Source organism: Lethenteron reissneri, chromosome 3, assembly GCF_015708825.2.
Source record: "Lethenteron reissneri isolate LAM-NWPU_2019-01 chromosome 3, ASM1570882v1, whole genome shotgun sequence".
Classification (NCBI taxonomy): domain Eukaryota; kingdom Metazoa; phylum Chordata; class Hyperoartia; order Petromyzontiformes; family Petromyzontidae; genus Lethenteron; species Lethenteron reissneri.
The window spans coordinates 3,722,027-3,794,115 of record NC_083781.1 but is presented as its reverse complement, the minus strand read 5'-3'; the positions used below and the strand labels follow the sequence as shown (position 1 = coordinate 3,794,115).

Below are 72,089 nucleotides of genomic sequence, written 5' to 3'. Positions count from 1 at the left end.
AACTGCAGCAGCAGCAGCAACTGCTGCAGCAGCAGTAACTACAGCTCCCTTTGATGCTGTTAATCCTGCATAATGCACATGCATATGCAGTACTAATTACATTCCTGCATTTCCCATAAATATGCTAAATTCCTGTTGATATGCAAATTCCTTTGTCAATGCGCCCAGCTTATATATATGCTCTAAGCCCGTGTGCTGTTTCATTCAGACTCTGTCGCCTCGACGGACCTGGTTTTCACCTGAGGACGGCTGCTTGCGTTGTGGCCGAAACGTCGTGAGAATTGTTTTATTATGTTTTATTTTTATTATTTTATTACTTCCCTTCTACGTGACTTTACCGAAAGAACCAAGAAGATGAATCCCTGCAGTCACGAAAGCTTTAAATCGAAAAGTAAAAGACACTGCTCAGCTCCTCATTTTTATCCGAGGCATTGACGACAGTTTTGCGATAACAGAGGAGTTTTTGACCATGGAGTCCCTGAAAGGAACAACGCGGGGAGAGGACTTGTATAACCAGGTATCTGCTGTCATCGATAGAATGACGCTACCTTTGAGCAAACTTGTCAATGTCACAATGGATGGATCTCCCAAATTTAACTGGAAAAAATGTTGGGCTGCTGAAAAGAATCCAGGATAAAGTGAAAGAGGAAAACCCTGTCCAGGATCGTATTTTCCTTCACTACATCATACATCAGGAATCCCTGTGTAAGTCTGTATTGCAGCTTAATCATGTCGTGAATCCAGTCGTAAAATTGGTGAACTTTATTCGAGCAAGGGGACTTCAGCACCGTCAGTTTATTGCGTTCCTGGAGGAAACTGATGCGGATCATCAGGACTTGCTGTACCACTCTCGTGTCCGCTGGTTAAGTTTGGGGAAAGTGTTACAACGAGTGTGGGAGCTGAAAGAAGATATCATCGCATTTTTGGAGTTGATGGGGAAATCTGACGAATTCCCTGAGCTAAGGGACAAGAACTGGCTTAGTGACTTTGCGTTTGCTGTGGACATATTTTCATACATGAATGAGCTGAATGTGAAACTGCAGGGGAAAGATCAGTTTGTTCACGACATGTACAAACATGTGAAAGCCTTCAAATCCAAGCTCACTTTGTTCTCCGGACAAATTGCGAACAAATCTTTCGCTCATTTCCCCACACTTGCCATGCAGGAAGAGGCACCGCGAAACGCAAAAAAATACAGCAAATCGCTTGAGGACCTGCACCGAGAATTCTGCCATAGGTTCTCTGATTTCGAAAACATTGAACAGTCACTTCAGCTGGTGTCCTGCCCCCTGTCACAAGACCCTGAAACAGCACCACAGGAGCTACAGTTGGAACTGATAGATCTTCAGTCTGAGTCCGTCCTAAAAGAGAACTTCAACTCTAGTAGTAGGTTTTTACCCTTTTAAACTGGTACAAAACTGACACCTTTATTCAAGGCATCATGTTTGCAATGACCACAACACAAGTCTCTTGTGTTGTGGTCATTGCTTTACCGAAAGAACCAAGAAGATGAATTTGAGTGTCGTTGTTGGAAAGCATGTTCTGCAACTTCCAACAGTTATGTTTAATAATTATTTGGTGTTCTTTTAGTCTTACGCTAATGTTATGTCCCTTCTGTCCAATATAACATCTGCCACATAAGCAATTAATCCGATACACACCATCTGATGATAACTTAGGCAATTCATCTTTAGTACCAAATAAAAAAAAAAACTTGTGTACCATTCCAAATCTTACTTAGATTTTTTGCTTTTCCAAAACTAGAACTAATTTGTCAGTAACTGCCGCGATATGTGGTATTTTAATAGTTTTAATAATCTGATCGCTTTCAGCAGTATTGCTTTTCGATCTAGGTTTGGTATTCACTGCTCTGTTAATTTGAGCATTATTGTAGCCATTCAATCGTAGCGCTTCTTTGACATGTTTAATCTCTCTCCTCAGACTTTCACCATCTGACATTGTTTTAGCCTGATGTATGAGCGTCTTGATGAGAGATGATTTCTGTGCGGGGTTCCCTTTCGGTAAACGCAGTGTGTTATTTTACCATTTAGGCCTCGTCCGAGCAAAATATCCAGCAAAGGGAGTGTGTTATTCACCTCCATTTCCATGGTCAACTGTATGGCCGGGTTTTGTTAATTGAGATGATTTAGACCAGAGCCGGCCCAGCCACTAAGCGACCCTTGCAATTTCAAAGGGTCCCGTGGCCAGCAGAGGGCCCCCTAGAGTCACTGTTAGCTAGTGGGTGAAAAAAATCATACATCAAAGGGGCCTCCAACCAAATTTTGCTTAGGGCCCCCAAAGGTCTAGGGCCGGTTCTGATTTAGACATTCATTCATTAAGTGTATCATTACCATGTGGGCAGACAACAACTAAACCAAAAAGATGGTTTTAATGTACTTGAAGCAAGTGCTCTTGCTTAAAAGTTTCCCATGTACAGATTCGCTAAAGCAGGAGATAAAGGAGAGCCCATTGCTGCTCCTTCCTTTTGTTTAAAGAAATCACCTCTCCATAGGAAATAAGTCTGTTAGAGGCCACGGGGGGGGGGGGGGGGAGTTTATCGTTGTGTTTGTCGCTGCGAGCAGACGGCGCGCAATGGAGAGCTTGCTCAGAGCGGAGCTGGGCACGGACTCGGCGAGGCCGCTGGGCGCTGCGGCCAGTGGAGGCTGCATCAGCACCGGGCAGAGCTACGAGACGGGGCGTGGACACGTGTTCACCAAGATCAACGCCAAGAGCGGGGCACCCTCCTCTACACCTCCTCACCATGCCACCTCTCCTCCTCACTACGCCACGTCACCACTTCACCTCCTGTCATTAATTCATCTTTCCACGCGCACCAGTATCACTCGTTTTTTCGCTGCGACTACTACCACCACCGTGGTGAATGTTGCAGTGAACTTCACCTCGTTGATTCCCCCTTCCACCCACGTTAAGGGACTCGGTCTACCAGACACTTTGACCGCTTCGTCTCATCCACTCCGCGTTCAACCACCGCGCCTCACTCCACTTCACAACAACGCACTCAACAAAACAACTCGGTCACCCACGCATCCAGTCACTAACTCAATGACCCTATCACCCACTCATCCAGTCACCCACTCATCCAGTCACCCACTCATCCAGTCACCCACTCATCCAGTCACCCACGCATCCGGTCACTTACTCATCCACTCACCCACTCACGCACTCATCCACTCACCTACTCATCCAGTCACCCACTCACCTACTCATCCAGTCACCCACTCATCCAGTCACTAACTCAATGACCCTATCACACTAATCCAGTCACTCACTCATCCAGTAACCCACGCATCCACTCACCCACTCATCCACTCACCCACTCATCCACTCACCCACTCATCTAGTCACCCACTCATCCAGTCACCCACTCATCCAGTAATGCAATCATCCAGTCACCCACGCATCCAGTCACTCACTCAATCACCCTATCACACACTAATCTAGTCACTCACTCATCCAGTCACCCACGCATTCACTCACCCACTCATCCACTCACCCACTCATCCAGTCACCCACTCATCCAGTAACCCGCTCATCCAGTAACCCGCTCATCCAGTCACCCACGCATCCGGTCACTGACTCAATCACCCTATCACACACTCCTCCACTCGTTTACTCAAACACTCACCCATTTACTCACCCACCCGCCCACCACCATGCAGATCACCTCACTCTTTTCAGCTTTATCATTTTGCACTGCTCCACTCTGGAATCCCCACCCGGTCTTCCTATTACCCCAAACTCTTGCAACAATAAACTTGATAAATTTAAGGAACGTGTTTCTATGATCTTAATTATCTAATTACTCATTGAACAGTTGTGTATTATTATTTTTGTTACTGGCCGCTTGGCGTTTTGTATTGTGTGGGGTTTGCATAGCTGGCAACCCCTTATCATTGCCTACCTTATTACAGACCAATTCAGACCTTGTTGGTCACCCCGTGCCCCTTATAAAATCTCAACGTTCATCCTACAAAGTCCCATCACAAGGGAGAAGCATACACAATAGACTTAACACAAATGTTGCCCGTTTTGAAACGGGCAACATTTGTGGAAGCGCCGGGTGGCTAAAGCACAGCAAGTTGGCACAGGTGGTGCATCAGCCACTCATCTCGGTCATCTTAGTCAGTTGACCCGTGGCACCTGCTGGGTCTGGCCGTGAGGTTCGACACTGAACACGTGGCCTCAACATGCACCTAGCCTGGCACAAGCGTCGTGGTGACATCACCGCCACTTAGTGACGAATGGCGGTTGTTGTTGTGTGTGTGTGGATAAAACTCAGCAAGTTGGCACAGTAGGGGACACAGGTGGTGCATCTGCAAGTCATCTCAGTCAGTCGACCCGTGGCACCTGCTGGGTCTGCCCCGTGACCTCGTGCCAGCGGGCCTTCGACACTCAACACGTGGCAGCCTCAACGTGCACCTCGCCTCGCACAAGCGTCGTGGTGACGTCACCTCCACTTTGTAGCCAATGGCGGTTGTTGTTGACGACGTCGCCTAGGCAACGCCGCCCCGCCCCCCTGTGCCCGCCTCGCTCTGTGCACGCGAGGAGGCGCCAATCCGTGACGCGGCACTGAACGCGGCGCGTCACCGCTCAGCGCGGGTTGGGCCCTCGGCCGCGTGCACGGCAGGCGCACGCTCGCTAATGTTTACTCTTTTACTCGCGTTTGTGTTCCTCGTCGTCGTCTTTGTCTTTGTTGTTGTTAAAGGTGAGGTGAATGATGACGATGATGCGCGACGTGTGTATTGATGTATACGCGCAGTTTATATGTTTAAACGTGATAGTAGGTTAGGCCCCAGAGCCCTTTTTTCCTATTAAGCTTTTTATGCACCAACCTCAATTATTGCGCTTTTGTTAATCATTAATATTTAACAGGAATAATTTACTTTAGATAGATGATCAAGCTACGATATTTTGCACAACAGACGATGGCAAAACTGGATATTGTGCGATATGTGCCACTGAAACCGCAAGAACTCAATAATGACGACTCGTGTTGAGTGTTTAATCTGCAAGCAATGAGCCCACCACAGGTTCGGAAATGTTGGAATGGAAACAGTGAAATTAGTGAAAATCTTTTCGCTCTGCCATTTGATTTAAAGATACGACTCTTCAAAGGGCTTTGGTTGTAGTTAGCAATGTTTTAATTTCTATTTGGTTCTTTCGGTAAAGTCACTGAGAAATAAAATAAATAAATAATAGAATACGACGTTTCGATTGCGACACAAGCAATCATCATCAGGTTGTCTCTGCTTGTGTGTCTGTGTGTGTCTATGTTGTGTGTCTTTGTTGTGTGTCTCTGTGTTGTCTCTCTCTGCTTGTGTGTCTATGTTGTGTGTCTCTGTGTTGTCTCTCTATGTGTGTCTCTGTGTGTGTCTCTGTGTGTGTCTATGTGTGTGTCTCTGTGTTGTCTCTCTCTGCTTGTGTGTTTATGTTGTGTGTCTCTGTGTTGTCTCTATATGCTTGTGTGTCTATGTTGTGTGTCTATGTTGTGTATCTCTGTGTTGTCTCTCTCTGCTTGTGTGTCTGTCTGTATGTATGTGTCTATGTTGTTTGTCTATGTTGTGTGTCTATGTTGTGTGTCTCTGTGTTGTCTCTCTCTGCTTGTGTGTCTATCTGTGTGTCCCCGTGTCTGTGTTTTGTCTCTCAAATTTAGACATCTTTGGAAGAATGTAATCAACCAGGTGAGGTGCTGACTGTTGTGTTAGCCGACTCTCTGTGTTGGATTTCTAAGTTCACTAGGTTTGTTTTCTACCTGATGACGATTGCTTGTGTTGCAATCGAAACGTCGAATTCTGTTATTTAATTTATTTTCTTTATACGTGACTTTACCGAAAGAACCAAAGAGTAATTCCTGCAGTCACGAAATCTTCAAATCAAATATTTGAATTTGTTTAAAGGAACTGTATTCTCTTACATGTTTGTGTATTCGTAGGCATTAAATGTGTACTAAAGATTCAGACTAATTGTAAATCTAATGGGACCACTTTAATCGATGTTCGTTAATATTTGTAGGCGTGGTAAGGTTTCGAGACACACTTGGCGATGTGAATGAGATGGGGCTGCGTGAAATGCAGTCCGTGTTCTTCCTCGTCCATTTGCCTTCATTCAAACGTCAACATTTGATCTGCCTGTCTCTGTCATTAAGGCCACAGTATCTCTTAGTTCTTGCAAGGTAAGCTGGATTCATTCTCTTTTCGACATATGTCCCACCAAATTCTGTAATAATAATGTTCCATATTCTTGGTTCTTTCGTTAAAGTCACGTAGAAGGGAAATAATAAATTTCTAAAAATATAAAACAATAAAAATTCTCACGTTTCGACTGCAACACACACCTGATGATGATTGCTTGTGTTGCAGTCGAAACGTGAGAATTTTTATTGTTTTATATTTTTTATTTTATTATTTCCCTTCTACGTGACTTTGCCGAAAGAACCAAGAATATGAATCCCTGCAGTCACGAAAGCTTTAAATCAAAATAATGTTCCAGTTTCTCTTTCTGTTTTTAAATATAGATTTAAATAAATATACATTTAAAAAATCCACAAATCTGGCTGCCTCCTGATGATACTGGTTGCAATTACTGGCGAAACGTCGTACTCAGATTGTAAATGTTGTGGCTATGCTCTAACACACAACCGGTGTGCTGTACTGGTAACGAATTGGCATGTTCTGTTTAAGTGACAAACCTTACTAATTGGCTGTGTCGGGTGGTGGTGGGTTTACCGACATTTATATATTTACGTGATCTTACCCAAAAAAACCTGTATTATGTAAAAATAGATTTATTTTTCCCCTTTCTTTTTGGTTTCAAATCTCTAACGCCTTTCAAATTGTTCTGATGTACAGTGCTACATTTAAAATTACTATCATGTATGCAACGGGTTGTATTGCTTCTTCCAGAAATCTACTTTCCCGAGTGGTTGTGCATTTGTCGCTTGTTTCAGAGGTTCGCGATTCAAGCACAGGGGTAGCCCTAGTTAATTCTGTGGGTGTATTAACCAAAACTGCATTTCCATATATTTCACAAATAATGTAAAAACAAAAAAATCCCGTGATATGATTCATAAATGAGGAGTACATTTGTGCCGGCGTCACCATCGAAATTTGCCAATCTCAGAAATTCCTGGATTGGGTAAAACCACATTTATGTATGTTGAACTTCTTTAGCAGTGTACGTAACCAACCGTGCTAATCAGAGGTGTGGAGAAGGACAACACACTGAACACAAAAAGCAGTTCTAAAGAAATTAGTTTTCAATCTATATTTAAAAGTGCATAGCTTCAGTGGCTTCCTAATATCAGAAGGAAGGGCATTCCAGTTGGCCGCAGAAGCGCGTCTGAAAGCGAGTGATGCGGTGACTGTCTTTGTTAGATGGCTCGCCAAAAGCCGCTGCTGCTAGGATGATCCACCAACCCCATCTCTCGATTGCAATCGTGCATTGCCAGCACACCGTGCATTCGCCGTTGAACCACTCGTCCATCACGTGCTCCATCATCACAACTACAGCATTGCGCTGCACCTGTGGCCACCACGGTTGCTCACTTTGCTTTGCTTGTTTAGGTGATCGGCAAGGCCAGGAAGGCGAGCGGTAGGCGATGGACCGTGGGATGGCTCGCATCGAGTGCGACATCAAGCAAGAGGTGGAGGGCCCGCTACACAAGATCAAGAAACACTTGTTGGAGTCGTTCCCCTTGCCAGGGACGAACGCCGATCTTCGCCGACAGTTCATGACACAGCCAGCGGCCGAGATGGTGCTGCAGGTCTTCCAGAACGCCGAGGACATCTTTGTGAATAAGCTGAAAAAGGTGGGGGCTATGGCGTCTGGACTTAATGCAACAAAATTACCGTGCGAGAAAATGAATGCATCTGCTTATATTTTCCACAATACATTTGTCCTCGGAATTATTGAATGAGTGATAATCACCATACGTTTCAAGTCTGTGGATACTTCCACCAGTATCAAAAGACTTGCTCTACCACTGAATTAACACTCCTCTATAAGATTTAGGGTCATCGCTTTTACAAAATTCATTCACACGTTGAGACAAAAGTAAGAGTGGGCATTGAAATCGGTCGGACATCTATGCATGTTTCACCCTCTATTTGTCCCAAGAGTGCGAAATGGCTGCACGTGGTTTGGATCCTTTGTTGTCTCCACCGACAGTGTGTGCAGGACTTCCTTGGGCAGGTGAAAGGGGACACGCTGGCCCGGAAGCTGTTTCAATTGGCCCTGTGCTGTGGCTCGCTCGAGACTCCTCGCGACCTCGTGGTCAAGGAGAAACCGGCCGCATTTCTCGGCAACATCAGCAATCCCTACAACAGACCGCCGTGTCCTCCGGAGAATAAGGTGACAAATTTGCATTTACAGTAGACTCTCAATTATCCGCGAGAATGACGGGGAGGATGGCTGCGGATGATTAAAAATCTCGGATGATCCAAGAATATCTATTTTCTGCGGATCTCTATGGCAAAAACTAACGTTCAACCGATTGATGCACATGCTTGGTGATCAAACTTTTCTCCTAATTTCACCAAGTCCAATATCGGCTCAACTTTCATGCGACGGACATTACTCTCATGTTCAGAGTGGGATGGAATGTGCTTTCCTTTACTGTGTGGACCAGAGGTCACTAGAAGCGATGTCAGAGGTAGCTTTGTGGTGTTCTCTTATGTGGGCCATTCTCCAGTACGACGGGTTCCGCTGCTCTCTGAGAGATCCGAGTGGATACTCCGTCTCATGACACGATATCGAAAGCACAATCTGAATAAAATGTAGTTTCTTGTATTGTACGTAAGGGGTCAGACCACGGAGGACCTTCAGAATGCTGAGTGTGAACTTGAAATTTATTCTGGACTGGTTCGGGGGATAGTTGAACAATTGGAATATTAGGGCAATATCGTTTTGCATACGGGTGTGAGTGAGAAGTCTGCCAGCGTTTTTTTTAGTCCATAATCAAGATTTTTGGGTTAGATCATGTGAATATGCACTCAATAATACGCGTAAATATGCACTATTTATTCGGCCTAATCCAAAAATCTCTATTGCGGCTAATATTGGTCTTGAAGGCCTTCGTGTTAAACTTGTTTTTTTTAGTCTTCTGGAATCTGGCGATGAAACATATCGGGGAGTCGTAGATGAGACGTGGGGGTGGGGGGGCGGAGAGAGAGTTGCAATTGTCGAGCCTATTGGAGCGAGTTACAACATCGTTGTCCTCTCTACAATGGCATTGCTCCTCTCCTTCGCAGAGGCGGTAGCCGAGCAGCTGGTCCGTCTGCTGAGCCACGCAAGTTACGATGGCAGAGCTCCTGGGCCTGCCCGCGCTGTCACGCGTGGAGAAGCAGCTTGCCGAGCACTTTGACTCGCGCGACCTCCCCAGCCTGGGCCTCGGCTCCTTCTTGGACATCCTCCAGGTGCGTACGTGACATGCGTGAGCCCACTCGCCTCCAGCTGGTAAGAGACAGTACAGCAAGTAGGTGTGCGACACTGCCCGTGCAAGGTTTGAGTGTACTTCCCGCCTCTGAGTGGCGCGCAAACTTAAGTTCACTTCCGAAATTGTGCGCAATAATATTAGTTTATTATTATGAACTTAAAACTCAGTTGTCGATAACTCAAATACGTTTTCAGTGTTATTTGTGCTTATGTAATCACTGCCAATGCAGAGCACAACAAATTATCACGTAAGATTCGTGGGTTTTCGCTTGTCAATCTTAAAACATGTACCTGAATTTGGTAAACATCCCAAAAGTAGAGAAAAAAACACCTTTAAAAGTGAGTGTACAAAAGTGACATTAAGGAAAAAATGTTCATAACACTATATATGCAAAGTGGCCGGGTGGCTCAGAGATCAAAGCGATGCGTTGTCAATAATGAGGTTCTGGGATTTAATCTGGATTTTGACCGCTTGGGATTAAACCGAGTTTTCAGGTCTAGCAAGTTGATCGTCCCAGCCCCGTCAGCAGTGACTGCACAAAACATCAATCTTATTAAACTTGTGTTTTGCACTTCATTTTCCTATTTCCAGCTCTGAGAATAACAATTTCAGCTTGACTCTCGTGCGCCGCACAATCTCATAGCACAGCTCATGTGAAAGCGTTGGCTCCTATTGTGTAAAAGATAAAAGGCCACCCACAGCATTTTAATGACACACGGGCTGCACGGCTATGCCAGATTTACGAATGGATTATTCGTCTCTTGACATGACGCCGATAGCGCATTTGGAAAAAAAAATTGAGAATGAATTTTGTTTTAATATGCAAACTTAAATCTCTAATATTTTATTAGTTTTCGTGCACTGCATTGTGAGAAGCAGCTCCATGCATATCGTTCAGCATTAAGCCGGTGTTTGCCTTGCGATCGCCTCGGTGTCAACCAACCGATGTTGACGGATTTGTTGTGTCTGTGGCAGCTGTTGGAGGAGACTGGGGTTGTGATCTCTGCCCTGGGCGGATCTGGAGCCACGGCGGGAAGCTTCTGCCCCAAGCGCGACGAGCTGCTGAAGTTCATCCGCCAGTGCGGCAGCCTCGACACCGCAGCGGTGAGACGCGGGCCACTGCAGGGCCCACCGGGGCGGCTCGGAGATGGGGATCAGGATTTGTAGATATAGGGCGCTCGCTGAAATAAACTCGGCAACTCAAAGCGCCTTGCAGCAACGTCTCATCTCAACAGTTCCATTGCCCTGCGGCAGTCTAGCCTCCCCAATGGCAGCTGTTCCTGTTTGGCATGTGGTGCGTGCACTAGTGGCCTGTGAATGGACATGTCTGCCAGCAGGGAGCGATGTTCGATTTTCCTACCTGTTTTTTCCCCGATAAAGTAATTTGCAAGTATTTTATCTGATTTGGCAAATCTGGAACATGATGTAGTTACACGTGGCCAATACATTTTTTAAATACATTGTCATGGGATTATTATCCTACATTGTGAAACAGACCACTTTGTTTATGGTGAATAAACTGTCAAAATTAACCAATGTGTATGTTGAGCTTCTTTCGCACCGTACGTAGCCAACCGTGCTAATTGAAGGTGTGTAAACGATGTCTTATTTCATGATTTATTTCTGTGCAGCTCCTCGAAGCGATTTTTATTGGTAAAAGTGCCAGATTTAAAAAAAAAGAACGTTTCATTGATTGTCCTCGTCACAAGGGAGGAGGCGACGTGGATCGAGATTGTACCACTGGTGGCTGTGTCATTTACACAATATTGTATTCAACACATTACATTGTAATCCGTCATACTCGTATCTGCCATCAGAAATGTTCAGGCTACACAGTGTGAATAATCTGCCCAGGTCATACATTCTGCAATCACATCCTGCTATATATGGTCTTCAAAACAGTGTACACGTATTTTAAGTTGTATGACCACATGCATTGACAGCAGCATTGGGTTATGTCACAGTCAATGCTTCAGTGGGAGCTCATTAAAGGATAATGCACGTTTCAGTTTCAAGATAGCTCACTGTGATATACAGCATGCGCAGAACCGTGAAGAACATTTAAATAATAATAATAGGATACTGGTGCATAATAGTAAATTAGTTGAGCTGTGAACACCGAAAACCTATTCTTATTCTGCATCATAGTTGACACTGGAAAAAAGGTCCCATCGATATAACTGCTGGACCCGAGCTAGAAGTGTTCTGATACTTCCATTGCCTTGGAACTGTTCACCCTTTGGCATTCTCAGGTCTCACACTGGTGGTGAGACCAGGCCATAACCCATGAAGAAGGCTGTCTCTGGTGTAGGCCAATTAGTTTTAAGGACAATGCAATTATGATCAGAGCATGTTTATTTGCATGTTTTGCCACAAATATCTGTGGTTAATGCAGACTTGATGCCTTGCAAAACGTATCTATTTTGGTGTTTGAACATCTTAACACCTCCTGTTTTATTGCCAGGAAAGATAAAATCTCTTCTTATTTTTCATCGTTTTGATACGGAAAAAAAGGTCCCATAAATACCGACAGCCTCACTGATCCCCCCCACGTTCGCGATGCGTGAGGTCATCGCCGTCCTTGTACCACCGCGATGTCTACGGTGCCTCCCACTTAAGAGCGCGAAGCCACTTGCTGAAGAATGCGAAGCCAACTCATTCCCACCGCTCTGCCCACACCGCGTGCCTCAACATGAGCGTACATCCCGAGTCATCCTCATGGTGGTGGTGATAATTCCTTTAATATCCTCCTTTTGTGTTGCAATCACTCGCCATATCTCAAACACCTCTAGTCAAATAACAGCAATTTACTATTGAGCGGCTAAGTTAGCATCTAGCTCCTTAATAAAGGTATTTTTTTGGGTTAGATTGCATAAACATAAGTGTGTCGTTAAACCCACCACTACCCTACACAGCCAATGAAAAAGGTTTGTCCTTGATTCCCATATTAATATAGATACTCATGCATAAAATACCATTTTCTTTAAACTCACGAATTATTTATCTTCTCTTCTAAAGGAGTTTCCAAGCTCTTTATCTGTATGAGTGTGCTTGGTTGCCCAGGAAAGCCTCCCCCATCTCATGACTCTTTGCAGGAGGCTCCTGCCAGGGTTTCTCGGGGGCGATGCTCGTTTTGATAAATACCAATTGAGTCATTTGCGGGTATTTTTTTTTATTTGGCAAAATTTGGACCATGACTCTGGCACACACAATGGTCTACTATTGCAAAATATGTCACGGGAACTTTAACGTCCACTGTGAAAACAGATGGCGCTTCAGTAGTAACCAGGGCAGCCGCTGGAGTCGAACCGTGAAGCTCTGCAACAAAATCTTGGCCTGCTAAAAATCAATGTGCCTCTTGAACCCTATCTCATAGCCCCTCTCCATTGTGGACATTGCAGCCTGAAGATAGATGAGGACGGCTGGATGATGGTTAAGAGGTGAAGAAAAATAAATGAAAAAATGTGTAGAGAATAAGTGGAGAAAAGGGGGAGGCTAGCATTAGCTGGGATTGAGTGAACAATGGTAAGTGAATGCGACCAAGTAAGTGGATGTAAAGTATATATATAATAAAAATAGACGTGATTTATTATTATTATTTTATTTTACATTTTTTGTTTTCACATGCCTGCATACAGGACTGTAACTGAAAGATACTCGCATTGCAAGCTCAGTTCCGACACAGTGATGCTCTTGGTGATGGTGGTGACAGCGGTGGAAGTGATGCATTACTGTTAATCATCACTTGATGAGGCCCTGGGCGAGGCTGGCTTCATCCAGAGTGTAGCTTACATTGCTCTTGTCAGTCAAGAGTGTGTCCCTCATTTTCTGGTCAGTACATGTGGGTCAACTGATGGTGTCTCCCGCATTGTTATAATCAGTAAATGTGGGTCCATTAAAGGTGTGTCTCGCATTGCTCTCGTCAATGAACGTGGGTCCATCCATGCTGTCTCCCACATTGTTCTCTTCAGCGAATTTGGATTGACCCATGGTGTCTTTCGAATTGGTCTCATCAGTGAACGTGGGTCCATCGATGGATTCTACCACATTGTTCTCGTCAGTGAATGTGGGTCCGTCCATGGTGTCTCCTGCAGTGTTCTCGTAAGTGAATGTGGGTCCATTGATGGTGTCTCCTGCATTGGTCTCATCAGTAAATGTGGGTCCGTCCATGGTGTCTCCCGCATTGGTCTCATCAGTTAATGTGGGTCCATCCATGGTGTATCCCGCATTGTTTTCGTCAGTGAATGTGGGTTCAATGACAGTGTCTCCCGTATTGTTCTTGTCAGTGAACGTGGGTTCATTGATGGTGTCTCCTGCATTGTACTCGTCAGTAAACGTGGGACCATTAATGGTGTCTCCCGCATTGTTCTTGTTAGTGAATGTGGATCCATTGACAGTGTTTCCCGTATTCTTGTCAGTGAATGTGGGTCCATTCATGGTATCTTCCGCATTGTTCTCATAAGTCAATCTGGGTTCATGCATCCTGTCTTCTAAATTGTTCTCGTCAGCAAATGTGGGTTCGTGAATGGTTTCTCCTGCATTTTTCTTTTCAGTAAACGTGGATCTATTTATGATGTCTCCAGCATTGTTTTCGTCATCAAATGTGGGTTCATCCATGGTGTCTCCCGGATTGTCATCAGCGAATGCGGGTCCATTCACGGTGTCTCTTGCATTGTTCTCATAAGTGAACGTGGGTCCTTCCATGTTGTTGCCCGCATTGTTTTCTTCAGCAAATGTGGATAGATCCATGGTGTCTTCCGCATTGTTCTCATCCGTGAACGTGGGTCGATTGATGGTGTCTCCTGCATTGTTCTCTTCAGCAAATGTGGATCGATCCATGGTGTCTCCCGCATTGTTCTGATCCGTGAACGTGGGTCCATCCATCCTGTCTCCTGCATTGTTCTCGTCATCAAATGTGGCTTCATCCATGGTGTCTCCCGCATTGTTCTCGTCATCAAATGTGGTTTCATCCATGGTGTCTCCCGCATTGTTTTCGTCAGTGAATGTGGGTTCAATGACAGTGTCTCCCGTATTGTACTCGTCAGTAAACGTGGGACCATCCATGGTGTCTCCCGCATTGTTCTGAGTAGTTAATGTGGATCCATTGATGGTGTCTCCCGTATTGTTCTTGTCAGTGAACGTGGATCCATCCATGCTGTCTCCCGCATAGGTCTCTTCAGCGAATTTAGGTCCATTGACAGTGTTTCCCGTATTCTTGTCAGTGAATGTGGGTCCATTCATGGTATCTCCAGCATTGTCCTCATAAGTCAATCTGGGTCCATCCATGCTGTCTTCTAAATTGTTCCCGTCAGCAAATGTGGGTTCATCCATGGTGTGTCCCGCATTCTTGTCAGTGAATGTGGGCGTGCCATCACCAAAACTGTATTGTCCGAGTGGGTGTGTATTGTCACCTCTGGGAGGGTGTGGTCTGTATAGTTGTGAGTCGTCAATTCTAAAAGGGCGCTGGCCCAGAAAGTGCATCATGTTGCCTGTGAGAATGTGTTGTCGCTCTGGATCTGTATTGTTACTCTTGACACGGTGTTGTCTGTGTGAGTATGTACTGTCAAGGAGTTGTTTGTGTTTGCGTGTACTGTCGGGTCCATTGATGATGTCTTCCGCATTGTTCTCGTTAGTGAATGTGGGTCCATCCATGCTGTCGCCCGCATTGTTCTCTTCAGCGAATGTGGATCCATTGATGGTATCTCCCGAATTGTTCTCATCAACGAATGTGGGCCTATGCATGATGTCTCTCACATTGTTCTCATAAGTTAATGTGGGTTCATCCATGCTGTCTCCCGCATTGTTCTCTTCGGCGAATTTAGGTCCATTGACAGTGTCTCCCGTATTCTTGTCAGTGAATGTGGGTCTATGCATGGTATATTCCGCATTGTTCTCATAAGTAAATCTGGGTCCATCCATGCTTTCTTCTAAATTGTTCTCGTCAGCAAATGTGAGTTCATCCATGGTGTCTCCCGCCTTCTTGTCAGTGAACGTGGGTCCATTGATGGTGCCATCACCATAACTATATTGTCTGAGTGGGTGTGTATTGTCACCTCTGGGAGGGTGTCGTCTGTAGAGTTGTGAATCGTCAATTCTAAAGGGTGCTGGCCCAGAAAGTGCATCATGTTGCCTGTGAGAATGTGTTGTCGCTCTGGTTCTATATTGTCACTCTTGACACGGTGCTGTCTGTGTGAGTATGTACTCTCAAGGAGTTGTTTGTGTTTGAGTGTACTGTCGGGTCCATTGATGATGTCTTCCGCATCATTCTCGTCAGCAAATGTGGGTCTATTGATGGTGTCTCTCGCATCATTCTCGTCAGTGAACGTGGGTCCATTGGTGGTGTCTCTTGCATTGTACTCTTCAGTGAACATGGGTCCTTTGATGGTGCCATCACCTAAACTGTAATGTCCGTGTGGGTGTCTATTGGGACCTCTGGGATGATGTCGTCCGTATGGTTGTGAATTGTCAATTCTAAAAGGATGTTGGCCCAGAAAGCGCATTGTTTTGCCTGTGAGAATGTGCTGTCTCTCTGGGTGTGTATAGTCACTCTTGACACGGTGTTGTCTGTGTGAGTATGTACTGTCAAGGAGTTGTCTGTGTTTGTGTGTACTGTCGGGTCCATTGATGTCTTCCGCATTGTTCTCGTCAGCGAATGTGGGTCGATTAAAGGTGTCTCTTGCATTGTACTCGTCAGTGAACGTTGGTTCATTGATGATATCTCCCACATTCTTCTTGTCAGCAAATGTGGGTCCATTGATGATGCTATCAGCAAAACTGTATTGTCCACGTGGTTTTGTAGCTGCACCTCTGGGAGGGTGTTGTCCGTATCGCTCTGAATCGTCAATTCTAAAAGGGCGTTGGTTAAGAAAGCGCATTATGCTTTCTTTGAGAATGTGCTGTCTCTCTGGCTGTGTATTGTCACCCTCGACACTGTGTCTACGTGGGTGTGTAGTGCCACCTCTGGGAGGGTGTCGTCCGTATGGTTGTGAATCGTCAATTCTAAAAGGACGTTGGCCCAGAAAGCGCATTATGTTGCCTGTGGGAATGTGCTGTATCTCTGGGTCTGTATAGTCACTCTTGACACGGTGTTGTCTGTGTGGGTATGTACTGTCAAAGAGTTGTATGCGTTTATGTGCAATGCCATGAATGGGTCGGTGTTGTTTGTATAGGTTCGAATCAGCGTATCTACGGTGTTGCTTCAGAAAGTGCAATACGCTGTTTCTGAGACTGTGCTGTCTCTCTTGGGGTGTATTGTCACTCTGTCGTGTCTGTGGGTGTGCTCGGTCACAGGTGAGGCTATGTTGTCGGTGTGCATGTGTGCTGCCAAGAGCGAGATTGGGCCATGGATGATGTCTGAGTGGGTGTACTTTGTCAACCCTCAGAATGTGCTGCAGGTATTGTCTCGGTGTAAGATCACTATCAACCCTGAGAATGGGGTCCAGGTGTTGTATGTGTGAGTGTGCATCACCGCTTCTGAGATGGGATGGTTGCCAAACATGGTTTTGTGCTGAGTGTACATTTCCTGTCACCATTTCTCTGGAGGTCTCTTCGCTTCCAGTAATCAGATTGAGTAAATGTTCAGTGAACCTGTCTGTCGATTTGTCAGAAGATCTGTTCGAAGATCTGGCTATAGAACTGGTCGAATAGCTGGTTGTAAGCCAGGAAAAAGATCGGCTGGTAGGTCTGGCTGTAGTACTGGTGGTAGGTGTTGTTGTGAGTCTAGTAATAGAACTGGTTGTAGGTCTGGCTGTAGAACTGGGAATTTGTTTTGTGAGTCCAGTAACAGGTCTGGTGGTAGGTATGGCTGTAGATTGGTTGGTCGGTGCTGGCTCCAGCGAGCACACTGGCCGGTCGATATTGGCCCTGCAGACCTCATCCTAGAGGCCGGCGGGAGTATCGACAAGGGAGAGTGTCAGGGTTGGCAAACATTAGGTATGTTATAATTCATTAAGATAGAAGCTTACACTCATTTTTCATGCATTCATTTGTGTCTAAGGGCTATAAAATACGATTAATCATCATCAATCATTGTATAGCCACTGCAGGATGAAGGTCTCTGCATGTCATCTCCATCCGTTATAGTCCTACCATACCAGAATTAATCCAGCTCCCTCAACTTGAATTGTAAAAAGGTCTCGCGACGTCACTAAAGTGCCACAATGATACACCGCTTACTATAACTTGAAAATAAATGATGAAGTGAACCTCAAACTTGTGTGGGACATCTCGTGATGTACATGCGACATGTGCAGATCCTATGATAAGCACTGTTTTGAATTGGTCAGAATACTGTAAATTCTGCTTGTACAATTTAACAGAGCAGTTCAGTTAAATGGTCCTCCTGCACACATTGATTCACTGCAGTTGCTGTCTTACTTCTTTATCACTCTTTAATGGGCACGACCAATCATTGTGCCCAGGAAATTCACACATTGATGCCCTTCCTATCAAGATGACAATTTCCTGGTATCCCTACTGTGTCCAACAACTACACTGCAGGAGATTTAACATTCTCCTGTTCTCACCTGTTCGACTGAGGAGTTATTTTCTATCATCTCTTTCACCGAGTTTCTACAAAGTTGTTCAATAAAGTCTATACATCTCATCTTATCTGCTGTGCCCTTAGTTTCTGATTTTGGAACTCCCATTGTTTATTTTCCCAAGTTCTTATAGACTTGCTCTATTCCAAAAAGTCGGTCGGTGATTTCTTGCTCGAATGAGCATTGGGGCGATACTATGTGTTGTATTTATCATTCATGTTTTGTTGCTGGCTGCTTTGCATTATGGGGCTTTAGGCCTGTGTTGAATATAGACAATAAAATATTTTTGATTAAATTGTGCCTGTTCATGTAAACACCCGATGTGGAGCTAGAATTCGTTTTAAGTATTTTTTTAAAGATCACGTGCCAATCCAAAAACCCCATTTAATTTGCAATCCATACTCAGTGTGTGAATAAAAAAAATACTATTAAACTATAAACATAACAATGTTTATTTTCCCAGGCATGGCCCACTGAGCTATATAGCTCTTTTTTAGAAGCGACTTGGCCACAAATTACAGCTCAATTAAGTGACTTATGTGGAAATTTATATCAGCCAAATATGTAAATCAGGAAGGAAAAACCGGAGGACCTGAATAAAAATCCACACAACCAAGGAGAGAACATGCAAACTCCAAATATACAGGCGTCAGGGTCGGGATCAAACCCACGACCTCCTGAATACCAGGCGAGGTAGTTAATATCTCGCCACCGTGGCACCCCACGAGGTAGTTAATATCTCGAAGCAACCTGCACTCACCTGGGGGAGCCCGACCAAATGAGGCCGCACAGGTGCATCGTTGGCGCACGTGTACAACGCCCGCTCGCACTCGTACAGCACCCGCTCACATGTCGTGTTGGCCTCCCGCTCCACTCTTTGCTTTTCCTTCACAGTCATCTCCTTCAACTCCTCTGTCACGGCCTCCAGCACCTCTACCACGGCATCTCGGGTCACCGTGGCCTCCGAACGCTCGTCGGTCTTGCGTGATGCCGCAGGCCGATGTGTCTTGCAGGAGGGCTGCTCCTTGAGTTTGGCCTCGAGCGTTTGCAGGCCACTCTCCGACTGGCAGTAGTCGAGGATTGCGGCACGGGCACAGCAGTGGGCCATCTTTAGCCACGGGGATGGACGAATGGACCAAGGAACATGTGGGCAGACAGGCAGATGTTTTAGTATGAAATTGGTGAGAACCTGGTATAACTAAATGAACTGAAACAAGGAAACTTCGTTTCTTTCTCACAGCTCTTTGTCAATCCACTTATGGATGAAATAAATAAGAAGATAATATGCCTCCTTGACATATCGCTCCCTCCACATGAATATAAAAATGTTTTAACACATCCCATTATCTACACGGCATTCTGTGAGTGCGTAATTTAACCAGCATAGGGTTGAACACAAGCAAACTCTGGACCGGTCTAAACGTACAATGTATCACCACAAGTCACGCTGGCTTAAACCAATGCTGGTGATCTACCAGATGTTTATCGGGTAAGGATTTTTTAGATATGGGTCCTAATTCTATGAAAAATCATATAATACATAAATCTATATCATGAGTGTTTTTGTGAGAGACAATCGCAAATGCGGTTTGGGGAGGCCTTTATCCATCGCCCCAACGCAGCATCGGTGCCTCTCTCACTCACTCTACGAATTACCCCCAGCCAAGCCTCACCATGCAGCACAAGTCCAATTCGTCCTGGGGCTCTGCGTGGCGGAATCTCGTGTGGCAGAAGCACCCGTATCCGGAGGAGAGGTTCTTGGCGACGTCCACCTGCTTGCACCGCAACATCGAGAGGACGGACGCGCGGCCTGCGCTCTCGCGCTGTGCCACGGCCACATTCAGCAGCAGCAGCAGCGGTGGCAGCAACAGCAGCAGCAGCCTCAGCGACAGCTTCTGCGAAAAGATGGCGCCATAGCTGGAGGTCGCTTTGCCTCGGGTACAACTTGAGCGTGAGGACGTTTCCATCTGGAGAGAGAGAGAGAAGCGGCCACAGAGCGGTTAGGTCTAAGTCATTGGAGTGCTTTATTTTATTCCCAATTATATCCCAGTTGGCTCAAATGGCTGCCGCACACCGTGGTATGCGCAGATAATTTTGAAGTTGTTGCCACACCATTTTCGATTTTACAAGGAACGACACGTCCAATAGTTGCTCGTCCTTAGTGAGCAACTGGGATAGAAATTTACAATCAGAGATCATGTGACCACCCAACACTGTGTACTCTTAGACCAATCCCAGGTAGTCAACACCTTTTTACCAATCTCCATTTGCCTCAGCTACACAGAACCCTGCTGCTCTACGCTATTGCATAGAGTTACCATAGTTGCTCATGTTTAATGCGTTGCTGGCAACAATTGGCCATCTCACTGGCATGGTCGCAGAAAAGTGGCCACGTGCACAGGGGCTCACATAGTTTTATCTCAAGTTTAGAGCAGAATGACAGGACAATTAACACACGTCTTTCACGACACCAACAGCAGTATGATAAGGATGAAAACATTTACATAGTACCATTATGATAAAAAAAAAATTCAATCGTATGGACAGGCTGCCTCTTATAACACCATTTCCTTATGAGGCTCTCTGTCCTGGAGGAAAATTCCTGAACGGTTCAAAATTCCTGTGCGAAAACACGCCGCGCGCTCAATCAGTGAAAGAGAAGCGCACGCTCAGTGGTGCTGAGCCAACCAGCGCTCCCGCCTCTGCCCGCCAGCCTTGAACACTTCCCGTGGAACGTGTGTTTGGTTATTTGACCATTGGTAACTGTTTATTGCTTCATCCTGATTGCACTTTTGACCCAATGTATGGGGGAAAAGGCCTGCAAGTAATAGTTCTGGTAATGTGGCTAAACAAAGGAAAGGCATCAGTATGGATGTAAAAAATAAGGTTATACGATGTGTGGAGGCAGGAGAGCATCCGGTTAGTTACACTAGTGAGTACATAACTTATTTATATTTTTTATGTCATTGTCATTCAAAGTAATTTTTATTTATAAAATGTTTTAATACATGCATCATGTGTACAGTATCATTAAGGCTATTATTTCATGTCATCAAACCCATGTATGATTTCAAATCTCGCAGTTTTATTTAGAAAATGTAGGGCAATTGTTTATGATGAAAAAAACATTTTACATTTATTGTATGGTGCACTCATTGGTCATCAGTCTGAGACCCCCCATCGTCACACATCGTCACAAATGTCTGCCTCCCCCCGAGGTGCCCGTGGTCGAGACTGGCGAGGGAGTCGCTGCCAAAGGAGGTGCAGAGCCCCTGAGACGTCTACTGAGGAGATGGAGCAATGAAATTAGCTCGCGTACACCTGCTAGGTCGATTGTAACATCGCGGGGACAGGAGAGCTCTCGTGACTGCAGGAATCCATACTCTTTGGTTCCTTCGGTAAAGTCACGAAATAAAATAAAGTCACAAATCATATAAAACAAATCACGACGTTTCGATCGCTTGTGTTGCGATCGAAACGTCGTGATTTATTTTATTTCTAACTACGTGACTTTACCGAAAGAAACCAAAGAGTATGAATTTAACACGAATTTATGTAATGAATATATCACGTCGCGGTCTGCTTTTCGCTTGCAAGTTTCAAATTTACTGAAATACACCCGTCCTTGGACGGGCAAGAGGCTAGTTACATAGTTACACGGCCGTGATTGGATCCTAAAACCGTATTCTATAACAACTCCACGCAAAAATCTAACCGCTATGAATAATGGGCAATGCCAGAAACGTCTCCCAATATATTCTGTTGTGTGTTGAGTTTTTTGTACAATGTGATTTTTTTGCAATGACTAATAAAAAAAAACGTTAAAGCAAGAGTGCAAGTCTGTGTCGTTACGAATGTAACTGAGACTTGACGCCCGAAATTAAGTAAAAAGTCGCGTGAATGGACAGGGGAGTTTGCATTTGAACGCGCGACCTATCTACTGCCGCCGCCTTGTGGCTACGGTAGAGTATTGCACTCCGTGCTTAATGTGAGCCCTCTGGTGGCTTATCACAGTGCAGAATTACTGATATTTTATTTTTAATTAATTAACTTACATGTCATATGTGGAGACATGCATGACATAGCATGTGATACTGTACTGTAACGTATTTGTGTGTCTACTGCACAATAAAGTGTTGGCAGCGCGAGTGACGCTAAAACTAACGTTGCTCCCAGTAATCATTGATCCGTTGAAGTATTAAAATGATTTTTTTATATACAATTACACATCTGTATAAATAGTTATAGAATTTTGTATTGTACGTAACGATGCCCAGAAATACTGCTACAAATGACAAAGTAAAGAAAATAATAGTTTATGAAGTTATTTTTTAAAAATATATTATAACGGCGGTTGGATTTGAACCCGTGACCTTTTAAATCCTGACGCCTTGCGGCGAGGTTTGTAAGTACAATATATATAAAAAAACAATAATTTAATTTCGATTGAAAGCTTTCGTGACTGCAGGGATTCATATTCTTGGTTCTTTCGGTAAAGTCACGTAGCAGGGAAATAAAAAAAAATTAAATAGTACAATTCTTACTATTTCTCACTATTTAATTGTTTATTTTTTATTATTTCCTTTCTACGTGACTTTACCAAAAGAACCAAGAATACTAATTAAATAAAAAAGGGGCCTAAGGCCATCGCGGTACTGAATGAAGCTACAGGCGGCGCGACACCTTCTCACCTCATGCTAGTGGATTGATTTTGAATGGAAACCCTCCTACGAATTTGGTGGTTCCCGGAACCGACGTTAGACCCCCTTAATAAAAAGTCGAGGGGCTAAGCCCAGTGCGCCACTGCGCCAGTTGATAACCAACGGCACCTCTTCGCCATATAATTGCTACATGTTCTCCGGCCGTACATCTTCGATGTATTAATCGCTAATTAAACAATAACACATCTGGTGTATATACTTTCAGAATATTTTGTTTAATGTCATAATCCCGATGAACACCGCAACAAATTACTAAGTAAATATGATTGTTTATAAGTCATAAATAAAAAAGTATTATTCAGGTTGGATTTGAACGCGTGACCTGCGAATGCCGCCGCCTTGTGGCTACGGTAGAGTATTGCAGTCCGTGCTCATGGCGAGCCCTTTGGTGGCTTATCACAGTGCAGCATTACTGTGATATTTTATTTTAAATTCATTAACTTACATTTCATATGTGGAGACATACCGCTCCCCACATACATACACATACATTATAGTGATATCAAATTTGCTTGCGTTCACAATTATATTCCACATTTGCTGGACTTTTCCAGTGCGAACACAGATTATACTGCTCCAAAGTTCCTTTGCCCTGCAGTTCAGGCAATCTAAGCCTCGTCACGAGTCTCCATCAGCATCATAATTCGTAGCACTTACACCAGACATGCTGTCAGTTACACTAACACCATTAGTTATACTATTTTAATTATGCTACACCATTGCGTTCATGACATTGTTTTTATTATTTAACGGTTATTGTTTATGCGAATCTTTCATACATGTGTTGTTATTATGTACCTATGTTGAGCTTCTTTCGCACCGTACGTAGCCAACCGTGCTAATCGGATATGCGGGGTGAAAGGACAACAAACTTAACACAAAAAGCAGTTCTAAAATTTTTACATTTTTATTCCAAATTTCAAAGTGCATAGCTGTTTTTTTTGCATTACGACTGCATGTATTGTGGTCTATGCAAACATGACTCCTTGTAAAAAAAAGGTGTCAGTTTTGTTGCCAGATAAAAGGGTAAAAAAACAATTATCACATTTTTACACTGGCAAATGAGGTTCCAATGGTGCATAGCTGCAATAGCTTCCTAATATCGGAAATAAGATAGGAAAAAAATTTAGAAAATCAAATACCACTACTTTCATTAGTTTAACCAAAAACAATAATCTTATATATTAGCGTTTTTTTATATTACTTTCATTTAGCCACGAGGGGCCTGGGTGGGTGAGATGGATTACAACATGGTGATTGAGGACAACCATTAGTGCTACACAGCCCCGCGTCACGTTTGGACAATGCCCTCTTCAATGTCAAGGTCACGGTGTGGGGAAGTGGCACGCCACCCGTCTGGAACTGGGGAGGGGGAAACATGTTTGGTCGCTTAGGAGCAACACAATCAGCCCGCATTGTCACCGGCAAAAAACCCCAAACAGTGATTCGATGCGTGCAGTCATCTCTCTACAAGTCCCGCATTAACAATTGCATCGGCACTCAAGTGAACATAACTTGTTGTTCAAATCCCGAGTGTAATTGCAACATCACGCGGGCGGTTTATACTTTGAATGGGAAGCGAAGCTGCGTAACGCACCGCGCGCACACATCCCGAAGCGATGTCGTACTGTCTCACGCTGCTATTGCTGCTCCTGCAGTCCCCACCTAATCCTAATCCGCAATGATGAGGACACATAACCATTATCCCCGTTTATCCTTACAGCCATTTGGGTCACATTCCTTACGAGCCAAACGAGGCTGACTTCATGCCCGAACGCGGCGCACTGACTGAAGCAACACAGTTTTTGTACATTTATTGACAGCATCAGAATTTTTATTTTGTAATCTACTCTAAACGCGCGTTGAATCACACGGATATGTGTGTGTGTGCGATTCCTTAACGTGTTAATAAATAGAAGTTGAGACATCGCTGGCCTCAAACTCACGTGGCTGTTGTGACAGAGCAGACACCGGAGCAGCGAGTGTCTCCTTTGCTGTCAGCCACTGGCTTCTGGAGTTCCAATTAAAATAGCAACAACTCTTACTACTCCACTGATCACATGCTCGAGTCAATAACCTGACTGCCGTGTTATCAATAAGGTGTGTGTGAATTGTACTCTCAAAGGGAGCGGTGGTGCTGAGGTTAGCGCGTTGCGCTACGAAACTGGCGACCCGGCTTCGATTCCCGCTCACGGCCAGCACCGGTGACGATGATCTGAACCGGTCCTGGGCACCCCCTAGGTCGACTCAGCCTCAAATGAGTAACCTGGTGCGGTGTGCAGTAAACATCGCCACTCGGGAGACAAAGGTGGCCGGGCGTGGTGCTGGCCACCCACACGCCCTTCGTGTGCCGTGTCGCCTTCATAGGTGCTGCTCGCTAACAGCACTTGCTCCTTATTCTCTTGATGACCTGCAGTGTTGAGGCGATTGTGGTTCTTAGATTGTTGTTGTCATACCCATTGTGACTACAAATGTAGAGTATGTAAAAAATTACCTTCAAATAAATAGCATCAGATAGTAACTAGCAGTTAAAAATACAAAAATTAAGTTTACGGGGTATCATCCTGCGATGAATACCACAACTTTCAAAACAGGTACAACAACATCTGACAGCACATACGATAACATTAACCTTAATACATTAATACAGAACAGACACGGAGTGTAAGTGCGCAAGACGAGTTAAAAGGTATTGTCAAAATAAGATTGTTAATTTTCTTCATGTTCGATTGACAGATTATTGAAACAAATATATATTGCTCAATCTTGCATGAAAAAGCACAGCAGAGCAGTGTGGCTCCCTTGCAAGATCCTCCCAACAGCTGTATCAGTCGTGGGGAATTGTTTGACCATACTTCACCGCGGGGGTCCGTGTGGGATACTTCAAATGAAGGGATCGGGTCAGACATGGCTCGCCACTGGTGTAAGCCGTGGGTGCTGGGAATCGAATTCAGGTGTCACAGTCCACACATAGCCACTGCTGCATTATACCTGGTACAGCCTCAATGTCATTTAGTCGCAGTTGGGCGTAGAAGGGGGGCATTCGCAGCTATGGCAACAAACCTACGGCGTGAAACTACGAAGTGCAATCTTCATACTTCTGTAGTTGGTACAAACGCAGTGCAAAGGCGCCGGAGAATCACTACCAAAAATAACCGCGTCCAGCAAGGGCTTGGATGATGTTAGTTTTATAGCCATCCTTACACACTCCCTCCACTTACAACTTTTTTCACCAAAAGCATCTTACATCGGCTGTAATGGCAACAACAAGCGAGCCTACACACACGGCCGTCACGGTTGCTTCAGTGATACGACTTTGTGAAGTTTCATGTTCTCGGTGAAAACTGTATCGCACACACACACACTGCTTTGCTACTTTTCAAAGGTTATTTGCATCATGCACGGTACATCAATGGAATGCGGTGCGTTGCCACTAGAATAATTGTGAAAATCATGGGCTTATGGTCGGGGTGTAATCCGAACTGGTTGTTGTTGTTGAAGTGGCTACTGTGCCCAAATGGCAGTCACTCGTCGCCCTTGAGGGCAGACCCCAGTGACTTGGCGTGCCGACTGTTTGGCTCGACTCCAGGTTTCGGTGATCTGTCTCCTATGGCGCTGTCTTCACAACATTCAGCGACATGCAACGATACCTATACATCTCGCCACGGTGGCGAGATGTTAACTACCTCGCCTGGTATGCAGGCGGTCGTGGGTTCAATCCCGACCCTGACGCCTGCTGTATAGTTGGAGTTTGCGTGTCTCTCTCCTCGTGGTCCGGTTTTTCCTTCCACATTTATAATTATGAACACGCGTTTCGAGTATTTGGCTGCGATAAATGTCTACGTGATAAGCCACTTTGTTGAGCTATCATTATGACCAGGTCACTTCTGAAATAGAGCTATATAGCTCAGTGGGCCTTACCTAGTAAAATATTTTTTTGTTATAGTATAGTTAATTGTATACATTTTAAGTGCAGCATGTTAAGTAGCAAAGACTGAAATGTGAAATGTAATTACTCTGCAGAAAAATTGTATCTGTTAACTGTGGTTAACCTTCAGGGTATTATGTACGGCGTGTGTGTGTGTGCCTCATATAACACAGTGTACCTTTAAGTGGTGTATATGTAGTTCTCAGAGTCTCCACTTTGGCAGCTTCAGAACCCAAACCGGGTAACTCGCATGAAATGGATCATGCAGTTTCCAATCACGAGCCAATCCGATGGTTAACATCCCCAGTAGAATACCACGCCATGTTCAAGCACTTTTCAAAACACGAGCCATTGAAGCCCAGGGGTAGAGAATACTAAAAATGTTAACCACATTCTTTATTCATGCTAAGAGCGGTGGTCTTAAATATATTTGCTGAAGACTTCTGCAAATACAATCACAAGCCTGTTTTATTATTGAATTGCACCCCAGCTTGACAGAAGGAGGCAATTCATGCTCTTGATTTTCTAAATCCCTTGTTTCATGCATCACACGTGGGGCTGGGTGGGGGGGGTCACAGGGTGCAGGTCTACCGAGTGTGCCACTCGAACGGAGAGGCAGGATGCGTGGTGTGGCAGAGGGTTCCAACAGCCCCCAACGCTGGGGAATGATTCGCCTCGGATCTGTGAATGCGCAGAGGGTCCTGCAGTTTTAAAACATTACTTTTAAAATATATTTTTTAAACATTTATATGCGTATGCATGTTGACAGCTTTTGCATCTTCAGGATTTACCATCTCTCTTTTACAATTCGTTTTTAAAGCGGTTTTGCACACGACCAATGACTGAATGTTGAGGGTAGAATGTGGGGGGGGGGGGGGGGGTGAGAGACCTCTTTCAATCGTGGTGCGAACCGAAGTAGCGTCTTGAGCCACGATGAGGTGGAGGTGTGGACTGGCGCCCTCCTGCACAGGCCCTGCTGCTGCTGCTGCTCGTGTCTGCTGCTCAACAGACGGACCACACGCGAGCAGCAGGACAAAGAGGCCTTGTACCCACATTAGCCCTTTACTCCACCCGACGATATTTGATCATGTGTGTTTGTCATCTCATTGCACAGTGGTTTTCAGATGTTGCCATTCCTGTTTTTTTAGTTGTATAGGATTGTACACTTATTAACCATATTATATGCATTTCTAACGAGCAGTATTTAATGTACGTTCAATATTTATTTGATGGTTGTCTCGTACGTGTGTATGTTGAGCTTCTTTCGCACCGTACGTAGCCAACCGTGCTAATCGAAGGTGTGTAAACGATGTCTTATTTCATGATTTATTTCTGTGCAGCTCCTCGAAGCGATTTTTATTGGTAAAAGTGCCAGATTTAAAAAAAAAGAACGTTTCATTGATTGTCCTCGTCACAAGGGAGGAGGCGACGTGGATCGAGATTGTACCACTGGTGGCTGTGTCATTTACACAATATTGTATTCAACACATTACATTGTAATCCGTCATACTCGTATCTGCCATCAGAAATGTTCAGGCTACACAGTGTGAATAATCTGCCCAGGTCATACATTCTGCAATCACATCCTGCTATATATGGTCTTCAAAACAGTGTACACGTATTTTAAGTTGTATGACCACATGCATTGACAGCAGCATTGGGTTATGTCACAGTCAATGCTTCAGTGGGAGCTCATTAAAGGATAATGCACGTTTCAGTTTCAAGATAGCTCACTGTGATATACAGCATGCGCAGAACCGTGAAGAACATTTAAATAATAATAGGATACTGGTGCATAATAGTAAATTAGTTGAGCTGTGAACACCGAAAACCTATTCTTATTCTGCATCATAGTTGACACTGGAAAAAAGGTCCCATCGATATAACTGCTGGACCCGAGCTAGAAGTGTTCTGATACTTCCATTGCCTTGGAACTGTTCACCCTTTGGCATTCTCAGGTCTCACACTGGTGGTGAGACCAGGCCATACCCCATGAAGAAGGCTGTCTCTGGTGTAGGCCAATTAGTTTTAAGGACAATGCAATTATTATCAGAGCATGTTTATTTGCATGTTTTGCCACAAATATCTGTGGTTAATGCAGACTTGATGCCTTGCAAAACGTATCTATTTTGGTGTTTGAACATCTTAACACCTCCTGTTTTATTGCCAGGAAAGATAAAATCTCTTCTTATTTTTCATCGTTTTGATACGGAAAAAAATGTCCCATAAATACCGACAGCCTCACTGATCCCCCCCACGTTCGCGATGCGTGAGGTCATCGCCGTCCTTGTACCACCGCGATGTCTACGGTGCCTCCCACTTAAGAGCGCGAAGCCACTTGCTGAAGAATGCGAAGCCAACTCATTCCCACCGCTCTGCCCACACCGCGTGCCTCAACATGAGCGTACATCCCGAGTCATCCTCATGGTGGTGGTGATAATTCCTTTAATATCCTCCTTTTGTGTTGCAATCACTCGCCATATCTCAAACACCTCTAGTCAAATAACAGCAACTTACTATTGAACGGCTAAGTTAGCATCTAGCTCCTTAATAAAGGTATTTTTTGGGTTAGATTGCATAAACATAAGTGTGTCGTTAAACCCACCACTACCCTACACAGCCAATGAAAAAGGTTTGTCCTTGATTCCCATATTAATATAGATACTCATGCATAAAATACCATTTTCTTTAAACTCACGAATTATTTATCTTCTCTTCTAAAGGAGTTTCCAAGCTCTGTATCTGTATGAGTGTGCTTGGTTGCCCAGGAAAGCCTCCCCCATCTCATGACTCTTTGCAGGAGGCTCCTGCCAGGGTTTCTCGGGGGCGATGCTCGTTTTGATAAATACCAATTGAGTCATTTGCGGGTATTTTTTTTTATTTGGCAAAATTTGGACCATGACTCTGGCACACACAATGGTCTACTATTGCAAAATATGTCACGGGAACTTTAACGTCCACTGTGAAAACAGATGGCGCTTCAGTAGTAACCAGGGCAGCCGCTGGAGTCGAACCGTGAAGCTCTGCAACAAAATCTTGGCCTGCTAAAAATCAATGTGCCTCTTGAACCCTATCTCATAGCCCCTCTCCATTGTGGACATTGCAGCCTGAAGATAGATGAGGACGGCTGGATGATGGTTAAGAGGTGAAGAAAAATAAATGAAAAAATGTGTAGAGAATAAGTGGAGAAAAGGGGGAGGCTAGCATTAGCTGGGATTGAGTGAACAATGGTAAGTGAATGCGACCAAGTAAGTGGATGTAAAGTATATATATAATAAAAATAGACGTGATTTATTATTATTATTTTATTTTACATTTTTTGTTTTCACATGACTGCATACAGGACTGTAACTGAAAGATACTCGCATTGCAAGCTCAGTTCCGACACAGTGATGCTCTTGGTGATGGTGGTGACAGCGGTGGAAGTGATGCATTACTGTTAATCATCACTTGATGAGGCCCTGGGCGAGGCTGGCTTCATCCAGAGTGTAGCTTACATTGCTCTTGTCAGTCAAGAGTGTGTCCCTCATTTTCTGGTCAGTACACGTGGGTCAACTGATGGTGTCTCCCGCATTGTTATAATCAGTAAATGTGGGTCCATTAAAGGTGTGTCTCGCATTGCTCTCGTCAATGAACGTGGGTCCATCCATGCTGTCTCCCACATTGTTCTCTTCAGCGAATTTGGATTGACCCATGGTGTCTTTCGAATTGGTCTCATCAGTGAACGTGGGTCCATCGATGGATTCTACCACATTGTTCTCGTCAGTGAATGTGGGTCCGTCCATGGTGTCTCCTGCAGTGTTCTCGTAAGTGAATGTGGGTCCATTGATGGTGTCTCCTGCATTGGTCTCATCAGTAAATGTGGGTCCGTCCATGGTGTCTCCCGCATTGGTCTCATCAGTTAATGTGGGTCCATCCATGGTGTATCCCGCATTGTTTTCGCCAGTGAATGTGGGTTCAATGACAGTGTCTCCCGTATTGTTCTTGTCAGTGAACGTGGGTTCATTGATGGTGTCTCCTGCATTGTACTCGTCAGTAAACGTGGGACCATTAATGGTGTCTCCCGCATTGTTCTTGTTAGTGAATGTGGATCCATTGACAGTGTTTCCCGTATTCTTGTCAGTGAATGTGGGTCCATTCATGGTATCTTCCGCATTGTTCTCATAAGTCAATCTGGGTTCATGCATCCTGTCTTCTAAATTGTTCTCGTCAGCAAATGTGGGTTCGTGAATGGTTTCTCCTGCATTTTTCTTTTCAGTAAACGTGGATCTATTTATGATGTCTCCAGCATTGTTTTCGTCATCAAATGTGGGTTCATCCATGGTGTCTCCCGGATTGTCATCAGCGAATGCGGGTCCATTCACGGTGTGTCTTGCATTGTTCTCATAAGTGAACGTGGGTCCTTCCATGTTGTTGCCCGCATTGTTTTCTTCAGCAAATGTGGATAGATCCATGGTGTCTTCCGCATTGTTCTCATCCGTGAACGTGGGTCGATTGATGGTGTCTCCTGCATTGTTCTCTTCAGCAAATGTGGATCGATCCATGGTGTCTCCCGCATTGTTCTGATCCGTGAACGTGGGTCCATCCATCCTGTCTCCTGCATTGTTCTCGTCATCAAATGTGGCTTCATCCATGGTGTCTCCCGCATTGTTCTCGTCATCAAATGTGGTTTCATCCATGGTGTCTCCCGCATTGTTTTCGTCAGTGAATGTGGGTTCAATGACAGTGTCTCCCGTATTGTACTCGTCAGTAAACGTGGGACCATCCATGGTGTCTCCCGCATTGTTCTGAGTAGTTAATGTGGATCCATTGATGGTGTCTCCCGTATTGTTCTTGTCAGTGAACGTGGATCCATCCATGCTGTCTCCCGCATAGGTCTCTTCAGCGAATTTAGGTCCATTGACAGTGTTTCCCGTATTCTTGTCAGTGAATGTGGGTCCATTCATGGTATCTCCAGCATTGTCCTCATAAGTCAATCTGGGTCCATCCATGCTGTCTTCTAAATTGTTCCGTCAGCAAATGTGGGTTCATCCATGGTGTGTCCCGCATTCTTGTCAGTGAATGTGGGCGTGCCATCACCAAAACTGTATTGTCCGAGTGGGTGTGTATTGTCACCTCTGGGAGGGTGTGGTCTGTATAGTTGTGAGTCGTCAATTCTAAAAGGGCGCTGGCCCAGAAAGTGCATCATGTTGCCTGTGAGAATGTGTTGTCGCTCTGGATCTGTATTGTTACTCTTGACACGGTGTTGTCTGTGTGAGTATGTACTGTCAAGGAGTTGTTTGTGTTTGCGTGTACTGTCGGGTCCATTGATGATGTCTTCCGCATTGTTCTCGTTAGTGAATGTGGGTCCATCCATGCTGTCGCCCGCATTGTTCTCTTCAGCGAATGTGGATCCATTGATGGTATCTCCCGAATTGTTCTCATCAACGAATGTGGGCCTATGCATGATGTCTCTCACATTGTTCTCATAAGTTAATGTGGGTTCATCCATGCTGTCTCCCGCATTGTTCTCTTCGGCGAATTTAGGTCCATTGACAGTGTCTCCCGTATTCTTGTCAGTGAATGTGGGTCTATGCATGGTATATTCCGCATTGTTCTCATAAGTAAATCTGGGTCCATCCATGCTTTCTTCTAAATTGTTCTCGTCAGCAAATGTGAGTTCATCCATGGTGTCTCCCGCCTTCTTGTCAGTGAACGTGGGTCCATTGATGGTGCCATCACCATAACTATATTGTCTGAGTGGGTGTGTATTGTCACCTCTGGGAGGATGTCGTCTGTAGAGTTGTGAATCGTCAATTCTAAAAGGGTGCTGGCCCAGAAAGTGCATCATGTTGCCTGTGAGAATGTGTTGTCGCTCTGGTTCTATATTGTCACTCTTGACACGGTGCTGTCTGTGTGAGTATGTACTCTCAAGGAGTTGTTTGTGTTTGAGTGTACTGTCGGGTCCATTGATGATGTCTTCCGCATCATTCTCGTCAGCAAATGTGGGTCTATTGATGGTGTCTCCCGCATCATTCTCGTCATTGAACGTGGGTCCATTGGTGGTGTCTCTTGCATTGTACTCTTCAGTGAACATGGGTCCTTTGATGGTGCCATCACCTAAACTGTAATGTCCGTGTGGGTGTCTATTGGGACCTCTGGGATGATGTCGTCCGTATGGTTGTGAATTGTCAATTCTAAAAGGATGTTGGCCCAGAAAGCGCATTGTTTTGCCTGTGAGAATGTGCTGTCTCTCTGGGTGTGTATAGTCACTCTTGACACGGTGTTGTCTGTGTGAGTATGTACTGTCAAGGAGTTGTCTGTGTTTGTGTGTACTGTCGGGTCCATTGATGTCTTCCGCATTGTTCTCGTCAGCGAATGTGGGTCGATTAAAGGTGTCTCTTGCATTGTACTCGTCAGTGAACGTTGGTTCATTGATGATATCTCCCACATTCTTCTCGTCAGCAAATGTGGGTCCATTGATGATGCTATCAGCAAAACTGTATTGTCCACGTGGTTTTGTAGCTGCACCTCTGGGAGGGTGTTGTCCGTATCGCTCTGAATCGTCAATTCTAAAGGGGCGTTGGTTAAGAAAGCGCATTATGCTTTCTTTGAGAATGTGCTGTCTCTCTGGCTGTGTATTGTCACCCTCGACACTGTGTCTACGTGGGTGTGTAGTGCCACCTCTGGGAGGGTGTCGTCCGTATGGTTGTGAATCGTCAATTCTAAAAGGACGTTGGCCCAGAAAGCGCATTATGTTGCCTGTGGGAATGTGCTGTATCTCTGGGTCTGTATAGTCACTCTTGACACGGTGTTGTCTGTGTGGGTATGTACTGTCAAAGAGTTGTATGCGTTTATGTGCAATGCCATGAATGGGTCGGTGTTGTTTGTATAGGTTCGAATCAGCGTATCTACGGTGTTGCTTCAGAAAGTGCAATACGCTGTTTCTGAGACTGTGCTGTCTCTCTTGGGGTGTATTGTCACTCTGTCGTGTCTGTGGGTGTGCTCGGTCACAGGTGAGGCTATGTTGTCGGTGTGCATGTGTGCTGCCAAGAGCGAGATTGGGCCATGGATGATGTCTGAGTGGGTGTACTTTGTCAACCCTCAGAATGTGCTGCAGGTATTGTCTCGGTGTAAGATCACTATCAACCCTGAGAATGGGGTCCAGGTGTTGTATGTGTGAGTGTGCATCACCGCTTCTGAGATGGGATGGTTGCCAAACATGGTTTTGTGCTGAGTGTACATTTCCTGTCACCATTTCTCTGGAGGTCTCTTCGCTTCCAGTAATCAGATTGAGTAAATGTTCAGTGAACCTGTCTGTCGATTTGTCAGAAGATCTGTTCGAAGATCTGGCTATAGAACTGGTCGAATAGCTGGTTGTAAGCCAGGAAAAAGATCGGCTGGTAGGTCTGGCTGTAGTACTGGTGGTAGGTGTTGTTGTGAGTCTAGTAATAGAACTGGTTGTAGGTCTGGCTGTAGAACTGGGAATTTGTTTTGTGAGTCCAGTAACAGGTCTGGTGGTAGGTATGGCTGTAGATTGGTTGGTCGGTGCTGGCTCCAGCGAGCACACTGGCCGGTCGATATTGGCCCTGCAGACCTCATCCTAGAGGCCGGCGGGAGTATCGACAAGGGAGAGTGTCAGGGTTGGCAAACATTAGGTATGTTATAATTCATTAAGATAGAAGCTTACACTCATTTTTCATGCATTCATTTGTGTCTAAGGGCTATAAAATACGATTAATCATCATCAATCATTGTATAGCCACTGCAGGATGAAGGTCTCTGCATGTCATCTCCATCCGTTATAGTCCTACCATACCAGAATTAATCCAGCTCCCTCAACTTGAATTGTAAAAAGGTCTCGCGACGTCACTAAAGTGCCACAATGATACACCGCTTACTATAACTTGAAAATAAATGATGAAGTGAACCTCAAACTTGTGTGGGACATCTCGTGATGTACATGCGACATGTGCAGATCCTATGATAAGCACTGTTTTGAATTGGTCAGAATACTGTAAATTCTGCTTGTACAATTTAACAGAGCAGTTCAGTTAAATGGTCCTCCTGCACACATTGATTCACTGCAGTTGCTGTCTTACTTCTTTATCACTCTTTAATGGGCACGACCAATCATTGTGCCCAGGAAATTCACACATTGATGCCCTTCCTATCAAGATGACAATTTCCTGGTATCCCTACTGTGTCCAACAACTACACTGCAGGAGATTTAACATTCTCCTGTTCTCACCTGTTCGACTGAGGAGTTATTTTCTATCATCTCTTTCACCGAGTTTCTACAAAGTTGTTCAATAAAGTCTATACATCTCATCTTATCTGCTGTGCCCTTAGTTTCTGATTTTGGAACTCCCATTGTTTATTTTCCCAAGTTCTTATAGACTTGCTCTATTCCAAAAAGTCGGTCGGTGATTTCTTGCTCGAATGAGCATTGGGGCGATACTATGTGTTGTATTTATCATTCATGTTTTGTTGCTGGCTGCTTTGCATTATGGGGCTTTAGGCCTGTGTTGAATATAGACAATAAAATATTTTTGATTAAATTGTGCCTGTTCATGTAAACACCCGATGTGGAGCTAGAATTCGTTTTAAGTATTTTTTTAAAGATCACGTGCCAATCCAAAAACCCCATTTAATTTGCAATCCATACTCAGTGTGTGAATAAAAAAAAATACTATTAAACTATAAACATAACAATGTTTATTTTCCCAGGTAAGGCCCACTGAGCTATATAGCTCATTTTTAGAAGCGACTTGGCCACAAATGACAGCTCAATGAAGTGGCTTATGTGGAAATTTATAGCAGCCAAATATGTAAATCAGGAGGGAAAAACCGGAGGACCCGAAGAAAAATCCACACAACCAAGGATAGAACATGAAAACTCCAAATATACAGGCGTCAGGGTCGGGATCAAACCCACGAACTCCTGAATTCCAGGCGAGGTAGTTAATATCTCGCCACCGTGGCACCCCACGAGGTAGTTAATATCTCGAAGCAACCTGCACTCACCTGGGGGAGCCCGACCAAATCAGGCCGCACAGGTGCATCGCTGGCGCACATGTACAACGCCCGCTCACACTCGTACAGCACCCGCTCACACGTCGTGTTGGCCTCCCGCTCCACTCTTTGCTTTTCCTTCACAGTCATCTCCTTCAACTCCTCTGTCACGGCCTCCAGCACCTCTACCACGGCATCTCGGGTCAGCGTGGCCTCCGAACGCTCGTCGGCCTTGCGTGATGCCGCAGGCCGATGTGTCTTGCAGGAGGGCTGCTCCTTGAGTTTGGCCTCGAGCGTTTGCAGGCCACTCTCCGACTGGCAGTAGTCGAGGATTGCGGCGCGGGCACAGCAGTGGGCCATCTTTAGCCACGGGGATGAACGAATGGACCAAGGAACATGTGGGCAGACAGGCAGATGTTTTAGTATGAAATTGGTGAGAACCTGGTATAACTAAATGAACTGAAACAAGGAAACTTCGTTTCTTTCTCACAGCTCTTTGTCAATCCACTTATGGATGAAATAAATAAGAAGATAATATGCCTCCTTGACATATCGCTCCCTCCACATGAATATAAAAATGTTTCAACACATCCCATTATCTACACGGCATTCTGTGAGTGCGTAATTTAACCAGCATAGGGTTGAACACAAGCAAACTCTGGACCGGTCTAAACGTACAATGTATCACCACAAGTCACGCTGGCTTAAACCAATGCTGGTGATCTACCAGATGTTTATCGGGTAAGGATTTTTTAGATATGGGTCCTAATTCTATGAAAAATCATATAATACATAAATCTATATCATGAGTGTTTTTGTGAGAGACAATCGCAAATGCGGTTTGGGGAGGCCTTTATCCATCGCCCCAACGCAGCATCGGTGCCTCTCTCACTCACTCTACGAATTACCCCCAGCCAAGCCTCACCATGCAGCACAAGTCCAATTCGTCCTGGGGCTCTGCGTGGCGGAATCTCGTGTGGCAGAAGCACCCGTATCCGGAGGAGAGGTTCTTGGCGACGTCCACCTGCTTGCACCGCAACATCGAGAGGACGGACGCGCGGCCTGCGCTCTCGCGCTGTGCCACGGCCACATTCAGCAGCAGCGGTGGCAGCAACAGCAGCAGCAGCCTCAGCGACAGCTTCTGCGAAAAGATAGCGCCATAGCTGGAGGTCGCTTTGCCTCGGGTACAACTTGAGCGTGAGGACGTTTCCATCTGGAGAGAGAGAGAGAAGCGGCCACAGAGCGGTTAGGTCTAAGTCATTGGAGTGCTTTATTTTATTCCCAATTATATCCCAGTTGGCTCAAATGGCTGCCGCACACCCTGGTATACGCAGATAATTTTGAAGTTGTTGCCACACCATTTTCGATTTTACAAGGAACGACACGTCCAATAGTTGCTCGTCCTTAGTGAGCAACTGGGATAGAAATTTACAATCAGAGATCATGTGACCACCCAACACTGTGTACTCTTAGACCAATCCCAGGTAGTCAACACCTTTTTACCAATCTCCATTTGCCTCGGCTACACAGAACCCTGCTGCTCTACGCTATTGCATAGAGTTACCATAGTTGCTCATGTTTGATGCGTTGCTGGCAACAGTTGGCCATCTCACTGGCATGGTCACAGAAAAGTGGCACGTGCACAGGGGCTCACATAGTTTTATCTCAAGTTTAGAGTAAAATGACAGGAAAATTAACACACGTATTTCACGACACCAACAGCAGTATGATTAGGATGAAAACATTTACATAGTACCATTATGATAAAAAAAACATTTTTTATCGTATGGACAGGCTGCCTCTTATAACACCATTTCCTTACGAGGCTCTGTCCTGGAGGAAAATTCCTGAACGATTCAAAATTCCTGCGCGAGAACACGCGGCATGCAACACTCCCTGCCTTCTCCGAGCCGCTCGCTCAATCAGTGAAAGAGAAGCGCACGCTCAGTGGTGCTGAGCCAACCAGCGCTCCCGCCTCTGCCCGCCAGCCTTGAACGCTTCCCGTGGAACGTGTGTTTGGTTATTTGACCTTTGGTAACAGTTTTGTTGCTTCATCCTGATTGCAATTTTGACCCACAATGTCTGGGGAAAAAGGCCTGCAAGTGATAGTTCTGGTAATGTGGCTAAACAAAGGAAAGGCATCAGTATGGATGTAAAAAATAAGGTTATACGATGTGCGGAGGTAGGAGAGCGTCCGGTTAGTTACACTAGTGAGTACATAACTTCTTTATATTTTTATGTCATTGTCATTCAAAGTAATTTTTATTTATAAAATGCTTTAATACATGCATCATGTGTACAGTATCATTAAGGCTATTATTTCATGTCATCAAACCCATGTCCGATTTCAAATCTCGCAGTTTTATTTAAAAAATGTAGGGCAATTGTTGATGATGAAAAAAACATTTTACATTTAGTGTATGGTGCACTCATTGGTCATCAGTCTGAGACCCCCCATCGTCACACATCGTCACAAATGTCTGCCTCCCCCCGAGGTGCCCGTGGTCGAGACTGGCGAGGGAGTCGCTGCCAAAGGAGGTGCAGAGCCCCTGAGACGTCCACTGAGGAGATGGAGCAATGAAATTAGCTCGCGTACACCTGCTAGGTCGATTGTAACATCGCGGGGACAGGAGAGCTCTCGTGACTGCAGGAATCCATACTCTTTGGTTCCTTCGGTAAAGTCACGAAATAAAATAAAGTCACAAATCATATAAAACAAATCACGACGTTTCGATCGCTTGTGTTGCGATCGAAACGTCGTGATTTATTTTATTTCTAACTACGTGACTTTACCGAAAGAAACCAAAGAGTATGAATTTAACACGAATTTATGTAATGAATATATCACGTCGCGGTCTGCTTTTCGCTTGCAAGTTTCAAATTTACTGAAATACACCCGTCCTTGGACGGGCAAGAGGCTAGTTACATAGTTACACGGCCGTGATTGGATCCTAAAACCGTATTCTATAACAACTCCACGCAAAAATCTAACCGCTATGAATAATGGGCAATGCCAGAAACGTCTCCCAATATATTCTCTTGTGTGTTGAGTTTTTTGTACAATGTGATTTTTTTGCAATGACTAATAAAAAAAAACGTTAAAGCAAGAGTGCAAGTCTGTGTCGTTACGAATGTAACTGAGACTTGACGCCCGAAATTAAGTAAAAAGTCGCGTGAATGGACAGGGGAGTTTGCATTTGAACGCGCGACCTATCTACTGCCGCCGCCTTGTGGCTACGGTAGAGTATTGCACTCCGTGCTTAATGTGAGCCCTCTGGTGGCTTATCACAGTGCAGAATTACTGATATTTTATTTTTAATTAATTAACTTACATGTCATATGTGGAGACATGCATGACATAGCATGTGATACTGTACTGTAACGTATTTGTGTGTCTACTGCACAATAAAGTTTTGGCAGCGCGAGTGACGCTAAAACTAACGTTGCTCCCAGTAATCATTGATCCGTTGAAGTATTAAAATGATTTTTTTATATACAATTACACATCTGTATAAATAGTTATAGAATTTTGTATTGTACGTAACGATGCCCAGAAATACTGCTACAAATGACAAAGTAAAGAAAATAATAGTTTATGAAGTTATTTTTTAAAAATATATTATAACGGCGTTGGATTTGAACCCGTGACCTTTTGACTCCTGACGCCTTGCGGCGAGGTTTGTAAGTACAATATATATCATCCGGTCACTGACTCAATCACCCTATCACACACTCCTCCACTCGTTTACTCAAACACTCACCCATTTACTCACCCACCCGCTCACCACCATGCAGGTCACCTCACTCTTTTCAGCTTTATCAGTTTACACTGCTCCACTCTGGAATCCCCACCCGGTCTTCCTATTTCCCCAAACTCTTGCAACAATAAACTTGATCAATTTAAGGAACGTGTTTCTATGATCTTAATTATCTAATTACTCATTGGACAGTTATGTATTATTTTTTGTTGTTGCTGGCCGCTTGGCGTTTTGTATTGTGTGGGGTTTGCATGGCTGTCAACCCCTTATCACAGACCAATTCTGACCTTGTTGGTCACCCCGTGCCCCTTATAAATCTCAACGTTCATCCTACAAAGTCCCATCACAAGGGAGAAGTGTGGGGGCCGTTGGCCCCCGGGGTCCCTCCCGCCTGCATCCCCTATTCCGTTTACGTTACCCCACCTCCCTATTACTCGCTACGGTTTCGTCGGCATTCGAATGCGACGCCCCTACTGTTACAGCCTCGCGCCGCGCTCCCACGCTGCGAGCATACGTGCGCACATCATCGTCAATCAAACGCCGTGCTCGCAGTATAGCCCTGTGCGGCACGTTACCAATGCGCATCCGTATCCGACATGTAACGAACGTATGCACACACACACACGCCGCTCCGTGCACTCCAACTCCACACCAACTACGCAAGTTATGATCGCGCACCTGTATCACACACGGAGTGAACACACGCGACACCCACTCTTGCGCCGCTCTGCGCAGCGCTCGCCGTCTGCTGGCCGCTTGCGTTATGATCGCGCACCTGGGGTACGCCTATTACGCACGCCGCGAGCTTACGCACACACAGTACCACACGCGTTCCCACACGCAACCCGCGCGCTCAGCTCCGCGCAGCGCTCACTCACGTGGCGAACCACTGTGCACACAGCGCACCCACACGCTCACACTGCACGACAAGATCACGCGAGACCACGCTTCGCTATTAATGATTTATTATATGCCACCTGCGAATTGATGTTGAATCAGTGAGTCGACGAGGCTGGCCTATTCCACTAAACCTGTACCTATTCCCTATTTATCGGCTTACGATACCCTACTTCACCTCCCCACTCACTGTTTGGTGCCCGCGGAGGTTCGCTGCTCTCTGCGCTAACAGCGTACCTCGATGCGTCGCACGGACGTCCGGGTCGCTGGCTGGAAGTCCTGCTGGTCCGCTGGCCTGGAGAGAAGCGAGCTATTTTCCCTCTGCGCCCCTCTATTTATCCTCCCTACCTTCAAGGGGATGCTGCGCTAAACAATGGGCTCGCGATCCTCTGGCACGCGCACGGCGGTTCTGGGTGCTGTTGATATGCTAATCAGTGTGCCGCGTGCAAGGCGTAAATCCTACTTAATCCCTTACCCTCCCTAACAATGGGGCCTGCGCGCTCAAGCGCAATTATCCCAACCCTCCATGACTATGCGCAACAGCCCCTGTGACCCCGCTATTCATGCTGTCCCGTGCCTCCCCTGCTCGCCCCGTCGACCCGTGGGAGTGTGTGTGGGGGGAAATGCGCCTCAACCGCAGTGGCCGAATGCCCCACGCCACGACCTACCATATTAAGGCCGGCCGCAGCGCCGCGGTGCCACGTAGCACGGGGAGGTCATCCAATTCCCTGATCGCCGGAAACCGTGAGAATTAATCCCGATAAGGGTCTCTCGGATAAAAACCGGTCGATCAGGTGACCTTCCCTTCCAGCTCTATGGGGGGGGGGGAATGCGTGCGGGTGTGTGCTTATGTGGGGCGGGTGATGGGGGGCAGTGCGGTGGGGGAAGCCGGGCGGCTCCCTGGTTCGGCAGAGCGGCCCCGTCGTTGTGGCACCACATAGCCCCCCGGGGTGCCAGTCCCCGTCCCGGGTTGACTGGAGCACCTCGCCTGGGTTGCCCCCACGAGGTATCGCCGCGGGGTCCGCGGGATTCGCCCGGCCCTTGTGGCTGGCCTCGGGGGTGGCGGCTCCGTCTCCTGGGGCTCCGGCGGTGGTCTCCTCCTCCATTCCAACGGCTCCCCTCGGCCTCTGGCACCTGCGGGCTGGGGAACAAACTCAGAGGCGGTGGGGTTTAAGGGTCGCCGTCCTCGTCGCCCCCGGCCCCGCCCGGGGCCCCTCGGAGCCCGGGGCTCCGTGGGGCCCATGTACTGCGCGAGGCCCCCGGGCACGGGGGGTGGGGGGACCCCGGGGTTTCGGGGTACTTGGACGGCGGGGCTCCCCCCCTCGGGGGCTGCTCGCCACGGCTTCAGTCGGCGGATGTTGACCACCATCTCCCGGCCCCTCTCTCCTCCCTGAATCAGCACCGTCCATGGTGAGATCTGCCGTCTCACAATCCAGGGTCCTCGCCAGTAGGTGGTCAGCTTCCCCACCTGTCCGGCACCGACGCGGGGAGTGTACAGCCACACCTCGGAGCCCGCAGTGTAGAAGGGGGGCTCCATACGGGGTCGGGCGCCCTGCTCTTGCCGCTGGTGCGCGGCCTCTCCGTGCGGGCCGGCTCGGCCCCTGGCCCCTCGCAGGGTCTCCAGCAAGTGCTCCACGGGGTGGCTCCCTTCCTCCCGTTGCGGCGGAGGAACACCGAACAGCAGATCTGCGGGCAGGCGAGACTCGCGACCAAACATCATTAGGAACGGGGTCTGTCCTGTAGAGGTGTGAACGGCGGTGGTGTAGGCGAACAGGGCATAGGGAAGGTGTTCGTCCCAGTCCTGTTGATTCGCGGCCGCCATGCGTTTAAGCTTCCCGGCCAGAGTCTGGTTCATCCTCTCTACCATCCCGTTCGCCTGGGGGTGATACGCCGTGGTTCGGTCCTTCTGGATCCCGAACTCTCGGCACAGCGCCTGAAATAGTTCGGCCTCGAATTCACTACCCTGGTCGGTAATGACTCGTTCGGGGATCCCGCACTTAAGTACGTAGTTTTCCACGAAGGCCCGGGCCACTACAAGGGCTGTTTTATCCGGGATAGCCACCGCCACGGGGTAGCGGGTGAAGTATTCCACCGCTACGAGAATATATCGGTTGCCCCGGTGGGATCGTGGAAAGGGCCCCTGCAGGTCGATTCCGACCAACTGATTCGTCCGACTGACTCGGAACGGCCTCAGGGGTACCTGGTACCTCGCCGGCTTTTGCCCACACTGCTGACAGGCCCGGCAGCCCTGCACCCAGGCGGCCACATCTTGTGCCAATTTGGGCCAGAGATACTGGCGACGCAGGGTCTCTCGAGTGCGTCGTTCCCCATCGTGGCCCCCGAGTGGGTGGTCATGCACCAGCCGTAGCAGCTGGGGTCGCACCTGGGCAGGAACACAGATGCACCCCGGCTGGCCGGCCTCGGTTAACTCCCGTACCACTCCGTTCCGCACACACAACCGGGCATACAAACCGCTCCAGGGTCCTGGTAGGGCGCTCTTTTCCTCCCGCAGTGCCGCCTCCACTGCCGCCAGATCCGGATCTCGCTGCTGGGTCTGTCTCAGCTGCTCGTCGTTTAGGCCCGGGAAGGCGCAGCCGACGTCCTCCTGGATCCGTCCGATCGGGTCCCGAGCCGCGGGTCCCGCGCTTGCCGGGCGGTCGACGGGATCCTCAGTGCCACCTGTGAGGGTCTCTGTGGCGCACACTGCACTCTCTCTCGCTGGGGGGGGGTCAGTGGCCGCGGCCTCTCGGGGGTCCGTTGCCTGCCGGCAGCGTCCCCCCGTGAAACACGGGCAGGCCTCCTCCGCCCTCGTCTCGGCGTACACCGTGGGTCGCCTCGACAAGGCGTCCGCGTTTGCATGCGTCCGGCCAGCCCGATACTCGATTTGCAGGTTGTACTCCTGCAACTGCGCCAACCACCGGGCCATCTGCCCCCGCGGCTCCTTGAATGTAAGAAGAAACTGCAGAGCATAATGGTCAGTGCGTACGCGACATCTCCTGCCGTACAAATACGGCCGGAACTGTTTGCATGCGAAAATCACGGCGTACAACTCTTGGCGGGTCACGCAATAGTTCAGCTCGGCCCCACTCAAGGTCCGGCTGGCGTACGCGATGACTCGTTCCGTCCCATCCTGTACCTGTGACAACACCGCGCCCAGCCCGCTGCTGCAGGCGTCGGTGTCCAAAATAAAATCGGTGGTAAAATCGGGGAAAGCGAGGGTGGGGGCGTGGGTGAGGTGGTCTTTGAGAGTGGTGAAGGCCGTCTGGCAGGTCCCCGTCCACTGGTAGGGGTGCTTAGGGGAGGTGAGTTGGGTGAGAGGGCGTGCAATCTCGCTGAATCCCTTTACAAATCGACGATAATAGGTGGCGAGCCCCAAAAATGATCTGATCTCCGTCAGATTCCTTGGCCGTGGCCACTCCACTACGGCGCGTACCTTCTCCGGATCGGTGTGCACGCCTGCCTCGCTGACGCGATGCCCGAGGTACCCCACCTCGCGTTGTGCCATGTAACACTTACGTGGCTTGAGCTTGAGATGAGCCGCTCGCAGTCGCTGGAACACCTCTCGAAGCCTGGACCAATGCTCAGACAAAGATCTACTGAACACTATCACATCGTCCAAGTAAATCAGGCACTGTTCCCACTGCAAGCCCCGCATCACCAACTCCATCAACCGCTGGAACGTCGCGGGCGCGTTAGTGAGTCCGAACGGCAACACTCGAAACTCAAATAGGCCCATCGGGGTGGTGAATGCTGTTTTTGGCCGATCCTCCTCCGTCATCTCCACCTGCCAGTAACCGGACGCCAGATCGAGGGTGGAAAAATACCGCGCTCCTGCGAGACTGTCGAAGGTGTCGTCGATGCGGGGTATGGGGAAGGCATCGCCGAGCGTGACTGCGTTAAGTTTACGGTAATCGACGCAGAACCGGGTTGACCCATCCTTTTTCGTTACTAGTACCACCGGGGCTGACCAGGGGCTCGCCGAGGGCTGAATTATGTTATCGCGAAGCATGTCCCCAACTGCCTCTTTGATTTGGGCGCGTTCGGGTGCGCCCACTCGGTATGCAGGGAGTTTGATGGGTCGGGCTGCACCGGTGTCAATTTGGTGCTTAACAAGATCGGTCCGACCCACGTCCGAGTCGTGTTCACTGAATACGTCGGCATACTCCCGCAGTAACTCGCGCAGCCGATCGGCCTCTCCCTTAGGTAAATCCGCCCATGGTACATGTAACGCGTCGAGCAGGGGAACGACCTCGGCTCGGGGAGTCGGGCCGACTCGCCAGGCCAGGTCCTGGTCACCCTCAGGACGCCCGGGGTCCTCAGCCCAGAGTGCGAACACCGAGTCGTTAGAGTGGCGTGCGTGCAGGGGGTGTACTGTGGCTATCGGGGTGCGCCGTCGCAGTATCGCTGGGGTATGGTGGGGGTTAAACATCCGCATAAACAATCGGTCCCCATCTGCGTTTACCAACGTGGCGGATCCCACAACCCCATACCGTTTTGCCAACTCCGGGTGAGGAGTTAGCATTACCTCCCCTGATGGTCGGAGCGTGGGGTCGGTGGGGGATGTTGCCACCGGCACCAGCATCTCGGTGAGCGGGCCGATGGTGACGGCCGTCGCCAGGATAGCGGCCACAGGTGCAAAGCGGCGGCGCGTTGGTTCTCGTCCCAGGAACGGTATCCGCTCGCCGTTGCTCTCCATGGTGGCGCATCGCTGGCGGGGTTGCACGTTGAGTCCCAACCGTTCTAGGAGGTCGGTGCCTGCGATACACTCGTGACACAACGCACTCGACACGTAGAATTCCTGCGTGCACACCTGGCTGCCTATGCGGACCTCTAGGGTGGCTCTCCCCAGCAGCCCCATTCCGGCTCCGCTCGCAGTGTGCAGCGCGCGGTCCGGTGCCTGCAGGTGACGCACGTCGACCCCGATCGCGCTGCAGTGCGCTGCGCTCACGAGCGAGGCCACCGCCCCCGTGTCCAGCAGGATTCGGGTACGCACTCCGTTTACCTCCCCTTCCACCAGCGACGTGGCCCCCGTGATCCCCGCCACCAGCTCCCGCAGCCAGTCGCCAGGAGTCACCGTTTCTGTGGGCGTTGTTGCTGGAACCTGTGTGGAGATCACTCGCTCGCCATTATTCTCACACCTTGTTTGTGTCGGGGCTACGTCGATTTCACCCCCCGGTGGTCCCCTCTCTAGGGGGGCCTTAGTGTTTGACCTTAGCTCTTGTCTAGCTCGGGCGACCTGAGGACAGTCCCTCACTAGATGCCCTCGGCGATCGCACATATAACATGCCCGGGGAGGGGTGGCGGCTCCGTAGTGGGCTCTCTGCCCACTCCCTCCTCCCCCAGTGCGCTGCTGCTCATACTCTGCTTCTAGTCGCGCTATCCTTCCAGTTAGCCCTCCTACCGTGGAGTCTAGTTCCCCCATCTCGGATCGGATGGTCTCAACGGAGGATTGCAGTTGGGTCATATTTTTATTCGTTTCCTCGCGTACCTGGGTTACCCTCTCACCTACGTGAGTTACCTTGTTGTCTATCTGGGTTACCTGGCCGGAGACATCCTTTATACCCGTTTGTATACCGGCAACCCATCCCGGGGTTGTCTCGCGGGACACTGGAGGCTCTCTTTCCCGGCCCCTTACCGTCCTCGCGAGCTCCTGTTCCTCCTCCTCGTCTTCCGAGAGCAGGCTCGCAATGGCGCGCTCTCGTCCCAGCCCCCGGAGCTGCGCGCGTTCGCTGTGAATTCTTTCACACTTACGTGCGCGCTCGACAAGGGCGTTAAAGGGAAGACGTGGGCAGCTCATGTCTGGCTGCCACCACGCCGTGCGAGACAGGTACCGCTGGATTTTCTCGGCGGCCAGTTCCTCAATAACATCAGTTGCGTACCCCGGGCGTGCGATCTTTGTTAACTCGCGCACATCCTCGGCGTAATCACGTAGATCTTCGCCAGGTTGGCGACGGCGCGCCTCTAAGGCCGATTTTGCTTCCTCCTCGTCACGCGTGCCAAACCGCTGATCGAGTCGGCGAATCAGCTCCTCTAGCTGTGTCTGTGCGCTCGCGGGTAACGCTTCTACAAAATCGGCTGCCCGTCCATCAAGATTCATATTAAGTTGACGTACTGCCTGCGCGTCCGTCCATCCATTAATTTCCTTGGCCCCTAAGAGATTGCGGGCGAATGCCTTCCACGAAGGGGCCCCCCGGCCGGTAAATATTAGTCTTATTTTAGCGTGAGGTAACGCGGGGGTCCATCCCACTTCTGACACCAATTTGTGGGGGCCGTTGGCCCCCGGGGTCCCTCCCGCCTGCATCCCCTATTCCGTTTACGTTACCCCACCTCCCTATTACTCGCTACGGTTTCGTCGGCATTCGAATGCGACGCCCCTACTGTTACAGCCTCGCGCCGCGCTCCCACGCTGCGAGCATACGTGCGCACATCATCGTCAATCAAACGCCGTGCTCGCAGTATAGCCCTGTGCGGCACGTTACCAATGCGCATCCGTATCCGACATGTAACGAACGTATGCACACACACACACGCCGCTCCGTGCACTCCAACTCCACACCAACTACGCAAGTTATGATCGCGCACCTGTATCACACACGGAGTGAACACACGCGACACCCACTCTTGCGCCGCTCTGCGCAGCGCTCGCCGTCTGCTGGCCGCTTGCGTTATGATCGCGCACCTGGGGTACGCCTATTACGCACGCCGCGAGCTTACGCACACACAGTACCACACGCGTTCCCACACGCAACCCGCGCGCTCAGCTCCGCGCAGCGCTCACTCACGTGGCGAACCACTGTGCACACAGCGCACCCACACGCTCACACTGCACGACAAGATCACGCGAGACCACGCTTCGCTATTAATGATTTATTATATGCCACCTGCGAATTGATGTTGAATCAGTGAGTCGACGAGGCTGGCCTATTCCACTAAACCTGTACCTATTCCCTATTTATCGGCTTACGATACCCTACTTCACCTCCCCACTCACTGTTTGGTGCCCGCGGAGGTTCGCTGCTCTCTGCGCTAACAGCGTACCTCGATGCGTCGCACGGACGTCCGGGTCGCTGGCTGGAAGTCCTGCTGGTCCGCTGGCCTGGAGAGAAGCGAGCTATTTTCCCTCTGCGCCCCTCTATTTATCCTCCCTACCTTCAAGGGGATGCTGCGCTAAACAATGGGCTCGCGATCCTCTGGCACGCGCACGGCGGTTCTGGGTGCTGTTGATATGCTAATCAGTGTGCCGCGTGCAAGGCGTAAATCCTACTTAATCCCTTACCCTCCCTAACAATGGGGCCTGCGCGCTCAAGCGCAATTATCCCAACCCTCCATGACTATGCGCAACAGCCCCTGTGACCCCGCTATTCATGCTGTCCCGTGCCTCCCCTGCTCGCCCCGTCGACCCGTGGGAGTGTGTGTGGGGGGAAATGCGCCTCAACCGCAGTGGCCGAATGCCCCACGCCACGACCTACCATATTAAGGCCGGCCGCAGCGCCGCGGTGCCACGTAGCACGGGGAGGTCATCCAATTCCCTGATCGCCGGAAACCGTGAGAATTAATCCCGATAAGGGTCTCTCGGATAAAAACCGGTCGATCAGGTGACCTTCCCTTCCAGCTCTATGGGGGGGGGGAATGCGTGCGGGTGTGTGCTTATGTGGGGCGGGTGATGGGGGGCAGTGCGGTGGGGGAAGCCGGGCGGCTCCCTGGTTCGGCAGAGCGGCCCCGTCGTTGTGGCACCACAGAAGCACACACAAATAGACTTAACACAAATGTTGCCCGTTTTGAAACGGCTGTGTGCCGTATGGATCTGAAAACTCACTTCCCCCCAACAGAATACGGGTAAACCGTGTGGGTTGACAGCTACGGGTTTTGTTGTGTTTGCAAGTCCAAGTTATAGGACTGCACCCTGGGTTGTGCGTGGTTCTCATTGGTGGGAGATTCCCTTCGCTGCGTTGCACGCCAGTGGCTGGGGGCTGCCTGGGGCCAGTGACGTGTGAGCCGGTCCCAATGTGCACCGGCAAACATTTACCGCCAGGTGGCCCCAGTGTTTATTGCCCGTCTACACGAGGATACCTGAAGCCCATGTCAATCCACTGCGAGATGAATCCCACAATGAAGATATAATCAGTACATCCACTTTGCTTTTGTATTCTACCTGTGTAGTGCCATAAGAGGGGAGGGGCTGCTGGGGGCTCTGGGACCCTAGACAGATAAGCCCTCGGCGCCAGGCGCGAGGATCCCAGGCACCCCAGACAGTTAAGCCCCTTGGCGCCACCAACGGGGGGGCTGTGTGTGCTCTGTGGGATATCTGGGGGCGCACACAACCCCACCCCTCGTTGGGGACGAGGCATAAAAGGGCAGCTCCCTGGCCGATCGGGGCTAGTCGCAGCTCAAGACCCAAGACCCGCCAGCCAGCCAGCTTAGGACCCTGGACCCCCTCGTCCCGCTTGTTCTTGTAAGAGCCGGGACGCTGTGAGGGCCAGTGTCGCCAGAGTAGTGTAGCCAGAGTAGTGTATCTAGGCTGTGTACCTAGGCCAGACATGGGCAAAGAACGGCCCGTGGGGCATATACGGCCAGTTGGGCTATTTAATCCGGCCCGCCGAACTTGTCCAAATATTATTATTAAATTAAATTTTACCTTCCTCCTGTAATGCCCCCATTTCCCCAATAGATGGCGCACGTTGACCGGGAGAGAGAGAGAGAATATTCGTATGAGAAATTCATGTTTCTATTGAAAGTAAGTTAACAGTAATATTTGGGTACAGTATTGTTTTGGAAGCATTCACTGTAATATCGTATGAACGCTTACTTCACCGCATCATCGTATGAATGATGCGAGAAGAGATTAACGGGTTCTTATGTTAGCGTATTACGTACTCAGTGCTTTCGCTCTATAAAAATTACGGATTGAATGAGGGGGGGGGGGGGTATGACTACATCACAAAATTAATATCTTACTAGAAATTTTATATAGCAAAAGTTATATACATAACTGTTACGCTTTGTGTAATTCAACAAAACTTCACTCCGAGTTCTCTCCGAATTTCACGAGACCGTTCTAGACCCCACAGGTTTTTAAAAAGAGTTTTAAGCACAGAAAACATAATTAAAGTTTGAAAAATCATTAATTATACAAACTTTTCAATAATTTCCTTCTTCACTTCGATTTAAATTTTCTTTAAAAACTTCTTCTCACCAACATTACCACTCATTACCACTTTCTCCGAAAGCAAGTTTGTAAAAGAATACATGGTACAGACAGCAGACATCTTGTGTCCGGAGATCAAAAGCAAATTTGAAAAAGTCAGTTTATCACGCAGGATTGTGAATCGCCGTGTGGAACTGATTGATAAAAATATAGCCAGTCAATTAAACAAAAAGTCTGATTCCTTTGAATTATATTCACTCGCACTGGATGAAAGTACGGATGTAAAAGACACTGCTCAGCTCCTCATTTTTATCCGAGGCATTGACGACAGTTTTGCGATAACAGAGGAGTTTTTGACCATGGAGTTCCTGAAAGGAACAACGCGGGGAGAGGACTTGTATAACCAGGTATCTGCTGTCATCGAAAGAATGACGCTACCTTTGAGTTAACTTGTCAATGTCACAATGGATGGATCTCTCAAATTTAACTGGAAAAAATGTTGGGCTGCTGAAAAGAATCCAGGATAAAGTGAAAGAGGAAAACCCTGTCCAAGATCTTATTTTACTTCACTGCATCATCCATCAGGAATCCGTGTGTAAGTCTGTATTGCAGCTTAATCATGTCGTGAATCCAGTCGTAAAACTTGTGAACTTTATAAGAGCAAGGGGACTTCAGCACCGTCAGTTTATTACGTTCCTGGAGGAAACTGATGCGGATCATCAGGACTTGCTGTACCACTCTCGTGTCCGCTGGTTAAGTTTGGGGAAAGTGTAACAACGAGTGTGGGAGCTGAAAGAAGATATCATCGCATTTTTGGAGTTGATGGGGAAATCTGACGAATTCCCTGAGCTAAGCGACAAGAACTGGCTTAGTGACTTTGCGTTTGCTGTGGACATATTTTCACACATGAATGAGCTGAATGTGAAACTGCAGGGGAAAGATCAGTTTGTTCACGACATGTGCAAACATGTGAAAGCCTTCAAATCCAAGCTCACTTTGTTCTCCGGACAAATTTTGAACAAATCTTTCGCTCATTTCCCCACACTTGCCATGCAGGAAGAGGCACCGCGAAACGCAAAAAAATACAGCAAATCACTTGAGGACCTGCACGAAGAATTCTGCCATAGGTTCTCTGATGTCGAAAACATTGAACAGTCATACTCTTAGTTCTTTCGGTAAAGTCACGTAGGTAAAAAATTAAATTAATAAAAATAAAAACAATAAAAATCACGACGTTTCGGAGGCAACACAAGTCTCTGTCATCAGGTGGGACCGTCACAGCCAGATTTGCTGCATCAAGTGAGGCAAGGATTCAAGATGTAATGTTAAACACTGGGGATGTTAACACTCGGTAAAGTACTCTCTTTATTGTTCAGCCAGCACTGGTATAAACATGGGCATTTTCGTTCTTTTCTATCATGTGTATCAACAGTTGCTTGTACACACACATGTCCACGTACACTTGCACCCCACACTCTCTTTTGACCTCCCCTCCCCCTCTCCATCCAATACGTTGGCGTGTGCAGCAGTAGTTGCTTGCGCACAACCACGTCCACGTCGCCGACTCTCGTGTACCACGTCGTCCATTCTTTTGGCCCCGCCCCCCTCCCCCTCCCGATACGTTCCATTCATTGGCTACCACATTCTGATGAGCTCCCCCCCCCTCTCCTCCCCCCTCAACTTGCATTTAAGGGATTACATCTTGAATCCTTGCCTCACTTGATGCAGCAAATCTGGCTGTGACGGTCCCACCTGATGACGGAGACTTGTGTTGCCTCCGAAACGTCGTGATTTGTATTGTTTTTATTTGTATTAATTTCATTTTTTACCTATGTGACTTTACCGAAAGAACTAAGAGTATGAATCCTTGCAGTCACGAAAGCTTCAAATCTAGAATTGAACAGTCACTTCAGCTGGTGTCCTGTCCCCTGTCACAAGACCCTGAAACAGCACCACAGGAGCTGCAGTTGGAACTGATAGATCTTCAGTCTGACTCCGTCCTAAAGGAGAAGTTCAACTCTGTTAAACTGAATGACTTTTATGCTTCATACTCTTAGGTTTTTTCGGTAAAGTCACGTAGGTAAAAAATGTAAATGAATAAAAGTAAAATAAAACAAATTAAAAAATTCACGACGTTTCGGAAGCAACACAAGCCTCCGTCTTTAGGTGGAACCGTCACAGCCACGACAGCTGTATCAAGTAAATGAGAGATCACAAGAAATACTACCCCGTATATATAATGGTTGAGAAGGGAAGGGCCAGGAACGGCACACTTTTTTATTAATATGGTAAGGTGAGGCTTAAGACCAAGAGTAGACTGCATAACAAAGGACTGAGCCTTTGTTATGGAGAGGTGTGGTTTGTAACTAACACATGGCATACATAACAAAAGTGTGGAAAAAGAAAAGCAAGTAAAAACTAAAACTGGTAAAACAACAAACTGGCTGTCTATCAATAACCTGTAATAGTTGTCTGTCAAATAAGATGGTCCAAATGAGTGTAGTTACATCTTTTTTGCATGGTTAATCACATCTTTCCAATGATTACTCAGTTTGTAGCCCTCATCACGGTTGAAATTATGTCTGTGTTTGTATATTTGTATGGCTTCGTGTACAAACCTTTGATGGTAGCCAGGAGGTTTGCAGAGCACCTTGGTTTCGGAAAAGACAATTTCATGAGAGCCCACAGAGTTGTAGCTACGTGACTTTACCGAAAAAACCTAAGAGTATGAATCCTTGCAGTCACGAAAGCTTCAAATCTAGAATTTTATGCTTCACTTAACAGAGCCACGTTTCCAAACCTCCGGAGGACTGCACAGAAGATACTGACTTTGTTTGGCTCGACTTATGTGTGTGAGCAGACATTCAGCGTCATGAACGCCAACAAAGCCCGTCACAGATCAAAGTTAACGGATCAGCACCTCAGATCTATCCTGAGAATTGCCACAACCAAAATAACTCCAGACTTGGATGCACTGGCAAGAATGGGAGATCAACAACACTGTTCCCACTGAAACTGAAAGTGATTGTGTTGCTGCAGCGAGGTTGGAGCCACATCTCCATCACACAGCCTGCGTGGCTGCTCTAACCTGTTAATGTAGATGATAAAAAAGTTCAAGTGAGGTAATTGGTTTGGGCGCAGGCCTCAGATGTTTAAATGATGTTTGATCAGTCACGTTACGACATGTTTTTGTATTGTTCATATTCGTGCAATTTGTTAAATTGCCTTGCAAATAAATGCTTTGCTACCTGTTAAAGGCCAAATCCTTTCATGTAATAATTTTTACATGTCATTTATATTAGTTCACACAAACACTCCATCCATCTGTTTCTGGCCCGGCCCCTCTGTCAAATTTTAGAACTCATTGTGGCCCCCGAGTGAAAAAGTTTGCCCACCCCTGCACCAACCCAATCACATCTGGCACCATCGACACGCCACAAGAGTGGCGACCAATGTGGGGGGTGTAGATGCTGCCACCTGCCGGCCACCAATGGGGCGTGTCGATTTTGACTTAAACTTTCGTGACTTCAGAATTTCATATTCTTGGTTCTTTCGGTAAAGTAACATCGACAAAAAAAAAAAATTGAAATAAAAAATACAGAATAAAAATATGAAATATAAAATAATAAAAACAAAAACCCACATTCATGTTCTTGGTTCTTTCAGGAAAGTCACGTTGTTAAAAAATGAAAATAAAAAAAAAGTCACGATTTATTTATTTATTTTAAAATAATGAATTTTAAATAATAACAACTTTATCATTTTCAATTCCTGATTCGTATTTTAAAACTAATTTTATTATTTTTATTTTCTATCGACGTGAAGAATATGGCGTGGAGATGCTCTCATCTGCTGGCCGCCAACGTGGCGTGCAGATGCTGCCAGGTGGGATTTGAGAGGTGAGTGCGGTTGGTAAGGTGTGGTTGGGTTGGTGAGTGAGGTTGGTGAGATGCGTGGTGAGTGTGTCGGTGAGCACGTGGAGGATTCGCCTCCACGGCCGCCTTTGTCTCCCCCAGTGGCGATGTTCACTCCACACCGCACCAGGTACCCATCTGAGGCTGAGTCGACCTCTCACTCTCTCACTGTCTCACTCACACACACGCACTCACTCACTCACAAGCGCGAGTTCGCGTTTTCAGGCGATATAAAATAATTAATATTTCATGTCAGTTGGTTCTGAAGTGCGGCTGTTTGTAATTTGGGCGTTCGTAAGTCGAGGACTGTCTGTGAATAAATATTCCGATTGTGGATGTGGGGCTTTAACCGTGGGGTGAGCTTGGCCCGATCCGCGGGGCGTGGCTTGGCCGACAGTGGGCGGGGCATAGCCGCGAGGGGCGTGGCTTATCCAGGAAGTGGGAGGAGTCTCGCGCCTACGTAGGGGCGTGCAATAACCAAAGGGGGCGTGGCGTGTCACCCTGCGCTGACCAATCGCAGAGGAGAACGCGAACCCTGGACTCCAACCCCGAGAAGCGCGCTCCTTTTAAAGTTAACAACAACATTGTTCAATGTAAGTAGCGCCTCTCTACTTTATTGTTGTTTTATTTGTTTATTGCATCACTTGTGGTGCCGTGAGTCGAGTGATGGGCGTCAATAACCTTGCTAGACACGGCTAAGCTTTTAATCAGGGGCGCCGCGGTGGCGAGATGTTAACTACCTCGCCAGGCCTACAGCAGCGTGCAGGTTCCATCACGACCCTGACGCCTGCTCTGTATTTGTACATTTTTATTTCCCCCGTGGTCGCATAGATTCTTCTCCTGGTCCTTCGGCTTTCCCCTCCACATTTAGAAACGCGAGTTTAGAAGAGTACTTGGCTGCTATAAATATCCACATGATAAGCCACTAAGTTGAGCTGTCGTTTGTGGCCAGGTCGCTTCTGATAAGAGCTATAAAGCTCTGTGGGCCTGACCTGGTAAAATAGAAATAGTTTATAGTTTAGTTATAGTTCATAAGAACTCGTGGCAAGGGTCAGTGTCTACATCAAATATTGTTCAGGCTCTGCAGACCGCCAAAGTTATTCGTGATTTTATACATTTTTTTTAGTTTTGAGCATAATCGCGACCTTATATAATTATTACGTGATGCACACGCTGAATATACGCACACACACATCATGTACACGTGTGTCGTGCCCTCTATTGTCTACAACTCTACATAGACGGCTTGTGCTGACTAGAGAACGGTCTTAACGAACAATGTCGTGACATGTATCAGCCCTTTGTCGATCCGGCGTTTTGATAGAGGCCTCCCCCACACCATGTCGTTCGTGGGAGTTGTTTAACCATACTTCACCATGCCGGTCAATGCGGGTTTGGTGAAGTGAGGAGGCCCAGGAACTAAATGCAGGCACGAGTTGGCCCGTGCTTGCATCTGCAGAATTACAATCTCACACATCTTCAAGTATAGTTTAATACTTCTAGAAATACATTTATTCTTGAGGATTCCATAAAGTATTGTGGTAAAAAGAAAACGACTTGATTTGAATGCTTGTTGAACAGGGAATGTTTTGAGTTTGTGGGTTGCATCTATCTGTGCTGAGTTGTGTTATTTCCCCAAATGCAAGGTGGGGTCTTTCTGGGTACCACTCACACAAACATCTCAATGCAATGAGACCTTTCTGAAAATGCAGTACTTAGACTCAATGAGGCTTTCCTGGGTAACTAGTTAACATTGTAATAATTAGCATGAGAGAAAATGACGTTGACTTATTAGTGCCATTAGTAGTACTATACTGTACTTTTATTAAAGACTATTTTACGTAGTTGTTTGTAAAAAAGTGTCCATTCTCAAAACTTTTTGACGGGCCCTCGTACAGAAATGATATTACAATCTTTGGAGATTGCGAGTGTTGTGAATAGTGGACTGAACGTGTGGTGCCACCGTTATATTGTTGGTGTATTTATACAGAAAGGCCTATTTGGTGGGTAACATTAGGAAAATGGAGGTAGTTAGTCATTGTTGTTAAACAAAATCTTATTTGGGTGGATGAGAGGAATAAAATCGTACATGATAGGAATATTGTGGAGTTCTGGTATAATGCGTTCTAGTATATATGAATCTTATGTCACCTTAAGTATGCCTTTGTGAGTACACACATGACACGGGTGACCTTTGTCTTTTGTTTCAGATGTGCGAGAACAACTCCGCTGCTGCGAGTCATAGTGGTGCTGGGAGAATCGCCTTGACCATCGATGGCGCTTCACCAGCACCAATCTTAACCCCACCTCAATGCGATCGAGTTACGAGAGGGAAAAAACTAATCTCTTGTGACGTTTGTGGGAAAAAATTCCAACTGGCATTCTGCCTAGATTCCCACCTCAAAACGCACAAGGAGACCCATGAGCAGTGGTGCGTCACATGCGGACAAATATTTGATCAGCCAGGAAAATTAAAAAGGCACATGAAGACCCACGAAAAGGATTATTTGATAAAGGGTGCACCAGGCTTGGTGAATAACGGCAGTTTTGCCAATGCGGTGTTGACGCCACCGTCGCCCTATGAGATGTGCTCAGTCTGCGGATTTTTATGTCCGATTGAAATCTTGAAAACTCATGAAAGTCTTCACGCACAGTTTTTGTACAGACCGAAGCCTGAACATGATTACGCTTCGACAAAAGATAGTGGCGTTAAGATAAATGACATGAAATCCAATTTTCTTGAATGCTTTGGCCTAGTTCCACGTCAACAAACTGCTTCATCAGTCAGTGAGAATAAACCATACGCTGCTCTCGATCCTATTACGAGCATGAACGTGTTGATGGCCTTGCAGCAGAAGAAGGAAAAGCGAAGGGGACGTAAGTCCATTAAAAGAAGAAAGACCACCACCAGCGTAACCAGTTGCAGCAGTAGTAACAGCCAGAATTCGGACATCAAGAGGATGGACTGCACGGAAGCAGGAAGCTGCGTGGAGCAGAGCATCCCCAAGGTGGATGAACCCAACCTGGCACCTTTGGGTACGTCCGAGTAATGCACACACTACATTTCATTTGGGTGTAATTCATAATTTCACAAATGAAGTAATGTACGCATGTGTTGACCATATTTGTATCCCAGTGCTGAGGAGTCTAGAGATCTGATGTGGTGCTGCTCGGATGTTGGGTTAAACTCTGGGTTTCAGTCACTGAGCCATGACTAAACTGGCTTCTCATTGATGGTCTTATCCAGTTACCAAACACTTCTTCCAGCAAACACTTTTGTTGTTGCGTGGCATGTAGGAAATTGCAAAACCTCCGAGTGTATAAAAAACGGTCACGAAGGGATGTCATGAGTAGTGCAATGATATCTCCTTCCACAAGCTGTTCTCTTACATGAGGTGGTTCACTGCTGTGTGAGAGTTGCACAGGGATACTTCATCTCATGATATGGAACCAATAGCACGATTGGAATGAAACTGAGCAAGATACATTGTTTGACAAATTCCAAAAAGTGTCTGTTAATTTCTTAACCGGGGTAAATTTGATTTAAACAACTGGGTCAATTTAGGGAACATTGTTAAATGAATAGACGGAGGTTTTTCCATAATGGGAATTTCCTCTTCATTGTACTAACACCTAACTTCCATGCACATTTACTCGTTCTATTGCAGGTAATTATTGCTAATTAATGAGCTGTAATATAATAATCTGGCTTAACCACCTCAGTGTTAAATGATAGTTGTTGCTCTGCATCAATATCAACCATACGAAGAAGTGCAAAATGTTGGGGCTTCAAAATAAGCCCCAAAAATGTGTTCTTTTGATATTTTTCAGGAAATCGGTTTCTTGCTTTTCTACTATTTATACGTATGTTGAACTTCTTTTGTACCATACGTAGCCAACCGTGCTAATCGGAGGTATTTGTTGCTGGCCATTTGGCATTTTGGGCCTTTGGGCCTGAGGTCAGCAACCGTGATTGATAACACGTCCCATGTACATAGTGATGTTATGGCATCCACTGCATGGTGATGAATAAATGATGGATGAGCCCGTGCGTGTGCTCAATGGTGGATGTCTTGTGTTCCAGAGGAAAAGCCCTTCCCGTGCAGTGACTGCTCGTACAGAGCGACACAGAAGTCGCAGCTCAAGAGACACGTCCTGAGCGTTCACCACGTGCCCTTCGATAGCGCGCTCGACTCCGACGGCCCCAAGAAGAGAAGGCGGCTGGCTGGGTGCCAAGACAGCGGCCCAACTACGGATTTGGAGCGCGCACGATGCACACGGAGAACTTCCTGATGATTTATTTCATCCTGAGGCTGAGGTACCACGTGTGGGGCGATGAACTCAAGGTTTTGTGCTGCGGACATTTCCATGATGAAATTCCGTCACGTTCACTGCTGCGAGGTAACCTCTATTGCCGAATATTTTTAGTCAATTGCTGTATTTTCTTGTATATAATATATTTAATAAATTGCCCTAATTTCATAACAAAGGTTTTTGGGTTAGATCGCGTAAGTATAGATTATATAATTGATTAGTGATCATTTAATTAGTATGTTTCCTCTATAAGTAATGATAAATGTAAGATGTCTTCTTCTTCCACGCGTTTGTCCCACTCACGTGAGGTCCGCCGTCCTTGCCACCTTCTCCACACCGCCCCGTCCCGCGCCATCTCTCCCTCCGCTCCACGGGCCACCATGTTCGACCGCATCACCACATCGCCCCACGTCTTCTTCTGCCTTCATCTCCTCATCTTACAATCACAATTACTTAATAACACGCTTCCAGCCGCACTGCAACTTCCGACAGTTATGTTTGAGAGTGTTTAATATTTATTTGGTGTTCTGTTAGTCTTACGCTAATGTTATGTTCCATCTGTACAAGAACACATCAGCCACATAAGCAATTAATCCGATCCACACCATCTGTTGATAACTTAGGCAAATTCATCTTTAGTACAATTTTTTAAAATTTTGTGTACCATTCCAAATCTTAGATTTTTTGCTTTTCCAAAACTAGAACTCATTTGTCAGTTACTCCCGCGATATGTGGTATTTTTATAGTTTTAATAATCTGATCGCTTTCAGCAGTATTGCTGTTCGATCTAGGTTTGGTATTCACTGCTCTGTTAATTTGAGCATTATTGTAGCCATTCAATCGTAGCGCTTCTTTGACAAGTTTAATCTCTCTCCTCAGACTTTCACCATCTGACATTGTTTCAGCCTGATGTATGAGCGTCTTGATGAGAGATGATTTCTGTGCGGGGTTCCCTTTCGGTAAACGCAGTGTGTTATTTTACCATTTAGGCCTCGTCCGAGCAAAATATCCAGGAAAGGGAGTGTGTTATTCACCTCCATTTCCATGGTCAACTGTATGGCCTGGATTTTTTGATTGAGATGATTCAGACATTCATTCATTAAGTGTATCCTTACCATGTGGGCAGACAACAACTAAACCAAAAAGATGGTTTTAATGTACTTGAAGCAAGTATTCTTGCTTCAAAGTTTTCCACGTACAGTAGAACTTCTGGTCACGACCATAATTCGTTCCATAACTTTGGTCGCAACCCGATTTGGTCGTGACTCGAACCTAATTTCCCCATTGGATTGTATGTAAATACGATTAATCCGTTCCAGACTCTTACAAACTGTATATAAATATTGTTTTTTTAAAGATTCTTAAGCACAAAAATAGTTAATTATGCCATATAATTCACTGTGTAATAGTAAACTAAATGTAAAAACATTGATTAATACTGAGAAAACCTTGAACAACAGAGAAAACTACCATTGCCGCGTCAAGGTTTAGAATCGTTCAACAAGATTGTTTCGTCTGCTACATCAGTCGATCGATTCTGAGAGAGAGAATATTCGTATGAGCAATTCATGTTTCTATTGAAAGTAAGTTAACAGTAATATTTGGGTACAGTATTGTTTTTGGAAGCATTCGCCGTAATATCGTATGAACGTTTACTTCACCGCATCATCGTGTTAATTATGCGAGAAGAGTTTAACGGGTTCTTATCTTAATGATTTACGGACTCAACGCTTTCGCTCTCTAAATTACGGCTTAAATGAGGGGGGAGGGGAGGGGTATGACTACACTCACGAAATTAATATCTTACTAGGAATTTTAAATAACAAAAGTTATATATATATAACTGTTACGCTTTGTGTTGTTTGTTGTCAACAAACAACAGGAAATTTGGTGCTTACAAAAAGAAAATGTTTGATCGTCACCCGAGTATGAGTTCGTGACCAGATTAAAAAATGTTGTGAGTTTTTTGGTCGTAACCCGATTTGGTCGTGGTCAGAAGCGTTCGTGACCAGAGGTTCTACTATACAGATTCGCTACAGCAGGAGATAAAGGAGAGCCCATTGCTGCTCCTTTCTTTTGTTTAAAGAAATCACCTCTCCATAGGAAATAAGTCTGTTAGAGGCCACGGGGGGGGGGGGGGGGGGGTGGAGTTTATCGTTGTGTTTGTCGCTGCGAGCAGATGGCGCGCAATGGAGAGCTTGCTCAGAGCGGAGCTGGGCACGGACTCGGCGAGGCCGCTGGGCGCTGTGGCCGGTGGAGGCTGCATCAGCGCCGGGCAGAGCTACGAGACGGGGCGCGGACACGTGTTCACCAAGATCAACGCCAAGAGCGGGGCACCCTCCTCTACACCTCCTCTATGCCACCTCACCTCCTCACCACGCCACTTCACCTCACCACCTCACCTCCTCTACCCTCCTCTTCGCCTCCTCACCACCTCACTTTGCCCTTTATTCAGCCCTATAATTAATGTCTTTCCACGTGCACCAGTATCACTGTGTTTTTCGCTGCGACTACTACCACCACCGTGGTGAATGTTGCAGTGAACTTCACCTCGTTGATTCTCCCCTCCACCCACGTTAAGGGACTCGGTCTACCAGACACTTTGACCGCTTCGTCTCTTCCACTCCGCATTCAACCACCGTGCCACACTGCAGTTCACAACAACGCACTCAACTAAACAACTCAATCACACACTCATTCAGTCACCCACTCACTCAATCACCCACTCATCCAGTCACCCACTCATCCAGTCCCCACTCATCCAGTCACCCACTCATTCAGTCACCCACTCATCCAGTCACCCACTCATCCAGTCACCCACTCATCCAGTCACCCATTCAATCACCCACGCATCCACTCACTCACCCACCCACTCATCCACTCACCCACCCACTCATCCACTCACCCACTCATCCACTCACCCACTCATCCAGTCACCCACTCATCCACTCACCCACTCATCCAGTCACCCACTCATCTAGTCACCCATTCAATCACCCACGCATCCACTCACCCACTCATCCACTCACCCACTCACTCAATCACCCACTCATCCAGTCACTAGCTCATCCAGTCACTAAATCATCCAGTCACTAAATCATCTAGTCATTCACTCAATCACACACTCATCCAGTCACCCACGCAATTACCCTATCACCCACTCATCCAGTCACCCACTCATCCAGTCACCCACTCATCCAGTCACCCACGCATCCACTCACCCACTCACCCACTCATCAACTCACCCACTCACCCACTTATCCACTCACCCACTCATCCAGTAACCCACTCATCCAGTCACCCACGCATGCGGTCACTGACTCAACCACCCTATCACACACTCATCCAGTCACCCACTCATCTCAATCACCCTATCACCCACTCAACTCGTCACTAATTCAATCACACACTCATTCAGTCACCCACTCACTCAATCACCCACTCATCCAGTCACCCACTCACTCAATCACCCTATCACACACTCATCCAGTCACCCACGCAATTACCCTGTCACCCATTCATCCAGTCACCCACTCATCCACTCACCCACTCATCCACTCACCCACTCATCCAGTCACCCACTCATCCAGTCACCCAATCATCCACTCACCCACTCATCCAGTCACCCACTCATCTAGTCACCCATTCAATCACCCACGCATCCACTCACCCACTCATCCAGTCACACACTCACTCAATCACCCTATCACACACTCATCCAGTCACCCACGCAATTACCCTATCACCCACTCATCCAGTCACCCACTCATCCAGTCACCCACTCATCCAGTCACCCACTCATCCAGTCACCCACTCATCCAGTCCCCCATTCAATCACTCACGCATCCACTCACTCACCCACCCACTCATCCACTCACCCACCCACTCATCCACTCACCCACTCATCCACTCACCCACTCATCCAGTCACCCACTCATCCAGTCACCCAATCATCCACTCACCCACTCATCCAGTCACCCACTCATCTAGTCACCCATTCAATCACCCACGCATCCACTCACCCACTCATCCACTCACCCACTCACTCAATCACCCACTCATCCAGTCACTAGCTCATCCAGTCACTAAATCATCCAGTCACTAAATCATCTAGTCATTCACTCGATCACCCTATCACACACTCATCCAGTCACCCACGCAATTACCCTATCACCCACTCATCCAGTCACCCACTCATCCAGTCACCCACTCATCCAGTCACCCACGCATCCAATCACCCAGGCATCCGATCACTGACTCAATCATCCTATCACACACTCCTCCACTCATTTACTCACCCACCCGCTCACCACCACAGGGGGGGGGGGGGGGAGTTTATCGTTGTGTTTGTCGCTGCGAGCAGATGGTGTGCAATGGAGAGCTTGCTCAGAGCGGAGCTGGGCATGGACTCGGCGAGGCGGCTGGGCGCTGCGGCCTGTGGAGGCTGCATCAGCGCTGGGCAGAGCTACGAGACGGGGCGCGGACACCAAGATCAACGCCAAGAGCGGGGCTCCCTCCTCTACACCTCCTCACTACGCCACGTCACCACCTTACCTTCTCTACCCTCCTCTTCGCCTCCTCACCTACACATCCACTCATCCATTCACCCACTCATCCACTCACCCACTCATCCACTCACCCACTCATCCAGTAACCCACTCATCCAGTCACCCACACATCCGGTCACTGACTCAATCACCCTATCACACATTCATCCACTCGTTTACTCAAACACTCACCCATTTACTCACCCACCCGCTCACCACCATGCAGGTCACCTCACTCTTTTCAGCTTCATCAGTTTGCACTGCTCCACTCTGGAATCCCCACCTGGTCTTCCTATTTCCCCAAACTCTTGCAACAATAAACTTGATCACTTTAAGGAACGTGTTTCTATGATCTTAATTATCTAATTACTCATTGGACAGTTATGTATTATTTTTTGTTGTTGCTGGCCGCTTGGCGTTTTGTATTGTGTGGGGTTTGCATAGCTGGCAACCCCTTATCACAGACCAATTCAGACCTTGTTGGTCACCCCGTGCCCCTTATAAATCTCAACGTTCATCCTACAAAGTCCCATCACAAGGGAGAAGCACACACAAATAGACTTAACACAAATGTTGCCCGTTTTCAAACGGCTGTGTGCCGTATGGACCTGAAAACTCACTTTTGCCCAACAGAATACGGGTAAACCGTGTGGGTTGACAGCTACGGGTTTTGTTGTGTTTGCGAGTCCAAGTTATAGGACTGCACCCTGGGTTGTGCGTGGTTCTCATTGGTGGGAGATTCCCTTCGCTGCGTTGCACGCCAGTGGCTGGGGGCTGCCTGGGGCCAGTGACGTGTGAGCCGGTCCCAATGTGCACCGGCAAACATTTATCGCTAGGTGACCCCAGTGTTTGTTGCCCGTCTACACGTGGATACCTGAAGCCCGTGTCACCCCACTGCTGGATGAGTCCCGCAATGAAGATACAATCATTACATCCACTTTGCTTTTGCACTCTACCTGTGCAGTGCCATAAGAGGTGAGGGGCTGCTGGGGGCTCTGGGACCATAGACAGATAAGCCCTCGGCGCCAGGCGCTAGGATCCCAGGAACCCCAGACAGTTAAGCCCCTTGGCGCCACCAACGGGGGGGCTGTGTGTGTTCTGTGGGATATCTGGGGGCGCACACAACCCCACCCCTAGTTGGGGACGAGGCATAAAAGGGCAGCTCCCTGGCCGGTAGGAGCCAGTCACAGCTCAAGACCCAAGACCCGCCAGCCAGCCAGCTTAGAACCCTGGACCCCCTCGTCCCGCTTGTCCTTGTAAGGGCCAGGACGCTGTGAGGGCCAGTGGTGGGACTCTGGGACTCCCGGCTCTACGTCCTTGTAAGGGCGAGTTCCGAGGAAGCCAGAGTCTAGACCCGCACCTTGGCTGGGTCGGGTCAGGTTGCCTCCCCTAGAGTAATTGTAGCCGGAGGACCCGAGAGCGTAGCCAGTCATGCACGCTCGGAATAGGCTGTGTCCCTAGGCTGTAACAGAGTATCAGGACTGTTGGAGTGTTGTATCGTAATAAAGAAGTTACCTCTACAAGTGTCTCCGGAACACATTACATATGTGCTCAAGTTCATGGCTAAGTGGCGCTGGTCGGAGATGCAGCGGATTATTTTTTTCTGCCTGAGAACGACCGCTTGTGTTGCGATTGAAACGTCGTGACATATTATTTATTTATTTTCCCTACGTGGCTTTACCGAAAGAACCAAAGCGTATGGATTTCTGCAGTCACGAAAGCTTAAGTCATTGCTGTTCATGCAAAAAAGATTTAACTACACTTATTTGGACCATTTTATTTGACAGAAAACTTTTACAGGTTACTGATAGACAGCCAGTTTTGGTTTACCAGGTTTAGCTTTCTACCAGGTTTAGCTTTCTTTTTTCACACTTTTGTTATGTAGGCTAGGCGTAGTCACAAACCGAACCTCTCCACAATAAAGTCTCAGTCTTTTGTTATGCAGTCTATTCAGTCTCAAACCGCACCTTACCATAATAATAAAAAGTGGGCCATTCCTGGTCCTTCCCCCCCCCCCTCAACCATTATATATATGGAGTGGTATCTCCTGTAATCTCTCATTTACTTGATACAGCTGTCGGGCTGTGGCGGTTCCACCTGAAGACGGAAGCTTGTGTTGCCTCCGAAACGTCGTGATTTTTATTTTATTTTACTTTTATTAATTTTAATTTTTTACCTACGTGATTTTACCGAAAAAACCTAAGAATATGAATCCTAGCAGTCACGAAAACTTCAAATCTGGAGTTAACTATTTACCCAGGAAGGCTTCATTGAGTGTCAAGCCTGATTTTTGAAGGAAGTTTCCCATTGCATTGAGATATTTGGCAATTGCATTAATGAGCATTTGGCTGTGTGAGTAGAACCCAGAGAGACCCCCCCCCCCCCCACCTTGCACATGGGGAAATAGCACAACTCTGCATAGATTATACCCACACTCGATAAATAATTCAAACCGAGTTGTTTTCTTTTTACCGTTGTACTGTATAGAATTATTACGTATAAATGCATCTTTATATTAAACTATTCTGAAAGATGTGTCATTCATTTGCAAATGAGAATGTAATGTCGCAGATGCGACCACAGGCCAACTTGAATCTGCATGTAGTTTCTGGGCCTCTTCACGTCACCAACCCGCATTCACCAGCGTGGTGAAGTATGATTAAACAACTCCCACGACTGACATGGTGTGGGGGAGGCCTCTATCAAACGCTGCATCGACAAGGGGCTATGTCACGACATTGTATGGTAAGACCGTTCTCTAGCCAACACAAGAAGTCTACATAGAAAGACGATGCGGCACACGTGTACACGATGTTTGTGTGCGTACGTTCAGTGTGTATCACGTGCATAATTATATCAGGTCGCGATTATGCTCAAACATCACGAACAACTCTCGACGTCTCCAGAGCCTGAACATTTCAAGTAGACACTGACCCTTGCCACGATTTGTATTGTACCAGGTAAGGGCCACGGAACCATGTAGCTCTATTTCAGAAGCGACCTGGACACAAGTGAAAACTAAACGAAGTGGCTTATGTGGACATTTATAGCAGCCAAGTGCTCTAAACTCACGTTTCTAAATGTGGAGGGGAAAGCCGAAGGACCAGGAGAAGAATCTATGCGACCACGGGGGAAATAAAAATATACAAATACAGAGCAGGCGTCAGGGTCGTGATGGAACCTGCACGCTGCTGTAGGCCTGGCGAGGTAGTTAACATCTCGCCACCGCGGCGCCCCTTATTAAAAGCTTAGCCGTGTCTAGCAAGGTTATTGACGCATATCACTCGACTCACGCAACCACAAGTGATGTATTAAACAAATAAAACAATAATAAAGTAGAGAGGCGCTACTGACATTTAACAATGTTCTTAATTTAAAGCTTTCGTGACTGCAGGGATTCATTTTCTTTGTTCATTCGGTAAAGTCACGTAGAAGGGAAATAATAAAATAATATTCATATAAAACAATAAAAATTCTCACGACGTTTTGACTGCAACACAAGCAATCATCAACAGGGGTGAAATCCACAAAGAAAATTTGAAAAAAGTGGCAGTTTTACCTAATGTCAGCACCAAGGACAGCGATTTGGCAGTTTGCCAGATGGACGATTTCATCTATGTTCGGAAAAGAGGAGGGGGGAGCAGAAAATGGAATGCGGTCTGAAAGTCACCGTAAGCGTGAACACAATTGTAATATTGTGAATTACGGCGGGAGACCACTTGACGGGTAGCACACTTTATTAACTCTTTCCTTGGGCACAATAACACGTGTGGACAACTACAGCTCACGCTACACGTTCCACCCAGCCACACACACACGGGCTCTCCAGCCCCGTAGCTTCCAGGGGAACCTACAGACCCACCCCAGCTTGGGTATGGGTCACGACCACTGGGTCCCGCAGCCTGGCCCTCACACGGACGTCCGGCCCCGGGTCCCAAGGTCCCGCCTCTGAGCCACACAGGGTCCCGGCCCTTACAAGGACAGCGGGACTAGGGGTCTCAGGGCCCTATCTCTTTCTCCTCCGTCTTCCGTCTTCACTGGTCACCAACTCCCCGAGCGCCCGCGCGCATCGCCTTTTATAGTCCTCCGCTCCCGGGGAGACGGAGCCTATGCGGACGTCGATGTGAGCACCACCCTAGTTGACCAATCACCACGCGCTGCCACACGATCCCTTTTCCCAGCTCGTGTCAGCGCACACAACCAATCAGCACGCGCTGCCACACGATCCATCACTGTCAGCGCGCGTCACCACTATACAGCCAATCACCACGCGCTGCCCCACGATCCCTACTGCCAGCGCGTATCACCCCTACACAATCAATTAAGACCCGAAATGGTTGATTAAATCCTTCCAATGATTGCTAAGCCAGAATCTATCTTCTCGGTTGAAATTGTCTCTGTGTTTGCATATGTGGATAGCCTCATGAACGAACCTCTCATGGTAGCCAGATAGCTTGCAAAGAACCTCCAAGACAGAGGTTCTTTGCAAGCCATCTGGCTATCATGGACTGGGTTAGGGTTAGGGTGGTTCTTTCGGTAAAGTAACGTCGATAGAAAATAAAAATTATCAAATAAAATAAAAATACTAAATAAAAATATGATATTTAAAATAATAAAAACAAAAAACCCACATTTATATTTTTGGTTCTTTCAGGAAAGTCACGTAGTTAGAAAATTTAAATAAAATAAAAGTAATGAAATACAATTTTTCTTTTAAAATAATAAATTAAAAATAATAAAAGCTTTTATTATTTTCAATTCATGATTTGTATTTTAAATTTTATTTTATTTTCTATCGACGTAAAGAATATGGCGTGGAGATGCTGAGAGTCAGTGCGGTTGGTAAGGTGTGATTGGGTTGGTGAGTGAGGTTGGTGAGATGCGTGGTGAGTGTGTCGGTGAGCCCGTGGAGGATTCGCCTCCACGGCCGCCTTTGTCTCCCCCAGTGGCGATGTTCACTCCACACCGCACCAGGTACCCATCTGAGGCTGAGTCGACCTCTCACTCTCTCACTGTCTCACTCACACTCACGCACTCACTCACAGCGCGAGTTCGCGTTGTCAGGCGATATAAAATAATTAATGTTTCATGTCAGTTGGTTCTGAAGTGCGGCTGTTTGTAATTTGGGCGTTCGTAAGTCGAGGACTGTCTGTAAATAAAGATTCCGATTGTGGATGTGGGGCTTTAACCGTGGGGTGAGCTTGGCCCGATCCGCGGGGCGTGGCTTGACTGACAGTGGGCGGGGCATAGCCGCGAGGGGCGTGGCTTATCCAGGAAGTGGGAGGAGTCTCGCGCCTACGTAGGGGCGTGCAATAACCAAAGGGGGCGTGGCGTGTCACCCTGCGCTGACCAATCGCAGAGGAGAACGCGAACCCTGGACTCCAACCCCGACAAGCGCGCTCCTTTTAAAGTTAACAACAACATTGTTCAATGTAAGTAGCGCCTCTCTACTTTATTGTTGTTTTATTTGTTTACTGCATCACTTGTGGTGCCGTGAGTCGAGTGATGTGCGTCAATAACCTTGCTAGACACGGCTAAGCTTTTAATCAGGGGCGCCGCGGTGGCGAGATGTTAACTACCTCGCCAGGCCTACAGCAGCGTGCAGGTTCCATCACGACCCTGACGCCTGCTCTGTATTTGTACATTTTTATTTCCCCCGTGGTCGCACAGATTCTTCTCCTGGTCCTTCGGCTTTCCCCCTCCACATTTAGAAACGTGAGTTTAGAAGAGTACTTGGCTGCTATAAATATCCACATGATAAGCCACTAAGTTGAGCTGTCGTTTGCGGCCAGGTCGCTTCTGATAAGAGCTATGAAGCTCTGTGGGCCTTACCTGGTAAAATAGAAATAGTTTATAGTTTTGTTATAGTTCATAAGAACTCGTGGCAAGGGTCAGTGTCTACTTCAAATATTGTTCAGGCTCCGCAGACCTCCAAAGTTATTCGTGATGTTATACATTTGGTTCGTTTTGAGCATAATCGCGACCTGAAATAAGTATTACGTGAGACACACGCTGAATATACGCGCACACACACATCGTGTACACGTGTGTCGTGCCCTCTATTGTCTACAACTCTACATAGACGGCTTGTGCTGACTAGAGAACGGTCTTAACGAACAATGTCGTGACATGTATCAGCCCTTTGTCGATCCGGCGTTTTGATAGAGGCCTCCCCCACACCATGTCGTTCGTGGGAGTTGTTTAACCATACTTCACCATGCCGGTCAATGCGGGTTTGGTGAAGTGAGGAGGCCCAGAATCTATATGCAGGCACGAGTTTACCCGTGCTTGCATCTGCAGAATTACAATCTCACACATCTTCAAGTATAGTTTAATACTTCTAGAAATACATTTATTTTTGAGGATTCCATAAAGTAATGTGGTAAAAAGAAAACGACTTGATTTGAATGCTTGTTGAACAGGGAATGTTTTGAGTTTGTGGGTTGCATCTATCTGTGCTGAGTTTTGTTATTTCCCCAAATGCAAGGTGGGGTCTTTCTGGGTACCACTCACACAAACATCTCAATGCAATGAGACCTTTCTGAAAATGCAGTACTTAGACTCAATGAGGCTTTCCTGGGTAACTAGTTAACATTGTAATAATTAGCATGAGAGAAAATGACGTTGACTTATTAGTGCCATTAGTAGTACTATACTGTACTTTTATTAAAGACTATTTTACGTAGTTGTTTGTAAAAAAGTGTCCATTCTCAAAACTTTTTGACGGGCCCTCGTACAGAAATGATATTACAATCTTTGGATATTGCGAGTCAGAGTGTTGTGAATAATGGACTGAACGTGTGGTGCCACCATTATATTGTTGGTGTATTTATACAGAAAGGCCTATTTGGTGGGTAACATTAGGAAAATGGAGGTAGTTAGTCATTGTTGTTAAACAAAATCTTATTTGGGTGGATGAGAGGAATAAAATCGTACATGATAGGAATATTGTGGAGTTCTGGTATAATGCGTTCTAGTATATATGAATCTTATGTCACCTTAAGTATGCCTTTGTGAGTACACACATGACACGGGTGACCTTTGTCTTTTGTTTCAGATGTCCGAGAACAACTCCGCTGCTGCTAGTCATAGTGGTGCTGGGAGAATCGCCTTGACCATCGATGGCGCTTCACCAGCACCCATCTTAACCCCACCTCAATGCGATCGAGTTACAAGAGGGAAAAAACTAATCTCTTGTGACGTTTGTGGGAAAACATTCCAACTTGCATGGTGCCTAGATTCCCACCTCAAAACGCACAAGGAGACCCATGAGCAGTGGTGCGGCATATGTGGAAGAAGATATGATCAGCCAGGAAAATTCAAAAGGCACATGAAGACCCACGAAAAGGATTATTTGATAAAGGGTGCACCAGGCTTGGTAAACAACGGCAGTTTTGCCAATGCGGTGTTGAAGCCACTGTCGCCCTATGAGATGTGCTCAGTCTGCGGATTTTTATGTCCGATTGAAATCCTGAAAACTCATGAAAGTCTTCACGCACAGTTTTTGTACAGACCGAATCTTGAACATGATTACGCTTCGACAAAAGATAGTGGCGTTAAGATAAATGACGTGAAATCCAATTTTCTTGAATGCTTTGGCCTAGTTCCACGTCAACAAACTGCTTCACCAGTCAGTGAGAATAAACCATACGCTGCTCTCGATCCTATTACGAGCATGAAAGTGTTGATGGCCTTGCAGCAGAAGAAGGAAAAGCGAAGGGGACGTAAGTCCATTAAAAAAAGAAAGACCACCACCAGCGTAACCAATTGTAGCAGTAGCAACAGCCAGAATTCGGACATCAAGAGGATGGACTGCACGGAAGCAGGAGGCTGCGTGGAGCAGAGCATCCCCAAGGTGGATGAACCCAACCTGGCACCTTTGGGTACGTCCGAGTAATGCACACACTACATTTCATTTGGATGTAATTGATAATTTCACAAATTAAGTAATGTACGCATATGTTGATAATATATGTATGTCTGTGCTGAGGAGTGTAGAGATCTGATGTGGTGCTGCTCGTATGTTGGGTTAAACTCTAGGTTTCAGTCACTGAGCCATGATTAAACTGGCTTCTCATTGATGGTCTTATCCAGTTACCAAACACTTCTTCCAGCAAACACTTCTGTTGTTGCGTGGCATGTAGGAAATTGAAAAACCTCTGAGTGGATAAAAAACGGTCACGAAGGGATGTCATGAGTTGTGCAATGATATCTCCTTCCACAAGCTGTTCTCTTACATGAGGTGGTTCACTGCTGTGTGAGAGTTGCACAGGGATACTTCATCTCATGACATGGAGCCAATAGCACGATTGGAATGAAACTGAGCAAAATACATTGTTTGACAAATTCCAAAAAGTGTCTTAATTTCTTAACCGGGGTAAATTTGATTTAAACAAGTGGGTCAATTTAGGGAACATTGTTAAATGAATAGACCGAGTCATTTCCATAATGGGAATTTCCTCTTCATTGTACTAACACCTGACTTCCATGCACATGTACTCGTTCTATTGCAGGTAATTATTGCTAATTAATGAGCTGTAATAGAATAATCTGGCTCAACCACCTCAGTGTTAAATTATAGTTGTTGCTCTGCATCAATATCAACCATACGAAGAAGTGCAAAATGTTGGGGCTTCAAAATAAGCCCCAAAAACGTACCATACGCAGCCAACCGTGCTAATCGGAGGTATTTGTTGCTGGCCATTTGGTATTTTGGGCCTTTGGGCCTGAGGTCAGCAACCGTGATTGATAAAACGTCCCATGTACGTAGTGATGTTATGGCATCCACTGCATGGTGATGAATAAATGATGGATTAGCGCGTGCGTGTGCTCAATGGTGGATGTCTTGTGTTCCAGAGGAAAAGCCCTTCCCATGCAGTGACTGCTCGTACAGAGCGACACAGAAGTCGCAGCTCAAGAGACACGTCCTGAGCGTTCACCACGTGCCCTTCGATAGCGCGCTGGACTCGGACTGCCCCAAGAAGAGAAGGCGGCTGGCTGGGTGCCAAGACAGCGGCCCAACTACGGATTTGGAGCGCGCACGATGCACACGGAGAACTTCCTGATGATTTATTTCATCCTGAGGCTGAGGTACCACGTGTGGGGCGATTAACTCAAGGTTTTGTGCTGCGGACATTTCCATGATGAAATTCCGTCATGTTCACTGCTGCCGAGGTAACCTCTATTTTTAGTCAATTGCTGTATTTTCTTGTATACAATATGTTTAATAAATTGCCCTAATTTCATATCAAAGTTTTTTTGGGTTAGATCGCGTAAGTATAAATTATATTATTGATTAGTGATCATTTAATTAGTATGTTTCCTCTATAAGTAATGATAAATGTAAGATGTCTTCTTCTTCCACGCGTTTGTCCCACTCACGTGGGGTCCGCCGTCCTTGCCACCTTCTCCACACCGCCCCGTCCCGCGCCATCTCTCCCTTCGCTCCACGGGCCACCACGTTCGACCGCATCACCACATCGCCCCACGTCTTCTTCTGCCTTCATCTCCTCATCTTACAATCACAATCACTTAATAACACGCTTCCAGCCGCACTAAGCCTGTAGCTGTCAGAGCGGTTAAAATTATTTGTATTTCTGTCAGTTTCAATGGATTCGCGAATTTGTGTTGGCCAGTAATAATTAGTTTTACACGAAACTTAATTGTTATCAAAATAATTTGAGTGTCTTCGATTTAAAGCTTTCGTGACTGCAGGGATTCATCTTCTTGGTTCTTTCGGTAAAGTCACGTAGAAGGGAAGTAAAAAAATAATAAAAATAAAACATAATAAAATAATATAATAATATAATAATATTATATGATAAAATAAAGTAATATTATTATGTTTTTTATTTTTTATTTTATTACTTCCCTTCTA

General features: G+C 46.9%; 1 protein-coding gene across 1 annotated transcript; it reads right to left on the bottom strand.

Moving 5' to 3' along the window:
- Positions 1-17,056: 17,056 nt before the first annotated feature.
- Positions 17,057-37,256, bottom strand: LOC133347783 (uncharacterized). Its single transcript, XM_061560394.1, has 9 exons — positions 37,251-37,256; positions 36,996-37,052; positions 36,563-36,778; positions 35,650-35,997; positions 27,533-27,641; positions 27,085-27,324; positions 19,668-19,804; positions 18,755-19,102; positions 17,057-17,173 (listed from the first exon to the last, which is right to left on the bottom strand). Exons 1-9 carry the CDS (start codon positions 37,254-37,256, stop codon positions 17,057-17,059), a joined length of 1,578 nt encoding a protein of 525 aa, XP_061416378.1.
- Positions 37,257-72,089: the final 34,833 nt, after the last annotated feature.

Excerpts from the sequence above, each read along its gene's own strand:
- LOC133347783 (XM_061560394.1), bottom strand. Across the intron at positions 36,779-36,995 it reads TCCTTGTAAAATCGAAAATG|AAGCTGTCGCTGAGGCTGCT; the intron begins GTGTGGCAACAA and ends ATCTTTTCGCAG. Across the intron at positions 35,998-36,562 it reads AATTGGACTTGTGCTGCATG|ATGGCCCACTGCTGTGCCCG; the intron begins GTGAGGCTTGGC and ends CCGTGGCTAAAG.